The 57,804-nt window shown below is 47.6% G+C and overlaps 2 long non-coding RNA genes and 1 pseudogene across 2 annotated transcripts; 2 read left to right on the plus strand and 1 right to left on the minus strand.

Annotated features, from left to right (window-relative positions):
* Positions 1 to 7,400: 7,400 nt before the first annotated feature.
* LOC139363451 (uncharacterized) lies at positions 7,401 to 15,069 on the minus strand. Its single transcript, XR_011623863.1, has 3 exons — positions 14,523 to 15,069; positions 8,852 to 9,308; positions 7,401 to 8,693 (listed from the first exon to the last, which is right to left on the minus strand). It is a non-coding gene; the product is annotated as an uncharacterized lncRNA (long non-coding RNA).
* A 10,211-nt stretch (positions 15,070 to 25,280) lies between these two features.
* On the plus strand, positions 25,281 to 30,794 carry LOC139363452 (uncharacterized). Its single transcript, XR_011623864.1, has 3 exons — positions 25,281 to 28,813; positions 29,292 to 29,405; positions 30,496 to 30,794. It is a non-coding gene; the product is annotated as an uncharacterized lncRNA (long non-coding RNA).
* A 3,069-nt stretch (positions 30,795 to 33,863) lies between these two features.
* Positions 33,864 to 38,843, plus strand: LOC139363453 (POU domain, class 5, transcription factor 1-like; annotated as a pseudogene).
* Positions 38,844 to 57,804: the final 18,961 nt, after the last annotated feature.

Consider the following 57,804-nt stretch of genomic DNA (forward strand, 5'->3'; position numbering starts at 1 on the left):
ATGTATCATAACCAAAATCTGGGGGTTGGGTGCTCATTTCACTTTCCTAAGGAGGACAGAGAGGTTCTGTTGATGACACCTGTGATACCTCTGTCTTTGTCTTCTTCATTTAAAAGATGTAAACAAGAGACACACAGCAAAGGAGATGCAGTACAGAGCAATTTATTGCAAAGGAAAAATGATATTTTGAAAGTTAAGTGCAGAGTAGACAGTATACCCTGAGAGAGAGGATTCAGGGTGGGCTGCTCCTAAGGATGAGACAGCGTTGATAATTGCTGCAGAAACTCCCTTTATGGGGTTCTTACATAATTATTCATAAAGAGGTGGGAAGAGGTGTTATTAGTAAGCATGTTCTGCATGGTCCTCTGGGTGGGTGGTCCTCTGGATGCACATGTGTAGTAGCTATACACGCTTGTTCATGCATCTCATGTCTCATGAGCATCTTAAATCTCTACCCAGGGGTGTGTTTCTTACTATTGTAATGAGCAAAGGGTCAGTCTGATGACAGGTAAAATCAAAATGCGCATGCTCTCTACAGGGTAAATTCCCTACTGGAGATAGCTTTGCTTGAATGAGCTGGTCTACAATGTGAATGCTGGAGCTTATTGTGTTGCCTGTATGGTTATCACTGTTGCTGCATCCCAAGGACATAGTTACTTCCTTGACTCCCTATCCTGCCTCAATTCCTCCCTAAAAGATCTTAGGACCCACAGTCACATGGGAGGATGAGAGGCTAGGTCATTTCTTCCAGAGCTGCTTCCTGCTGAGTGCGGCATTGTTCCTTGCCTAACCTGGGCCCTGAAGTCTTTTCCTGCCTAATCTAACAGTGTGTAAGCCATGTCTTTCAGGGGACTGGTGGGCAAGATGTGAGATAGCTCATTAGCAGCCAAAGGTTGGAAGACTTGCAAAACCGTCACATGAACCAGGATTTGCTATAGGTGACAGAGCAAGAAATCAGCATGTTGTTTTTTTTTTTTTTTTTTGAGACAGTGCGGCTCTGACGCCCAGGCTGGAGTGCAATGGCACGATCTCAGCTCTCAGCTCACTGCAACTTCCGCCTCCCAGGTTCAAGCAATTCTCCTGCCTCAGCCTCCCAAGTAGCTGGGATTACAGATGCCTGTCACCACACCCGGCTAATTTTTTGTATTTTAAATAGAGACAGGGTTTTGACGTGTTGGCCAGACTGGGAAATCAGCACTTTAAACAAATTTGCACCAAAAGTTGGAGCTAAACATATGGTAATGACTGGCATTGTTAAAGGGAGCAATTTGGTTATTGGGCTGTTATATAATGGCTGTTAAAGGGAACAGCCATTGCTTCCAAGTTCCCATGGATGCTCCTAAATATTCAATTTTGTCTGCCTGGGTAATGATTTTCTTGTTCCAAGAAAATGCTATTAAATATGTATTCGTAATTTGATTAATGCAAAAATAACATTCTTCTTTTCGATACAAACATGTTCCTCACTGTCCGGCTGTGAGAAGGTCTAAGGCTCTTCGGTTTTGTAGGACTGCCAGGAAGTCCAGCTGTTGCTGAAGTCTGGTGAGGCTCTCTGCTGTTTGTCAGAGGGCCACTGTGGTCTCCTGAGACAGTTTATGCTGGATTCCCAAGGCTCTGTCCCTGTGGCTGGCTCTGCTAGTCCCAATAGAAAGGATAGCACTAACCCCAAGGGAACAAGGAATCCTGCTCAGAGGTGGCTCTTGTGATGTTGGTACATGGGGAAAGGGAGAGATGTGTTAGCCAATGCAAAAGGTAGATAAGGGGAAATGTAAACGATGGGACATCGTCCCTTCATTGTGGAGGGAGTTGTAGATGTGCTGAAGATCCACAAATACAAACAAATTTTTTTTTTTTTTTGAGACAGAGTCTCACTCTGTCACCAGGCTGGAGCACAGTGGTGCGATCTCAGCTCACTGCAACCTCCGGCTCCCTGGTTCAAGCGATTCTCCTGCCTCAGCCTCCCAAGTAGCTGGGACTACAGGCACATGCCACCATGTCCACTAATTTTTGTATTTTTAGTAGAGATGGGATTTCACCATGTTGGCCAGGATTGTCTCAATCTCCTCACCTCATGATCCACCCGCCTCAGCCTCTCAAAGTGCTGGGATTACAGGCGTGAGCCACCGCGCCCGGCCCTATTGTTGCATTTATAAAAAGCATGGACACTGGAGCTAAATAAGTAACAAAGGCCTTCAGGCTTGCAAACCCTCTGGAGCCTGTCATCAATGTGACAAAGAAGGGCAATGGAAGAAGGACTGTCTCCAACTCTGAAGGGAGGAGGGATTCCTAATTCCTTATTGTCCCTGGCTAAAGACTAAAGAGGCCAAAGGCAAACAACAGCTCCTATGTGGCCATCAGTCCCAGTCACAGCAATGGAGCTTCGGGTGACCCTGGACATGACAGGCAAAAATATCAATATCCTTTTAAAGACAGAGGCTGGCCTGTCAGTTCTCACTTTCTGCCCTGGGTCTCTGTCTACGAAACACGTCACTGTCATTGGTGTTAATAACAAAGTCCAAACTAGGATTTTCACTCTACCACGCAGCTGACCAACTTCTGCTGCAGTAAAACTTAGGGGTGTAGGCCTTTGGTGTGTTTATCAACAATAAAAAATGATTCCTTTTAAGTCATCACAGAAACTTGAAACAAAGACTCCAAGCTATTCCTATGAAGCACTGGAGGAGCTAAGGCTCCTGTCCAAAAGCAGCCAAGACCCAAAACATTAGGCAATTAATGTCGCCTCAGCATAAGCTTCTGTTCAAGAAAACAACTCGCAGTGACATGTGATGTTTTCATTTTTTTCTTATTTGCTTACTGCATTTTAGGCGCTCTTAGTAAAACGACCTTATCTGCTAAAGAAATAATAAACCATACTACTAGCTTATAAAAATCAACTCAGCTTTGCTGGCTTAGCATGACTACCAAAAGTTAAAAATACGCAGAACCTGTGTCTCAGGAAGAATGGGCCAACATTTCCATACACCTCCTGGAACAAACTTTGGACCATAATATGGGAATATCTGGCTAAACAAACAATACAAAGAGAGTTCCTTGGACCTGGCTACTGCCAGTTCAAACTTCCATTTTGAGAGGAAGGCCGAGACGGGCAGATCACGAGGTCAGGAGATCGAGACCATCCCGGCTAACACGGTGAAACTCCGTCTCTACTAAAAAATACCAAAAAATAGCCGGGCGAGGTGGCGGGCGCCTGTAGTCCCAGCTACTCGGGAGGCTGAGGCAGGAGAATGGCGTGCACCCGGGAGGTGGAGCTTGCAGTGAGCTGAGATTGGGCCACTGCACTCCAGCCTGGGCGACAGAGCAAGACTCCGTCTCTAAATAAATAAATAAATGCAGCAATAGCCTTTGGGTTCCACCCAGGTTAACCTGGTGGTGGGAGTTTTTGCATAGTGAGTGAAGGCCAACAATTGGGCCTGTCTTTTGTCTCTCTTTTCTTCCCTTTGATCTCTATGTGCCTTTTCCACTGTCTTGGTAACTAAAGACACCAAAAGTTATGTTTAGCAGTTAATTTATTGGGACTTGGGGATTTATGACTAGTTTTGTGACTTTTTCCTGAAATCTAGAACAGACTAATGAAGTAGGTTTCTAAGAGGATTTCGTTGTTTCTCTATGTTACCTGAGACAGGGAGATACAGACAGTGAGCGTAGGTTGCTTTTTGTTTTAGGTGGGCAATAGGATACCCTGCTATGAGTTGTTCCAGCAGGACTGGACTCTTCAGGGAGTGTTTGGTGAACAAACTGATATGGGTGGGGTGCAGAAGACTGTGTGTCAAGTGAGGAAAGACTACTAGGAGTACAAGCTTAAGAGGTTTGAAGAGTAATCCTCGACTAGATTGTAAGGGAGGAAAGTTGTTGGTAGGAGGCCTTTTTTTTTTTTTTTTTTTTTTTGAGACAGAGTCTCACTCATCACCCAGGCAGGAGTGCAGTGGCGTGATCTCAGCTCACTGCAACCTCTGCCTCCTGGACTCAAGCGATTTTCCTGCCTCAGCCTCCTAAGTAGCTGGGATTATAGGCCCGTGCCACCACATCCGACTAATTTTTGTAATTTTAGTAGAGACAGGGTTTCACCATGTTGGCCAGGCTGGTCTCAAACTCCTGAACTTAAGTGATCCACCCACCTTGGCCTCCCAAAGGGCCACTGCTGCACCCAGATGGTATATTTCTTATTATAGAGTCATTAATTATGTTAGATTTCCCGAAATTCTTTTTTTTTTTTTTTTTTTTTTTTTTTTGAGACAGTCTCGCTCTGTCGCCCAGGCTGGAGTGCAGTGGTGCAACTTTGGCTCACTATAACCTCCACCTCCTGGGTTCAAATGATTCTTTTGCCTCAGCCTCCTGAGTAGCTGGGATTACAGGTCCAAGCCACCATGCCCAGTCAATTTTTGTATTTTTAGTAGAGATGGGGTTTCACCGTGTTGGTCAGGATGGTCTCAAACTCCTCACCTCATGATCCACCTGCCTCGGCCTCCCAACGTGCTGGGATTACAGAACTCTTTTGAATAACATGAGCATAATACATTTGGTATCAGTCTTTAAGAGACTTGTCTTAGTATAGAGGTGTCTGGTTAGTAAGGGGAATAATGTCAGGTTCTCTCTGGGCCCTTGGGGAATCCCTGATCATCTTCCTTTTTTTTTTTTTTTTTTTTTTTTTTGAGATAGAGTCTGTCTCTCTTGCCCAGCCTAGAGTGCAGTGGCTCGATCTTGGCTCACTGCAACCTCCGCCTCCCAGGTTCAAGTGATTCTCCTGCCTCAGCCTCCTGAGTAGCTGGGACTACAGGAGCGTGCCACCATGCCCAGCTAATTTTTGTATTTGTAGTAGAGATGGGGTTTCACCATATTGGCCAGGCTGGTCTCAAACTGCTGACCTCGTGATCCGCCCGCCTTGACCTCCCAAAGTGCTGGGATTACAGGCATGAGCCACCGCACCTGTCCTTCCTTTCTTTCTATTAAAAAACAAAAACAAACAAACAAACCTCTAATTGTGAAACAGTATTGTGTGGGCCCATGCACTGTTGAAAAGACCTAATCATGGAACATTCATTTATCTTTTTTTTCAGGTTAGTAATGGCCAACCTTATATGTGCCCTTAATGTTTTAATTTTGGCCTTAAAATAACAGCTTAGGACATGTAAGTAGCTATGTCCATTAGGCTTTCTAGGTCTTATGAGGGGAATTTGGTAGAAAATATATTTCACCCAGCAATTAAAGTTTTCTTCCAGGGCCAGGCGCCGTGGCTCACACCTGTAATTACAGCACTTTGGGAGGCTGAGGCGGGCAGACTGCCTGAGGTCAGGAGTTCGAGACCAATCTGGCCAATATGGTGAAACCCCATCTCTACTAAAAATACAAAAAAATTAGCCAGGAGTGGTGGTGCACACCTGTAATCCAAGCTACTTGGGAGGCTGAGGCAGGGGAATTGCTTGAACCAGCGAGGTAGAGGTTGCAATGAGCCGAGATCGGGCCACTGCACTCCAGCCTAGGTGACAGATCAAGATTTCATCTCAAAAAAAAAAAAAGTTTTATTCTGGGTAAAGACAAAACTCTCTTTGCTCTCACCAAAGGCAGAGGAGCCCTGACATACACAGCAGAAAGAAGGAACCTTTAGAATAATTTTTATCAGTCTTATGGGTTAGAGACAAAAGGAAAGCAAATGCAAGTCTATGAATACAGACGGATCAAAAAGGACAATAAATTTTCATGGGAGGACAGAATTCAAAGGCGGTGAAATGCAAAGACGTGCAAACATAACAAGATGGTTATTACTAGTTAGAAAAATGAAGATCTCCAGACATTGCAAATGAGGATTCCCATACTGCACAGCCTAGACCGAAGCCCTGCCAACTTCACAAGCCTCCTGTCAGGGAGGGCCACAGTGAACTAGATCTACTTAGTGTGGACTTTGAAGTCCTCACCTCTGCTTGTCACCCATCAGGCCATCAGGATGAACTGATAAATCAGCCGAAGGGAGCAAAGTCACAGTGGGTGAGTAGAATTGTTATCGAGATTTATAAGTAGAAGAATGAGAGGAAAGGGAGAGACTCAGTGATGGAAAAGAAAACCTTAAGCCTTAAAATGGTGACGATCGTATCAAGAGTTTTATTCTTTGGCCATTGTTTATTATCTTTTATTTTTATTTTTTTGAGATGGAGTTTCGCTCTTTTTGCCCAGGCTGGAGTGCAATGGCATAATCTCGGCTTACTGCAGCCTCCACCTCCTGGGTTCAAGCAATTCTCCTGCCTCAGCCTCCCGAGTAGCTGGGATTACGGGAATGCGCCACCACACCCGGTTAATTTTGTATTCTTAATAGAGACGGGGTCAGGCTGGTCTCGAAATCTTGGTCAGGCTGGTCTCGAAATCTTGGTCAGGCTGGTCTCGAAATCCCAACCTCAGGTGATCTGCCCACCCCGGCCTCCCGAAGTGCTGAGATTACAGGTGTTAGCCACCGTACCCGGCCTATTATCTTTTAACTTATACTGTTTCAAAATATTCCAATTTTTAGTATATACCCTAGAGGTGTTTCAGTGAGAGTAGAGGAGGTGGCTCTCTAGGTACCAAGAGAATCCTGCAACCACAGAAACATGTACCAAAATCCAGGAGGTCATATGCATCCCCGTGAGCTGAGCTGGACAACAATGGAATCCAGGGTGTTCCCTTGAATCCCCATGAAACTGAGGCCCTAGGAGGTCATGGGCATTTGCCATGCACCATTCTAGGTCTCACTGGTGCTGGACATCTCCAAGCTGAACTGAAGTGGTTCTTGCTGCCAGCCGGAGGGCCTGGATGTCTCGCCAACAAGCCCTTCCTTATTTCACTGATCTGCCATTTTTAATGTCCAGTCATCATGCTTGGAATGCCTAGTTGTAGTCCCCATGACGACACATCCATGTGGCCACACATCCTGCACTCACCATGGATGGCCTCTTGGAACGTCTCCTGAAGGAGTCTCGGAACACACACAGCTGGAGGGATGGGCACTGCTGGCAAAAGTAGATCTAATGTGTCCCTCAAGGTGAACAAAAATCTTTGAAGAGATTAGTTGATTAACAAACAAGTGCTGGCTGCAGTGGCTCACGCCTGTAATCCCAGCACTTTGGGAGGCCGAGGCAGGCGGATCACGAGGTCAGGAGTTCGAGACCAGCCGGGCCAACATGGTGAAACCCTGTCTCTACTAAAAATACAAAAATTAGCTGGGCATGGTGGCGCATGCCTGTAATCCCAGCTACTTGGGAGGCTGAGGCAGGAGAATTGCTTGAGCCCGTGAGGCGGAGGTTGCAGTGAGCCGAGATTGAGCCACTGTACTCCAGCCTGGGTGACAGAGTGAGACTCTGTCTCAAAAAAAAAAAAAAAAAAAAAAAAAAAGTTACAGTAGCCAATAAGTACTGATCAGGTGCAGTCCTGGGAGGGACAGTAAAACAAAAGGTGAAACAGAAGCAGCAAGAGTCCAAAGGCTGAATAATCAGGGTGTTCCATCCAAATAAGGTAATTGTAAACATTGCAAAAACAGCAGCCAAATGGAAAGCAATCACAATCAGTTGCTCAAATAATGTGAGTGATTTAAAAGGTCCTCCCCCAAAACCTTAATAGAAGAGATCTGGGGAAAGCAGTGATAGTCAATCAGGGGTCTGGGGCTGCCACAGGACTCACCAGGAGTGAAGGGGAACTGAAACCAATGAAGCAGACAAACCTCTGTCTGAGTCATGGCACCAGAAATGTTGACGGCTGTTGTAATACTGTGGTTCTTGACTTCTTCATTTAAAAGAATTTAAATAAGAAACATGCAGCAAAGGAGAAGTACAAAGCAATTTATTACAAAGGAAAAATACTATTTTGAAAGTTAAGTGCAAAATAAACTGTATACCCTGAGAGAGAGGATTCAGGACAGGCTGCTCCTATGGATGAGACAGCATTGATTACTGCTGGAGAAACTCCCTTTATGGGAGTCTTACATGATTATCCATAGGAGGTGGGTGGAAGAGGGGTTACTAGTGAACATGTTCTGGGTGGTCTTCTGAGTGCACATGTGCAGTAGCTGTACATGCATGTTCATACATCTCATGACTCGTTAGCATCTTAAATCTCCACTCAGGGCTGTATTTTTTCACTATTGTCATGAGCAAAGGGTCAGTTAGAAAAGGTGAAATCAAAATGCACATGTTCTGTACAGGGTAAATTCCCTATTGGAGATAGCTTTGCTTGAATGAACTGGACTACGATGCAAATGCTACAGCTTATTGTGTTGATTCTGTGGTCATCACCGTCACTGTGCCCCAAGCACATGGTTACTTTTTTCATTACCTATCCTTCCTCAATTCCAACACCTGCCTGAGCTTACACAGGCAAATAAATGGCTGTCATTTCAGCACCTCCTTAGAGCTTATTCAGTGCAGCCTTTGATATCCCTCAGAGGAGGAGTTTTCCAAACATGATTTTATTTTGTAAAGATTCTGTTTTTTCAGTCTGCAGAGCTGAGACATTGATAATTTTATTCTCAAATATTTAGAGACTTTCTTATAATAAGATTTTCACATCTTGGTAACAAATTTCACTTACAAAATTTGCCAGAATAGACAAAAGGAGAGAGACAGCAGGAGGGATCACTAAGATTTTTCTTTCCTGTGGCGTATTTCACTGTTCCTGCTTCTTTTTTCACTTCCCTCTGGAGGAAGGACAGCTCCCTTGGACCATGAAAGAAAAATGGTGATATGGAAACATCTGTCTTTATCGCCTCCTCCAACCCTTTCACTTCTGCTCTGGCTGTGCCCATTCTCCCTCCCATCCCCTGGCCCATAAGCCTTTTCCTTCTCCCAACCTCACCGAGAGCCCAGACTCTCACCTAGATCTGGCTCCTCAGTGGGAAATCAGTCATTACCGGCTAGAGGGTAGAAGAGGAGAGACAGAGGCCAGAGCCTGGGGCTGAGGCAGAAGGTGCAGCAGGAAGGAAGGAGGTTAGAACAAGAAAAACTTCCAAATAAGGGGTGATGTGTGAGTACTCAGAGGGTGACTAAGGACATCCCCAGCATCTCCATTGAGGAGGGAGGAAGGGGACCTTGGGTCCTGGGGCAGAGAGGGGGGCAGGGTCTGGATGAGATGCCCCCACCCTCAACCCTGGTCCTCTGAAAACACCTCACCCAGTCACACTGAGGAGCCCCTCCAGGCCCTGGGGCCCCTCCAGGTAGGTGTATCTCAGCTCCTCTCTGGAAGGACCCCCACAGCTGCCCAGCCCTGGTATGTCTCATCTCTCTGGGTCTGGTCCCCTTGAATCTTGAGTCCAGAGTTGGCTCCTTCCCTTCCTGCAGCCAGGTCAGAGTGAGGTTGGCAGGTGAGAAGCCAGGTGCTCTGCATGGCAAGGTGTGGTTGCCCTCAGGGTCCTCCTTATCAGTGACCACAACTCTGGGAAGGGAGGCACTCAATATAGGAGAGAGCGAGCAGAGAGGTGGAGTGAAGGTGGGACACACTTTGGCCTCCCTCTCCTCTCCTAGTCTTCCTCCACATGACAGTGACTTCCCCTCTCCAACTCCAGGTCCTCTAAGAGCCACAGCAGAAGGGGAGACCTGGGTCGCCACCATTCTTTGAAGAAGTCTTTCTTTCCATAAGTGTATCCACCTCCATTCCCACTGCAGCTTTAGGGTCTGCCTCAGTGCAGAGCGCTGGGTATGTACAGAGCATAGGGGTATATGAGGGTGATTCTGGAAGGTTCTTCCTTTGCACATATCTGCATGGCTCAGTTTCTCTCCTCTTCAAGTCTGTTCAAATGGCACCTTCATGAGGCCCACCGTGACCACCCTACTTAAAATGCCACCTGTATTACCTTGCATTGATTGTCAACTTTCAACTTTGTATTTTCTTTTTTTTGAGACCAAGTCTTGCTCGGTCGCCAGGCTGGAGTGCAGTGGCACTATCTCGACTCACTGCAACCTCTGCTTCCTGGGTTCAAGCGATTCTCCTGCCTCAGCCTCCCGAGCAGCTGGGACTACAAGTGCGTGCCACCATGCCCAGTTAATTTTTTTTTTTTTTTTTTTTTTGAGACGGAGTCTTGTTCTGTCGCCCAGGCTAGAGTGCAGTGGCGCGATCTCGGCTCACTGCAAGCTCCGCCTCCCGGGTTCATGCCATTCTCCTGCCTCAGCCTCCCGAGTAGCTGGGACTACAAGCGCCCGCCACCACGCCCAGCTAATTTTTTGTATTTTTAGTAGAGGCGGGGTTTCACAGTGTTAGGATGGTCTCGATCTGCTGACCTCATGATCCGCCCACCCCAATTGGCCTCCCAAAGTGCTGGGATTACAGGTGTAAGCCACTGCACCTGGTCGACGCCCAGCTAATTTTTCTATTTTTAGTAGAGACGGAGTTTCACCATGTTGGCCAGGATGGTCTTGATCTCTTGACCTCATGATCCACCTGCCTCGGTCTCCCAAAGTGCTGGGGTTACAGGTGTGAGCCACCGCGCCTGGCCTATTTTTTCTGTTTATCACATATCACTTTGTAACTATAAAAGTCCTTTTCCAAAGACGGCCTCAACAATATCTCCCATCCCACATGCTCTTTAGCAATGTGACCCTGCCATCCCCTATCAAGAGCTGATCCTAATCCCCTTCTTTTTGGATTTGGGACTTGCTTTGGTGACTAGAACATGAGGAACGTGATGTTGCCTGACTTCTGAGGTTCCAGCATAAGATGCCTTGTGGTTCTAACTTGGCCACTTGAAATACCCGGACCCCAGATGTGGAGCCAGAAGCAGCCAGGGCACATGAAGGAATAGGTGGATGAGAACCCAAGTCACCCGGTTCACAGCCTCAGTGAGTTCCCAGTCAACAGCCAGCACCAACTGCAGCCCTGTGCAGGAGCCTCTTGAATGTGTTGGACCAGCTGGGCTCCAGATGATGGCAGCCCCAGCCTCTGTTATATGGAGCAGAAGAGCTGGCCAGCTGAGCCCAATCAGCCCACAGAATGAGAGATAATATAAAGGTTGTTTATATATTTTTATATATATATACAAACAATTTTTTTTTTTTTTGAGACAGAGTCTCACTCTGTCACCCAGGCTGGAGTACAGTGGCTCAATCTCGGCTCACTGCAACCTCCGCCTCACGGGCTCAAGCAATTCTCCTGCCTCAGCCTCCCAAGTAGCTGGGATTATAGGCATGCGCCACCATGCCCAGCTAACTTTTTGTATTTTTAGTAGAAACGGGGTTTCACCATACTGGCCAGGCTGGTCTCGAACTCCTGACCTCGTGATCTGCCCACCTCGGCCTCCCAAAGTGCTGGGATTACAGGCATAAGTCACCATGCCTGGCGTTTTTATGTCTTAAGATCATTTGTAACCCAGCAATAAATTGCTGGAACACATCCATATAATCCACTACTGTTATTATATTTTTCTTTATTGTCTGTCTTTCAGATTGTAAGCATCAGGGAGTAGGTGTTAGTCTCTTTTCATTAAATGATCACCAGGCCTAGAAAAATGCCTGGCACAGAAGCACTTACTAAATATTTGTTAAATGGATGAATAAACGCTGTGACCAGAATTCCTTAATACTGGGTCCGAGACCGGAAAGGGGCAGTTACTGGTTTGGTTTTGGTGCTTGTTTAGTCAGCTTGTGCTGCCATAACAAAATACCACCGATGGATTGGTTAAACAACAGACATTTGTTTCTCACAATTCTGGACCCTGGAAGTCTGAGGTTAGGGAACCAGCAGTTTCAGTTCCTGGTGAGGGCCCTCTTCCCGCCTGGCAGTCAGCTGCCTTCTTGCCATATCCTTAGGTGGTGAAGAGATTGGGAGCTCCAGTCTCTTCCTCTTCTTAAAAGGACACACTAATCCCATCATAGGGGCCCCAATCTCTCAACCTCTTCTGAATCTAATCACCTCCCAAGATGCCAGCAGTCTCAAGGAGTTTACTGTCACGGTGGGAGCAAAGATGCTAGAGCAGGTTGTAAAATTAGGTGTCATCCCAGTCAGTGAGGAGAGGACAGGAGTAATTCAGGGAAGGGGACCTGGATAGAGCTCACTCAGAGGATATGACAGGTCTCAGAACTCTATGGATAAATTCAAGTCTGGACAAAAGTCAGTAATATTATTCTGACCAAATTCCTTTCAGTCTTCCTGAGGGATGGGCAGGCTCATTCCAGAACAAAGAAGATGCCTGGGGTGAAGAAGACTAGTCCCCAAGGGCACTGGCCCAGGACACCTAGGTTCTACTGGTCACCAATGCCCACCCAGATCTCTCCTGGGTGGAGCCTTCGTCCAAGCCTCTCACAGCCCTTGCCTGCATTCCCGCGGTGCTCACCATGGATAACAGGGCCACAGCCAGCCTCAGAGCCAGACTGTTAAGTGAAACCACTGACCCTTGCTGAATAAACTTGCGGTTGAGATAAACTTCACATTTCAGCCTCATTAAAAAGAGTAATGGTAAATCCCAATGGCCTGCAAATCTATAAACAGTGGCTCAATTGATTAGCCAGAACATTTAGGACTGATAATGATACAGGAAAAAAGGCATTTTGGAGGTGAGAAGCAGAGGAGCCTGGAAACTGTTTCCATTGTTTGTGAAAGTAATCTGAGACTATGAATGAAAATACCCATCATCCCCTGACCCAGGAATCCAAGGTGAAAAATCTCTTTTTTTTTTTTTTTTTTTTTTTTTGACACAGGGTCTTGCTTTGTGGCCCAGGCTGGAGGGCAGTTGTAGATCAATCATGGCTCATTACAGCCTTGACCTCCCCAGGCTCAGATGATCCTCCCACCTCAGCCTCTGGAGGAGCTGGGACTACAGGCATGAGCCACCCCACCTGGCTAATTTTTTGTATTTCTGGTGGAGAAAGGGCTTCACCATTTTGCCCAGGCTGGTCTTGAACTCCTGGGCTCAAATGATATGCCTGCCTCACCCTCCCAAAGTTCTAAGATTACAGGTGAGTCACCACACCCGGCCAACTGCCTTTATTTCTGTAAGAGATATTTCCTGGCCGGGCACGGTGGCTCACACCTGTAATCCCAGGACTTTGGGAGGCCGAGGCGGGTGGATCACCTGAAGTCAGGAGTTTGAGACCAGCCTGGCCAACATGGTGAAACCCTGTCCCTACTAAAAATACAAAAATTAACTGAGCATGGTGGTGTGCACCTGTAATCCCAGTTACTCAGGAGGCTGAGGCAGGAGAATCCCTTGAACCAGGGAGGCGGAGGTTGCAGTGAGCCGAGATTGCGCCACTGCACTCCAGCCTGGGCAGCAGAGCGAGACTCAGTCTCAAAATAATAATAATAAATAATAATAATAATAAATAAATAAAGGTCACAAAGGTAGTGAGAGGCAGTGGGAGATGGACCCAGTCACAAAGGTAGTGACAGGCAGAAGGAGATGGACCCAGCTCTCCTGACACCAGTTCCCAAATCCTTCCCTCCACAGTGTCTACCCCCACCTGCAGGACTTCCTCTGGGTGCCATCTCCAGTGAACTCTCATTCAGCTTACCCCCAAAAAACTTTTAATACTTCAAAATAACGATAATAATAGCAAATAACAGGCCAGGCACAGTGGCTCAGACCTGTAATCCCAGCACTTTAGGAGGCTGAGATGGAAGGATTGCTTGAGGTCAGAAGTTCAAGACCAGTCTGGTCAACATAAGGAGATCTCCATCTCTATTTAAAAATAAATAAACTGGGGCCGGGCGTGGTGGCTCACACCTGTAATCCCAACACTTTGGGAGGCCGAGGCAGGCAGATTACAAGGTCGGGAGTTCGAGACCAGCCTGGCCAACATGGTGAAACCCCGTTGCTACTAAAAATACAAAAAAATTAGCCAGGCGTGGTGGCACGCGCCTGTAGTCCCAGCTACTCAAGAGGCTGAGGCAAGAGAATCGCTTGAACTTGGGAGGTGGAGGTTGCAGTGAGTGAGGCAAGATTTGCGCCACTGCACTCCAGTCTGGGAGAGGGAGCAAGACTCCGTCTCTAAATAAGTAAATAAATTGGCAGAGCCCAGTGCCTCACACCTGTAATCCCAGCACTTTGGGAGCCCGAGGTGGGCGGATGACCTGACATCAGAAGTTCCAGACCAGCCTGAACAACATGGCGAAACACCATCTCTGCTAAAAATACAAAAGTTAGCCGGGCGTGGTGGTGGGCGCCTGTAATCGCAACTACTCAGGAGGCTGAGGCAGGGAGAACTGCTTGAACCCGAGAGGCGAAGGTTGCAGTGAGCCCAGATGGCGCCACTGCACTCCAGTCTGGGTGACAGGGCAAGCCTCTGTCTCAAAATAATAATACGTAAAGTTTGTTCCAAGGCACTTTGAGGTGGTGACAGGCACAAATAAAGCTAATCCCACCCTTTCTGTGTTAGGGGAAGCCGAGATGGTCTTCGGCTCTGGGTGAGTCACTTCCCATGGTCCAAGCCTGGGTGCCCCTCCCCCTCCAAGCCTCCGAGGTCTTCTGCCCAAAGCCCTCCCCTCCACCCCACCCTTTCTGCTCCGCCCCATCAACTACGTTTTCTTCCTCAGCACTCGCCTTAGATTCCTGGACTCACGAGCATAGAGGTGACTTCCTCCTTGCAGACTTTAGGCGCCACTGCTGGGTCCGGAAAAGAAAGAAACGGCCCAGTGCGGTCATTTACATAAACCAGGGCGGGCTGCGCTCGGCGGCCGCAAGCGTTTTGAATTCTGCTGCCCGGAGTTCACTGCGAGGACTGGGATCACCGGTCACCCCGCCCCGGGCTAAGGAAAAATGACAAGTGTTTACTGATATAGAAACGGAATAACGGCGCTGTGGGCTGGGGAGGGCGGAGCTGCCTTTAGGCTTCTAGTCTCCAGCTGCCGGTCACTCACACCTGCCGCTGTGAAAATGCAGACCCGCGGGGCAGGAATTCCGAGTCCGGGCTGGAGCGCGATCTGGAATGTGACTCGCTTGAAACAGCACTGCGGTGGATTCGGGGCCGGGTGAGTAGGGAAATGCGCCTCAGCCCCTCCCATAGGCCGCCCACGGATTCTAGGATCCGCAAAAGCTTCCCGCTGCTGCCTCACCCCAGGAAGGCAGAGGTCGCCTCTGAGCAGTTCTGGTGGAAACGGGCTCCGCCGCCCAGAAGAAAACCCACAACCAAGGGGCCAAGAAAAAGCCCCCCCATGGTCCTACCCTTTCAGTGAGGATCCTAATTTATAACCCAAGTGTGGTCCCCATCAGAGTCTGCAATGACAGCCGAGCGCAGTGGGTCACACCTGTAATCCCAGCACTTTGGGATGCCATGGCGGGCGGATCGATTGAGGTCAGGAGTTCGAGACAAGCTTGGCCAACATGGTGGAGCCCCTTCTCTACTAAAAATACAAAAATTAGCCTGGCGTGGTGGTAGGCAACTGTATTCCCAGCTACTCTGGAAGCTGAGGCACGAGAATCGCTTGAACCCGGGAGGCGGAGGTTGCAGTGAACCGAGATCGCGTCACTGCACTCCAGCCTGGCCAACAGCGAGATTCCGTCTCAAAAAAAAAAAAAAAAAAAAAAAAAAAATCTGGCGTGACGTTCACTGAAATGATACAAGATCAGCGGGGCCCAGAGCGCTGCGGCTTACAGAGTGCGGTGACAGCGCCGCCTCGCGTCCCTTCCCTCACCTGCCCCAGGCGGACGCGGTCACCTGTGTTGGCCTGGAGGTTGGAATACACTGGGCATCAAATGCAGAGAGTGGAGAAAGGAGGGAAGGCTGGGAGGACGTGTTGAAGAAAGGCAGAAAGAGCCGGCGCTATGGTTCATACCTGTAAAACTAGCGCTTTCGGAGGCGAGGCAGGAGGATCGTGTAAGACCAGCATTTTGATGTTGCAGTGAGCCATGATCACACCACTGCACTCCAGTTTGGGCAGAGCGAGACCCTGCTTTTATATACTTTTCACATTTTCTGTAATTAAGCAAGTTTTACTTTATTTTAGGGTAAAATATCTATTGTGAATTTTAAAAACATTTAAAATGTTAATTAAAAAGCCCAAATGCTCTTTTCCAACTTATCCTGAAGGAAATTCCTGTTGATGGCGCCTTTAGAAGGAGGAAAGGAGCTCTTCCTCCACAAGGCCTATTCCATCCTTGGGTTTTAGGCATTGGCCCAGTGATAAAGGCAACACTGAGAATACGATCAATGTACTGATTACTGATTGTCATATAAAATTAATCTCACCACACCTGAGAAATGGGATGGATTGTTTCATTTTCACAGTTTGGGCATCTGAGTCCCTGAGATATGAACACCTGACATAGATTACCAAAAAATATAGGTCTTTAGACTTAAAGGGCACACAGCCTCCTGTGAAGCTCCCCTATGCATGCGTCACACCCACAGAGGCTCTACAACATCAGGAAGAGCACCCAGGGTCAGAGCCCAGGTGAGTTCACACTCAGGTCATCCACATCCAGGGCGTGCAGAGAAGAGACCAAGGTGACAGCCCATTCACTGCCTAGGCTGTGGGTGACAGGTGGGTGGAACAGTCAGCCAATGAGCGCAGGTCCCAGTACTCCTGGAGCTATCGACCTCATTTATCCTCTGAAGACCTGAGCCCTGCACATATCAAAACTGTACATTCCTTGTGGAGCAGTCTTCTCTTTTGAAATGTAAACACTACTTCCCTAACCTTAAAGCCAGCCATTGTCACTCCTAGTGACACCTCCATTGGATAAGCTCCTGACTCCCACTGAAATGGGCCTCAGAGTTGCAGCTGAGCACTGGGAGCCACGGCAGGAAGTCATTGTGGGTTTGCATCTGGCCGATGTGGATGGTAGTCCTGAAAGGTAGTGTGTGACTAGGTGGGCTCTGGAGGGCAGGGATGTGCCTGGTGAGAGGAGAACAAGACAGATAGGAAGGTTCCAAAAGCAAACTTCAGGGGGCCCTGTGCCCAGCACCAGGATTTAGAAAATCTTTTTCCAGCCACTTTTGGACTGCTTGCATTCTACTTTCCTGTCCACCAGGCCATTGCAGGCAGTTCCTTCATTGAGTAAATATTTATCAAATGCCTACTGTGTGCCAGGCATTGTGTTGAAGGAGCTGGGGCTGAGGTGAGAGGAACCAAACCCCCCTTGCGCTCAGGGTTGTCCCAGTCTTGCTCAGGCAGAGATCAGTAAGGAAACTGTAACACTGATGGTTGGCAGGACGTGTACACATACTTTGCAAACTCACAAGTAGACCATCATCTGTGACCTAAGAGTCACAGAACGTTCACAAGAGAGACAATGTTCAAGCTATGTTTTGAGATATAAGTAGGAGCCCAACAGGCAGCTGGGACAAGAGAGCATTGCTGAGAATCCAGGATGTGAATTTCTTTCCCCGGGCCAGGCCAAGAATCAGACTCAGCTGACTGAGGAGCCGGTGCTTCCTGGCAAGAAAGGGTGTCCCACATCTGACTATTCCAAAATCACAGCTACTCAATATTGAGACTTAAGACAGAGACACAGAAAAAGAGAAAGGCCTGATTTGAAAAGCAGAATTCTCCAGGGGTAGGGGGAGGTCAAACTGCAGTTTCTGATATAGTATGTGTGGGCAAGGCCAGAGAATTGCATTTCTTTGTTTGTTTGTTTTTGTTTTTGTTTTTGAGATTAAGTCTCGCTGTTGTCCCCCAGGCTGGAGTGCAATAACTCAATCTCGGCTCACTGCAACCTCCACCTCCTGGGTTCAAGCGATGCTTCTGCCTCAGCCTCCCAAGTAGCTGGGATTACAGGTGCTTGCAACCACGCCCAGCTAACTTTTTGTATTTTTAGTAGAGACAGTGTTTCACCATGTTGGCCAGGCTGGTCTCAAATTCCTGACCTCAGGTGATACACCCACCTCGGCCTCCCAAAGTGCTGGGATTTACAGGCATGAGCCACTGCGCCTGGCTGAGAACTGCATTTCTGACAGGTTTCCAGGTGATGCCAGTGCTGTTTGTCCCAGAACTACATTTTGAGAATCACTGACCTAAGGCAACCTGGTTTGATCTCTAATATCAGAAGAGGACTGGGAGAGCACTATGAGGCAGAGGAGACCCTCGGATCTCCTTGTGTACCTTCTGATCCAAATACAAGGTGACCTAGTATGACAACTATTAGCAAACTCACAGGGATAACAGAATGGGCTAAGAATGAGAATCTTTGGTGGCTCACGCCTGTAATCCCAGCCACTTGGGAGGCTGAGGTGGGAGGATCACTTGAGCCAGGGAGGTGGAGGTTACAGTGAGCAGAAATCAGGCCACCAACACTCCAGCCTGGGCAAAAGAGTGACACTCTGTTTCAAATAAAATAAAATAAAATAAAAAGGCCGGGCGTGGTGGCTCATGCCTGTAATCCCAGCACTTTGGGAGACGAAGGCTGATGAATCACTTGAGGCCAGGAGTTCCAGACTACCTTAGCCAACATGGTAAAACCCCGCCTCTACAAAAAATACAAAAACTGGTCGGGCATGGTGGCATGCACCTGTAGTCCCAGCTACTCTAGAGGCTGAGGCAGAGAATTGCTTGAACCAGGGAGGCGGAGGTGAGTCAAGATCACACCACTGCACTCCAGCCAGGGCAACAGAGCGAGACTCTGTCTCCAAAAACAAAACAAAACAAAACAAAAACGAATGAGAATCTTGAAAAGTTGGCAAATGGCTTCAATTACGTGTCCCCCCGAATTTACAAGTGTTTTTCAAAATATCACATCCTTGAGCCCACATGGACACCAGAGGGCATCCTGAGCTCACTAAAGCCACAACTGTCGCATTAGACCATTAGAATCCCGTGTAAAGGCCAAGCGTGGTGGCTGACACCTGCAATCACAGCACTTTGGGAGGCCGAGGAGGGTGGATCATCTGAGGTCAGGAGTTTGAGACCAGCCTGGCCAACATGGTGAAACCCCATCTCTACTAAAAATTAGCTGGGTGTGGTGGCATGCGCCAACAATCTCAGCTACTGGGGAGGCTGAGGCAGAAGAATCGCTTGAACCTGGGAGGCGGAGGTTGCAGTAAGCAGAGATTGCATCATTGCACTCCAGCCCGGGCAACAAGAGCAAAACTCCATCTGGAAAAAAAAAAAAAAAAAAAAAAAGAATCCCTTGTAAAGGTTGGGCTTTGGCTGGGAGCAGTGGCTCACGCCTGTAATGCTAGAAATTTGGGAGGTCCAGGGTGGGCCAAGGTGGATCACTTGAGGTCAGTTCAAGACCAGCCTGGTCAACATGGTGCAACCCCATATCTACTAGAAATACAAAAATTAGCTGGGCATCGTGGCACGCAACTGTAGTCCCAGCTACTCAGGAAGCTGAGGCAGGATAATCGCTTAAGCCCTTAAGGCAGAGGTTGCAGGTGAGCTGAGATCGCACCACTGCACTCCAACCTGGGCAACAGAGCAAGACTGCATCTCAAAAAAAAAAAAAAAAAAGATTGATATAATTTTTAGACAATTTTTATTTTCTCTTAATGAAGGTAAGAGAATTCTATGAGGGTGAGTTTTTTTCCTTAAGTTTTCACTATGAGTTTTGTTTTGTTTTGTTTTTTTCTCCTTGGAATTATCTTTTATTTTATGTTTTCACTTGGTTCAAAATTCAAAGGTTCAAAAGGTTAAAAGTCTCTGTCTTGGTCAGGTGTGGTGGCTTAGGCCTGTAATCCCAGCACTTTGGGAGGCCGAGGCATGTGGATTACAAGGTCAGGAGTTCGAGACCAGCCTGGCCAACGAATACAAAAATTAGCCAGGCATGGTGGCAGGCACCTATAATCCCAGCTACTCCAGAAGCTGAGGGAGGAGAATCGCTTGACCCTGGGAGGCAGAGGTTGCAGTGAGCTAAGATCTTGCCATTGCACTCCAGCCTGGGCGACAAGAGCAAGACTCCGTCTTGATAAACAAACAAACAAACAAATTTAGACATTTGGTCAGGCTCGGTGGTTTATGCCTGTAATTCCAGCATTTTGGGAGGCCGAGACAGGCGGATCACGTGAGGTAAGAAGTTCGAGACTAGCCTGGACAACTTGGCAAAACCCTGTCTCTACTAAAAATACAAAACATTAGTGGGCGTGGTGGCAGAAGGCTGTAATCCAGCTACTCGGGAGGCTGAGGCAGGAGAATCACTTGAACCCGGGAGGCGGAGGTTGCAGTGAACTGAGATTGCACGATTGCACTCCAGCGTGGGTGACAGAGTGAGACTCCATCTCAAAAAAAAAAAAATAGGAAAAACTGCTCTATAGTGATAGTCATCAGATCCATGGCTACTCGGGGTAGGGCAGAATCAAATATGGCAAAGAGAACTTTCTATATCTTGATAGAGGTGTGGGTGACATGGCTGTATTTGTCAAAATTCATTGATGGATTTGCTAAAGATCTGATCATTTCACTATATGTAAATGATGCAATTTAAAAATAAAATTTTAATAAATTTAATACATTTTAAAATAAAAATATTTTTGCTGGGCACGGTGTCTCCCGCCTGTAATCCCAGCACTTTGGGAGGCCAAAGTGGGCGGATCACTTGAGGTCAGGTATTTGAGACCAGCCTGGCAAAACCCTGTCTCTGCAAAAAAACACAAAAATCAGTCGGGTGTGGTGGTGTGTACCTGTAGTCCCAGCTACTTGGGAGGCTGAGACAGGAAAATCGCTTGACCCTGGGAGGTAGAAGTTACAGTGAGCTGAGATTGCACCACTGCGCTCCAGCCTGGGCAATAGAGAGAGACTCTGTCTCAAAAAAATAAAATAGGGTCGGGGAAAAAGGGAGGGAGAGCATTAGGACAAATACCTAATGCACGAGGGGCTTAAAACCTAGATGGCAGGTTGATAGGTGCAGCAAATCACCATGGCACATGTATACCTATGTAACAAACCTGCACATTCTGCACATGTATCCTGGGACTTAAAGTAAAAATTACAATAATAAAGAAAATAAATAATTAAATAAAAATATTTTAATATTAATCATAAAAAGTAGCCGGGCGCGGTTGCTCACACCTGTAATCCCAGCACTTTGGGAGACCGAGACGGGCAGATTACCTGAGGTCAGGAGTTTGAGACCAGCCTGGCCCACATGGAGAAACCCTGTCTCTACAAAAACACAAAATTAGCCAAGGGTGGTGGTGGGGGCTTGTAATCCCAGCTACTCAGGAGGCTGAGGCAGGAGAATCACTTGAACCAGGGAGGCGGAGGTTGCAGTGAGCCAAGATTGCACCATTGCACTTCAGCCTGGGCAACAAGAGCAAAACTCCATCCCAAAAATAATAATAATAATAAGTAAGATAATTGGGCCAGGCGTAGTGGCTCACACCTGTAATCTCAGCACTTTAGGAGGCCAAGGTGGGAGGATCACCTGAGGTCAGGAGTTCAAGACCAGCCTGGCCAACATGGTGCAACCTCATCTTTACTAAAAATACAAAAAATTGGCCGGGTGTGGTGACTCACGCCTGTACTCCCAGTATTTTGGGAGGCCGAGGCAGGTGGACTACGAGGTCAGGAGATCGAGACCATCCTGGCTAACACAGTAAAACTCCATCTCTACTAAAAATATAAAAAATTAGCCAGGCGTAGTAGCATGTGCCTGTAGTCCCAGCTCCTGGGGAGGCTGAGGCAGGAGAATCACTTGAACCTTAGAGGTGGAGGTTGCAGTGAGCCGAAATCACACCACTGCAGTCTAGCCTGAGCGACAGAGCAAAACTCTGTCTCAAAAAAAAAAAAAAAAATTAGCAGGGCATGGTGGCGCACCCCTGTAATCGCACCTACACAAGAAGCTGAGGCAGGAGAATCACTTGAACTCAGGAGGTGAAGGGTGCAGTCAGCCAAGTCAAGCCTGGGCAACAGAGTGAGATTCTGTCTCAGGAAAAAAAAAAGAGAGAGAGAGCAACAATTAGAGGCAAGATAATGTATGAAGACATCTGTCACAACATTGTAAAGGCAAAAATGAAACAAGCAAACATTCAAATTCGTTAATAAGGGGCTGGTTAAGTAAATTAGAACACAACGGATTTCTCAGTTTATGTATCTTGTTTCTTTTTTTTTTGATGGAGACAGGGCCTCGCTCTCTTGCCCAGACTGAAATGCAGTGGCACGATCATAGCTCACTGCTCAAAGGATTCTCCCGTCTCAGCCTCCCCAGTAGCTGGGACTACAGGCACGCACCACCACACCTGGTGCCTGCCACCACACCCAGCAAAATCATTTTTCTTTTAAGCTTCGGGACACTCTCTGGACCCCTAATCTACTCCCTTTCAATCTATCAAATACTATCTATAGAATAATGAAGTTCATGGCCTGGCATGGTGGCTCACGCTTGTAATTCCAACACTTTGGGAGGCCAAAGTGGGTGGATCATGAGGTCAGGAGTTCGAGACCAGCCTGGCCAAGATGGTGAAACCGCATTTCTGCTGAAAATATAAAAATTAGCCAGGCATGGTGGCAGGCGCCTGTAATCCCAGATGCTCGGGAGGCTGAGGCAGAAGAATCGTGGGAGGCGGAGGTTGCAGTGAGCCGAGATCACACCACTGAACTGTAGCCTGGGCGACAGAGCAAGACTCCCTCTCAAAAAAAAAAAAAAAAAAAAAAAAGAATACCAAAGTTCCAAAGGAGGGTAGGTAAGCAGGCTGCACAAACAACTTTCGCAGAGTGGATACATAATCAGTGACTTGAAACACCTGCTGGGCACTCAAACTAGGGCGAGGGAAAGAGAAACAGAATGAGTATATGCTATGAAAACTGGAGATAAGTAAGATTCCTTACTCATATCCTTATCTCCAGTTCTTGGCACATAATGGGCACTCAGTTTATTGTTAAGTGAATAGGCTGCTGTGGAGAAAGGTAAATAAATGGTGGAAAGAATTACAAGGTGATTAACAAATCTGTACACTAAACCCCCGTGACAGGCAATTTACCTCTATAACAAATCTGCTCATGTACCCCTGAACTTAATATAAAAGTTTTTTGGCCAGGCGAGGGGCTCACACCTATAATCCCAGCACTCTGGGAGGCCGAGGTGGGGGGATCACCTGAGGTCTGAAATTTGAGATCAGCAGGCTGGGAGCAGTGGCTCATGCCTGTAATCCCAGCACTTTGGAAGGCCAAGGCGGGTGGATCACGAGGTCAGGAGATTGAAACCATCCTGGCTAACACGGTGAAACCCCGTCTCTACTAAAAATACAAAAAAAAAAAAATTAGCCGGGCGTTGTGGTGGGCGCCTGTAGTCCCAGCTACTCAGGAGGCTGAGGCAGGAGAATGGCATGAACCCAGGAGGCGGAGCTTGCAGTGAGCTGGTATCACACCACTGCACTCCAGCCTGGGCGACAGAGTGAGACTCCGTCTCAAACAAAAAAAATAAGAAAAAAGAAGTTTGAGATCAGCCGCGCCAACATGGTGAAATCCCCATCTCTACTAAAAATACAAAAAATTAGCCAGGCATGGTGGTGCCTGCCTGCAGTCCCAGCTACTTGTGAGGCTGAGGCAGGAGAATCACTTGAACTCGGGAGGCAGAGGTTGCAGTGAGCCGAGATCTCACTCCAGCCTAGGCGACACAGTGAGACTCTGTCTCAAAAAAAAAAATTAATAAATAACATCAGGCTGGGCGCGGTGGCTCACGCCTGTAATCCCAGCACTTTGGGAGGCCGAGACGGGCGGATCACAAGGTCAGGAGATCGAGACCATCCTGGCTAGCACAGTGAAACCCCGTCTCTACTAAAAAATACAAAAAAATTAGCCGGGCGAGGTGGCGGGCGCCTGTAGTCCCAGCTACTCGGGAGGCTGAGGCAGGAGAATGGCGTGAACCTGGGAGGCGGAGCTTGCAGTGAGCCGAGATCCGGCCACTGTACTCCAGCCTGGGCGACAGAGCGAGACTCCGTCTCAAAAAAATAAATAAATAAAAAATAAATAAATAAATAACATCAGTAAGAAGCTCACTCCCTAACCCAAAAACCCTCCTCAAATAATCACAATTGTCTACTCTCATCTACCCTGCACCCCATACTCTCCCTCTCCCCACAGTGGCTGAAAGAATGGTGGGGAAGAGAGGAAGAAGAAATTGCCTTAGGCCTTCTCCCTCTTCTAGAGTCTCTACCTTTCCACTATTTTCTTTTTAAAACTTTTTGCTTTTTTTTTTTTAGACATTGTCTTGCTCTGCCACCCAGGATGGAGTGCAGTGGCGCAATCTCGGCTCACTGCAACCTCCCCCTCCCAGGTTCAAGTCATTCCCTTGCCTCAGCCTCCCAAGTAGCTGGGACTACAGATGCCTGCCACCATGCCCGGCTAATATTTGTATTTTAGTAGAGTTGGGGTTTCACCATGTTGGCCAGGCTGGTCTCTAATTCCTGACCTCAGGTGATCCGCCCACCTCGGCCTCCCAAAGTGCTGGGATTACAGGTGTGATCCACTGCCCCTGGCCAAAAAGCTTTTACGTGAGCAGGTCTGTTATAGAAGTAAATTACTGCCGGGCGCAGTGGCTCACGCCTGTAATCCCAGCACTTTGGCAGGCCGAGGAGGACGGATCACGAGGTCAGGAGATCGAGACCATCCTGGCTAACACGGTGAAACCCCGTCTCTACTAAAAATACAAAAATTAGCCGGGCATGGTGGTGCGTGCCTGTAGTCCCAGCTACTCGGAGGCTGAGGCAGGAGAATGGTGTGAACCCAGGAGGCGGAGCTTGCAGTGAGCCGAGATCGTGCCACTGCACTCCAGCCTGGGCGACAAAGGGAGACTCCGTCTCAAAAAAAACAAAACAACAACAACAAAAAACATTAGCTGGACGTGATGGCACCACCTGTAATACCAGTTACTTGGGAGGCTGAGGCAGGAGAATCGCTTGAACCCAGGGGGCGGAGGTTGCAGTGACCTGAGATCGCACCACTGCATTCCAGCCTGGGCGACAGAGAGAAATAAAATAAAATAAATAAAATAAAATAAAAATAAAAATAAATAAATAAATAAATAAATTTTAAAAATGGGCAGGAAGATGTCTGAACATAAAAACACTTGACTCCACAGCGACCAAGGAGAGACAACTTAAACCTCAAATTCTCCTTTTTTTTTTTTTTTTTTTTTTTTTTTTGAGACGGAGTCTCGCTCTGTCACCCAGGTTGGGGTGCGGTGGCCGGATCTCTGCTCACTGCAAGCTCCGCCTCCCGGGTTTACGCCATTCTCCTGGCTCAGCCTCCCGAGTAGCTGGGACTACAGGCGCTCGCCACCTCGCCCGGCTAGTTTTTTGTACTTTTTAGTAGAGACGGGGTTTCACCGTCTTAGCCAGGATGGTCTCGATCTCCTGACCTCGTGATCCGCCCGTCTCGGCCTCCCAAAGTGCTGGGATTACCGGCTTGAGCCACCGCGCCCGGCCTTTTTTTTTTTTTTTTTTTGAGACGGAGTCTCACTCTGTCGCCAGGCTGGAGTGCAGTGGCTCTAGCTATATCTGCTCTCTGCAAGCTCCGCCTCCCGGGTTCAAGAGATTCTCCTGCTTCAACCTCCCGAGTAGCTGGGATTACAGGTGCGCGCCGGGGTTTCTCCTTGTTGGCCAGGCAGGTCTCCTACTCCTGACCTCAGGTGATCCGCCCGCTTCGGCCCCCATAAAGTGCTGGGATTACAGGCGTGAGCCACCGAGTGGGATCTCAAACCCCAAATTCTTAAGTATGGGTGAACCCAATCACCCCTCCCACTGCTGGGGAGAGACGCTTGGTCGGACTGGATTTAACCCAATGGGAGTCAAGAAAAAGGTAAAGTCCCGCCTCCATAGCAGCTCCGGTCCAATGGGAGCCTCCCGGTATGTTCAGCTGGGAGCTGGGCCGGACTACGCTGGCTGGGAGCACCGCCTGTGACATCCACGGGACTGGTGGCCGGGGACCTGGACCTGAGCTAGAAGCACCAACCCCGGCCGCCCGCCCTCTTGCACCCCCCCTCGTCCTACTGCTGTCCTTGCTGGTGATGGTTCGTTCCGGAAGTCAAGCCAGTGAGTGCGGGACTCTGCTCCGCCCTCCATACCTGCTAAGTGTCCCCTTCCCCGATAACGTCTGACCCCTGCAGCCTGGCAGCGAGAGTCCAGCCCTCCGGGGAGACTGAGGCCGGGTGCCACCACCACCACTGGAGGCCTGACGATGCCTTACGCGGGTGCTGAGTCGTAGGGGGACTTAATTATGTAGCACCTCTCCCCTTCCCCTGAGCCATAACCTTCCCCAAACTGTGGCCTTTATGAGGCCCCTTGGGAGCGCTTTTTGGAGCCCAGGGAGGTCTGGGGCGATGGAGCTTGCACGATAAAGTCAGGCTTAGCGGGTAGGTAGGGCTTCCTCTGAAACTGGTTATCTGTGGTAATTGTCCCATGTCTCACACTTGAAAATTAAACTTGGCTGTAGGAGGTCCTTATGCCCATAATCCTAGGACTTTGGGAGGCCGAGCTGGGCCGAGGATTGCTTGAGTGCAGGAGTTGGAGACCAGCCTGGGGAACATGACGAAAACCTGTCAATACAGAAAATACAAAAAAATTAGCCAGGCGTGGTAGTGCACACCTGTAGTCCCCGTTACTCTGGAGGCTGAGGTGGGAGGATCATTTGAGCCCGGGAGGCGAGGTGGTAGTGAGCTGAGATTGCGCCATTGCACTCCAACCTGGGTGACAAGACTGAAACTCCGTCTCAAAAAAAAAAATAAATAAATAAAATACAAACATTAGCTGGGCGTGGTGGTGTGTGCCTGTAATCTCAGCTATTTGGGAGGCTGAGGCAGGAGAATCGCTTGAACCTGGCAGGCAGAGGTTGCTGTGACTCTAGCCTGGGAGACAGAGTGAAATTCCATTTCAAAAACAGAACAAAACAAAAGATGGGGTCTTGCTTGCTATGTTGCCCATGCTGGAATGCAGAGGCACAATCATGGCTCACTGCAGCCTGGAACTCCTGGGATCAAGTGATCTTCCCACCTCAGCCTCTTGAGTAGCTGGAACTGCAGGGACGTTCTACCATACCCAGCTCAAGAGACGGAGTCTGGCTCTGTCACCAGGCTGGAGTGCAGTGGGGCAATCTCGGCTCACTGCAACCTCTGCCTCCTAGGTTCAAGTGATTCCCCTGCCTCAGCCTCCCAAGTAGCTAGGATTACAGACATGCACCACTACCCCCAGCTAATATTTGTATATTTGGTAGAGATGGGGTTTTACCATGTTGGCCAGGATGCCTTTGATCTCTTGAGCTCATGATCCGCCCGCCTCGGCCTGCCAAAGTGCTGGGATTACAGGCGTGAGCCACCGTACCGGTCTTTTTTTTTTTTTGGAAACGGAGTCTTGCTCTGTTGCCCAGGCTGGAGTGCAGTGGTGCCATCTCGGCTCACTGCAACTTCCTTCTCCTGGGTTAAAGCCATTCTCATGCCTTAGCCTCCCAAGTACTTGAGATTACAGGCACCGGCCACCGCACCTGGATAATTGTTTTGGATTTTTCTTTTCTTTTTTTTTTTTTTGAGACGGAATCTCGCTCTGTTGCCCAGGCTGGAGTGCAGTGGCCGGATCTCGGCTCACTGCAAGCTCCGCCTCCCGGGTTCACGCCATTCTCCTGCCTCAGCCTCCCGAGTAGCTGGGACTACAGGTGCAGCCGCTTGCTGCAGGGGAGGGAGGGTGGATGCAGCGTGACTTCAGTGGGGATGTGGATGACAGAGAAGCTATGTCTTGGGGAATGAGTGAGGGTTTATCAGAGAAGGGAATTTCAGGCATTTTGGGAGGAGGTAGGAGTGGAGGTGGAGAGAGCCACCGTTTTGCCCTCTTGTAACTTTGGAGTTCTGGGGTTTTGACTTTTCAGAGTCACACACCCTCCAGACCACAGTGGCCTGTGAGTTGTTGAGGAACCAGAGCAGCTGGGGACACTGGCACTACAACTATGACGGCCAGGACTTTCTTCTTAGCACACTTGAGTCTTTCAACTCCAGCAAAGGCCAGCCAGAACCAAGCAGAGCTGCAGAAGGGGAGAAGGGAAGGAAACAATCCTTCCTGACCTAGAGCTGCATCTACCCTCTCTGGAAATACCTGAAAGCTGGGGTGGGACCTCGGCCCACCGTAGGTAGTTGATAGTTGTGGACTGGTCAGTGCGGGGAAGGTGGAGGAGCTGAGGGCACTGTGGGAGGGATGGAGTGCAGGCCCCTCAGCCAGCCCTCAAAACTCCAATACCCATGTCCTCAATGAACACAGCTCTGTTGCTGACCGTCCTAGCCACTCTGCTTGCCTTTCCTTTCCCGTGCTTGGTCAGCCCTTTTCCCACTTGGTGTTCAAGTTCTGACCCAGGGCTGAGCACCCAAGGGCTCTCAGGGTGGGGCATCACCTACAGTCACCATGGACCACAGTGGAATGGTGCCTGAAGTCCTGGTGTGGAGGATGTGTGGCAGCTTGATAAGACCAGAGGCAGCCAGTTTGTCTAGGAGGTCTTTGCCACCACTTTTCCCTGTCCCACTACTCCCCTTGGTGCATGGGACTCTCTGCAAAGCCCCTGGAGAGGAGCCATCCCAACATGCTAGGCCCTTGACCTCTATCCTCCAGTGTCCCGCTAACTTAGCTGAGGGATGGCCTGCCCCAGCCCCCGAGTCCCTGGAACCCTAAGCCACTTACCCCCTGGGGCATGGCACTGCTCAGAGTCAGCAGTCCGCTGCGATCCCTTTGACGTGAGCATAGGTTCTCCTGTCTGGTGACGCACCGGGCTGATGCTGAGTCTTTGTGTAACCTCAGATGAGCAACTGGGGTTTGGAGGCATGTAGCAAAGGTAGGGAGCCCGGCTGGTCTCACAGAGACCCACATACCCTCTTGCCTTTCAGAGCCTCCCCACATGAAGCACCCCCCAGTCTGGATCTTCTGTGGGCTTCTGGCTTCCGCAGTGGTTGTTGCGGGAGCTGCACATGCCTTCCTCCGGAAGAAGTGGAGAAAGGGCAGGACAGCAGGTATGCTCAGAATATCAGAGCTGGAAGCAACCTTAAACATCACTGGACATCAGTCTCTCTGGGAGGCTGGGGCTTGAGAAAAGAAATTTCAAGAAGAGCAGCCTAGGGAATATGAAGAGAGGGGAGTGGGTTAGGGGTCCTGTTTCCTCTCTAGCTGACTTATGTTGCCTTCTCCCAATATACGTATACATTCTCTCCATCTCTCTCTGTCTTTGTCTCTCTCTCTCCCTCTCCTTCCTCCCCCATCTTACCCATGAGAAGTTTTACCTCCTGAAGTATGTTTCTTTCTTCTTCTTTTTTTTTTTTTTTTTTTTGAGATGGAGTTTCGCTGTTGTTGCCCAGGCTGGAGTGCAATGATGCGATTTCGGCTCACTGCAACCTCCGCCTCCCGGTTCAAGCAATTCTTCTGCCTCAACCTTCCAAGTAGCTGGGATTACAGGTGCCCACCATCACACCTGGCTAATTTTTGTATTTTTAGTAGAGACGGGGTTTCAGCATGTTGGCCAGCCTGGTCTCGAACTCCTGACCTTGTGATCCGCCCGCCTCGGCCTCCCAAAGTGCTGGGATTACAGGCATGAGCCACCGTGCCCAGGTATGTTTCTTATAAACACCCAAGCAATGAAAACCAAATCAAAACTGGGCTCTCAAACTCCTCCTATCTCTCTCTCTTTTTTACTTTTTCTTTTTTTTTTTGAGATAGAGTCTCATCCTATTGCCCAGGCAGTGCAGTTGCTGAGTGCAGTGGCTCGATCTCAGCTCACTATAACCTCTGCTGCCCAGGTTAAAGTGATTCTTGTATCTCAGCCTCCTGAGTAGCCGGGATTACAGTCATGCACCACCACATGCAAAACAAACAAACAAACAAACAAAAACCACCATTTTTTCTTGTATTTTTAGTAGAGACAGGGTTTCACCATGTTGGCTAGGCTGGTCTCGAACTGCTGACCTGAAGTGATCCGCCCACCTCAGCCTCCCAAAGTGCTGGGATTATAGGCATGAGCCACTGCTCCTGGCTTCCTCCTATATCTCTTGATCAAACTTCAGGGGAAAACCTGCCAGATTCCCCAGGAAGGCTGCTTGGAGGTAGGTGGCGGGGTACAGGGAGGCCTGTGCCAACTTCTCATTGAACACCACTTCCAGCTTTCCTACCCCCATTTCTCTTCACAGGTATGCTGAGAGAAGTCTACATTCCCATGTGAAGTAAGTGGGGTGGGTAGATGGGAGGGCATATGAGAGTGGGGCAGCAATTTTATGTCTGAGTTGGAAGGAAATTTAGAGTTCATTTAGTCCAAATCCTCTTTACTAGGTGAGGAAACTGAGGCACAGGAGGGGGAGGTGCCATTAGCCAGGGAGTCAGAGCCAGGACTTAGAACCTGGTCCGCACCTCCTAGTTTGTTCCTAACCAACCCTCCCCACTCCTCTTGCTCTCACCTCTGACTCCCTATAGGCTACAACTAGAGTTGACTCCTCTATTTGAGGTAAGAGTGTCTGGATTTGGGATAAGGTGACCTCAGTTTGCAGGTCTCATGGTGGAGATCAGAGGTTCCATCGTTGAGAAGAGGGGACTTGGTCCACACTGAGCAAAGGAATCTGTCTAAATTACTATTAAGAGAGATCATCTCCCACGGTGGGCCAAGCCTGAACCCTCAGCCCTCCATTTCTTCCCTTTCTTTTGCCTTCAGATTGACAGGCCTAAGAAGTCAAAATAAGTGGTTTCCTAGACCTGGTCGAGAGCAAGTCTCTATTGGTCCCAACTGAGTTTTTTCAGCTGTTTTTTCAACCAAACAGCACCCCATCTTCCAGTGAGGGGAAGGGAAGACTGGGCTGACAGCAGCAAGGCTGCTCATCTCACCTCTCCCCATCCAGCCATGCCAGCCGCCACACCTGGTGGGGAGAGGTGGGCCTCACCTGGGTCCCCTGGCAGTGCTCTGTGAAGAGTCTTGACATTGTACTGTCATAATAAAGGTGTATGTGAAGTATCTTTTTATGGTGACTTTCTAAGACCCAGGGAATCATGGGACCAGTACTGATGACTCAGCCTGGTTTCCAGTCTCCTCCAGGCCCAACGGTGGTCCCCAGCACTGGTCCGGGCCTGGGAGAGCTAACCTTGGCTGAAGTGAAGCCACCTACCCTTCAGGCATAACAGGACGGTGAGACGGAAGGAAAGCATGCCTCAACCTCCCATCAACCCTGAGCACCCCAGGACGGGCCCGGCTAGAACTCTAGGCATGCAGGAGGCTGACCCCTGACCTGGCTCATATCCAGCCACAAGGCAGCCAGGGACCCAGGCACCCACCCCTTGTCTGCATCCCTCTCGGGAATGGGCCTCTTGCCCAAGCCAGAAATACACCGCCCACAGTACAAATTGTAATCTAAAAACAAGAGGGCGGTGTTGAGTGGGGAAATTGTGGAAGGTGTTTTAGGAACCACTAGGAAAATGGGCAGCAGGGACTCTCTGGACTGGCTTGGGGAGAGCGCTTTTGGGGAACCTGTAGGATGGCAAGCTGAGAAACACTGGTGTGGAGATTCCAGCCAAATCCCAGGCCTGCCCCTCCCCCTCCTCTGGGAGGCCGTCTTCTTGGCAGACAGCAGAGAGATGCATGACAAAGGTGCCGTGATGGTTCTGTCCTGGGGACTGAGATGGCTGGGGAGGGGCCTCCTCCTGTTCCAAAGCTTGTTCCTCCCACCCCCACCAGGCCCCGTAATCTACCTGCCTTTTGGGCAGTTAAAGGCTGAGAAGTGAACACAGCTCCAACCCCACTGCCTTGTAGACCTTCAGGCAGATCTGTGGCAGGTATTGAAACGCACGCATACAATTAGGCTCAGAAAGTCTACACAGACAGGAGATGGGCACATGAACAAAGGCAACATGACAGAGTGGGGGAAAAGGCTTAAAAGACTCACGGATGCTACCAAGATTAAGACAGCTGGCCACAGGACACCCAACCCCTCAGAAGGCAGAGCCAATGACCCCAGCAGACAAGCCCAGGCAGGGCTGAGCCTGGAGCCTGCAATGAGAAGCCTTACTTAAATCGACAGAGGGCAGCGTGCCCAGTCCAGACCTGGCCTTCTGGCCTTCGAAGCTGCGGGGATCCCTGGTCCAGAGCCCCCTCTGGAGCCCCCAGACTTACCCCAGGCCCTCCACTGCGATCAAGTTTTGGGAGCAGACAGACAAACATCATCTCTCACAGACAGGCATTCCGTTGGCTATTCTCTTGCAAACAGAATCAAGCACTAGGCCAGCAGCATGAGCCTCAGGATACTCAGGCCAGGCCCAGAAAAACAGACCCTGAGGGGGAGCTTAGGGCAGCCTTCCTGCACCCCTCCACAAATCACTCTCCACCTCCTCTCCATCTTTCTGCCAGCCAGCCCCACTAAACAAAGCACATCCCTCAATCTGGGGGCTGGGGGAGGGATGCACAATGAAGCTGGATGCCTGAGTCCCCCAGAGGAAGGAGGAACTAGATACCTAGGTCCCTGTGGGGGGCCCTTGGTGCCCGTCTGAGGCTCCGTCTTTGAGGGGATTGTAGAGGGGGGTTGCTGGAGCTCCTTTTAGCGTCTCTGAAGGGGATTCTGTGTGAGGGGATTGGGACTGGGGGTTGGGGAGCAGGAAGTAGTCCCCAGGGGAGCCATCCAGGCCCATTCAAGGGTTGAGCACTTGTTTAGGGTTAGAGCTGCCCCCTTTGGGGACCGGGATTGTCCAGCCAAGGCCATTGTCCTGCCCCCTTCCCCCAGTCCCTCCCAGGCTTCTTTGAACCTGAAGTCAGATATTTTTTTCTCCCTACCCCTTGGTTTTCCCCACCCAGGGCCTAGGGCTGGAGGCCTGGGCCAGGGAGGTGGGGGAGGGAGAACGGGGCCTACTGTGGTATTAGATGTCTGAGTTTTGGTTGAGAGGGGAGCAAGGAACCTGATGTGCAGGTTCTATAGTGGAGGGGGCCCCAAGCGGGTGTCAGATCCCTCTGTTTGGGCAAAGGTTGGGAAACTGAGGCCCAGTCAGTCCAAAGCCTGGTCCCTTGAAGGGGAAGTAGGGGCCAACCCCTCAGTCTGTTAGATGAGGAGACTTCAGAGTATGATTCTGGAAAAGGGGTGAGAGGGATACACACGGAGGCCCAGTCTGGCAGTCTACTCTTGAAGATGGGGTGAAACTTGGCAGGCTGGGCAGATGGTGCCAGGCACCCAGGCTGTGGGGTGGCTGGATTTGGCCAGTATCTGGATGGGAATGCCTAGGGTTCTGGATGGGTCAGGGGGAGGGCATCAGGGAGCAGCTGGCCAGTGTGCTTATGGCTGTTGATGCATTGAGGGATAGCTCCACACACACATTCAATAAATTTGAGGAGCTGAGAGGGTGACTGGCCCCCCGTGAAGCACAGTGCCAGAGGTCTTTGGAGAGGGGGTCAAGCACCTGGGTTCCTGAAGAACATGGTGGTGTAGGAGTGATTCCAGACAGCTGGGACGTGCAGAGCCCGAGAGAGTGCCAGGGCGCAGGTTGGGAGTTGAAAGTTGGGTGTGGTGGCTCACGCCTTTAATCCTGACACTGGGAGGCAGAGGCGGGAGGATCGCTTGAGGACAGGAATTCAAGACCAGCCTGGGTAACATAGCAAGACCCCATCTCTACTAAAAATAAAAAAATCAACAGGTCGAGGTTGTCCAAGCCTGTAGTCCCAGCCACTCAGGAGGCTGGGGCAGAAGGATTGCTTCGGCCCAGTAGATCGAGGCTGCAATGAGCCAGCATTGTACCCCACTGCACTCCAGTCTGGGCAACAAAATAAGACCCTGTCTTAAAAAAAAAGGTTTCGGTGGGGGACCTGTGCCAAGGTCCTGGAGGGGCGCCCAGTTGTGTCTCCCGGTTGTCTCCTTCCACAGACACCACTGCCACCACCATTAGGCAAACATCCTTCGCCTCAGTTTCTCTCCCCCACCTTCCTCTCCTCCACCCATCCAGGGGGCGGGGCCAGAGGTCAAGGCTAGTGGGTGGGACTGGGGAGGGAGAGAGGGGTTGAGTAGTCCCTTAGCAAGCCCTCATTTCACCAGGCCCCCGGCTTGGGGTGCCTTCCTTCCCCATGGCGGGACACCTGGCTTCGGATTTCGCCTTCTCGCCCCCTCCAGGCGGTGGAGGTGATGGGCCAGGGGGGCCGGAGCCGGGCTGGGTTGATCCTCGGACCTGGCTAAGCTTCCAAGGCCCTCCAGGAATCGGGCCGGGGGTTGGGCCAGGCTCTGAGGTGTGGGGGATTCCCCCGTGCCCCCCGCCATATGAGTTCTGTGCGGGGATGGCGTACTGTGGGCCTCAGGTTGGAGTGGGGCTAGTGCCCCAAGGCGGCTTGGAGACCTCTCAGCCTGAGGGCGAAGCAGGAGCCGGGGTGGAGAGCAACTCCGATGGGGCCTCCCCAGAGCCCTGCACCGTCCCTACTGGTGCCGTGAAGCTGGAGAAGGAGAAGCTGGAGCAAAACCCGGAGGAGGCAAGTGAGCTTCGACGGGGTTGGGGTGTGGGGAGGTGGTCATGACAGGGCAGCCTGATGGGGAAGTGGTCACCTGCAGCTGCCCAGACCTGGCACCCAGGAGAGGAGCAGGCAGGGGCAGCTGTCCTGGCCTGGGAGGGGTGTGTATCGACTGCAGGCAGCCTTGGCAGGCAGGGGCCGGGTGGGAACTGGAAGCTGGAATTCGAAGAGACAACTGCAGGTGAGGGCAGAGAAGCCTGGGAGAGTCGGAAGTTGGCCCAGGCTGGCCTTTGCTCTGGCCCAGCCCTTGTCAGGGTCTCTCACATTTCCTAGGCCTGCCCAGGGTCAGGTCATTCATTACCGGTCCAGCACCAGACTCAGCTTGGGGTTGGTTTGAGCTCCTTTTCCCACCCTTAGTCCTGCTTGACCCTTATCAGACCCAAGATCTTGGCCTTAGGGTTAAGCAGAGCCTGGGGGTGAAAACAGTGCTTATCCCAGGATTATTGTTCCTGAAAGTCTAGGGTGTGGCTCGTTTCTGATAGGGGCTCCTGTTTGGGCTGTGTGTGTGCACGTGTGGAGCTGGGTTTACCTGCAGTCAAGTATAGGGCTTGTCCTCCCTTGACCTGTGCCTCAGGCCAGTGACTTGCCACTGTGTTAAGGTGCACACCCTGGCACCCCTTGTAGAGAGCTGGATTTTGATTGACTTCAGCCTCGGTTCCAAAGTTGTAAACAAGAAAAATGGTGAGAGATTTCTCCAGGCCATTCCCCAAATGTAGAGCTGCTGAGGGATTGAAGGCATCCAGCCCTGCTGAGGACTATTAAAGATGTATCTTCCAGTCCTTCAAGGCGACAAGTGTAAGCAATTAGAGATTAAGTACTAAGCCTTGAGACCTCACAAAAAGGTGTGACTGGTTTCTGGAGTGACGGAGAAGCCCCAGCCTCTTTGCAGGAGGTCACTGCTGAGCCTTGAATGATAATGGCTGGCAATTGTGGTCCACTTCCTAAGTGCCTGGCTGTGTGCTCCGTTTATACATCATGACCTCATTAACCAGCACAAAATCTCCTAGGGGGAGGTATTATTATCCTATTTAACGGGTTTTAACTGCTAAATGATGAAGCAAGGATTTGGGCCGGTGTTTACTTTATTCCAAGTCCCCAAAATAGAATTTGGAAAATCTAAGATAGCAGAGGGCATTTACCAGTTTGAGTTATTGGCTGAGCAGAAGTTGGGAATGAAAACAGCCTATTTGAAATTGATATGATCAAGCACCCTTTGAGGCTTCAGGAGTACAAAAAGGCCTTGTTTTTTTCCTCACTAGCTGTGTTCCTCTGTCCCCCGGCAGCCTCACTGGCATGCCCCAGGGCTCGGTCCTTCAACCTCTGCTCAATCTACCCTTCCTTCCTCTCACCCACCCTCAAGGCTTAAATGCCATTTAGACACTAGATGACTACCGCGTTTTCTGTCTCCTGTGATGGCTCCCTGAACTGCTCCACCCCGATCACCCAGTTGCTCAAGGCCGAGCCCAGTCATCCTCAGTTTCTTTCACATCCTACATCCTATCCTTAGGAAATATCCTGAATCAATCACAGCCTAACCCCCTGCCCTCAGCCACTATCATCTCTGCTGGGATTACTGCAGTAGCTTCTCGAATTCTACTGCTTCCTCCCTACTGTCTGTGGCCAATATGTCAACTAGAGGCTGGGCACGGTGGCTCACGCTTGTAATCCCAGCACTTTGGGAGGCCGAGGCGGTCAAATAACCTAAGGTCAGGAGTTCGAGTCCAGCCTGACCAACATGGAGAAATCCTAGCTCTACTAAAAATACAAAATTAGCTGGGCGTGGTGGCACATGCCTGTAATCCCAGTTACTTGGGAAGCTGGGGCAGGAGAATCACTTAAACCTGGGAGGTGGAGGTTGTGGTGAGCCGAGATCGTGCCATTGCACTCCAGCCTGGGCAACAAGAGCGAAACTCTCAAAAAAAAAAAAAAAAAGAAAGAAAGAAAAGATGAGACCGGGTGCGGTGGTTCACCCTGTAATCCCAGCACTTTGGGAGTCCAAGGTGGGCAGATCACTTGAGGTCAGGAGTTTGAGACCAGTCTGGCCAACACAGTGAAACTCCATATCTACTAAAAATACAAAAATTAGCCGGGCATAGTGGTGGGTGCCTGTAGTCCCAGCTACTCAGGCAGCTGAGGCAGAATAGCTTGAACCCAGAAGGCAGAGATTGCAGTGAGCCAAGATCAGGCCACCGCACTCCAGCCTGGGTGACAGAATGAGATTCCATCTTCGGGGAAAAAAAAAAGTGAGAGATCATTTCACTCGGACTAAAACAAAGTCACTACGTCCGCAACAGGATCCACCTAGCCACCAGACCAGCTTTGGGCTCTGGCAGGTCCACTTCAGGGCCTTGCCATTCTTGTCCTTTGCTCAGATAATCACCTTCTCTGTCTTTAAAAGTGTCACCGTCCTCCATAATCCCTTTCCTTCCTTTAGTCCTGTAGACTGCTTTATTTATTTATTGTTATTTTTTTTTGAGACGGAGTCTCACTCTGTCCCTCAGGCTGCAGTGCAGTGTTGCGATCTTGGCTCACTGCAACCTTCACCTCCTGGGTTCAAGCAGTTCTCCTGCCTTAGCCTCCTGAGTAGCTGGGATTATAGAGGAGTGCCACGATGCCTGGCTAATTTTTGTATTTTTAGTAGAGATGGGGTTTCGCCATGTTGACCAGGCTAGTCTTGAACTTCTGACCTCAAGTGATCTATCCACCTTGGCCTCCCAAAGTAAAGGGATTACAGGCTTGAGCCACCGCTCCCAGACTGCTTTACTTTTTTCCATAACTTCTTTTTAAACAGAGGCAGCGGTGGTAGGAAAAGGGGCAGCACGGGTCTCACTATGTTACCCCGGCTGCTTTCCAACTCCTGGGCTCAAGCAATCTGCCCGCCTCGGCCTCCCAAAGTGCTAGGATTACAGACATGAGCCACTGTGCCTGGCCATTTTTTATTTTATTTCCTTTTTTATTTTTCAGAGCAGGAGTGGAAGTTTATTATTAAAAAGTGATAGAGCAGGAAAAAAAGGAAAGTGCACTTGGAAGAGATCCAAGTGGGTGACTTGGAGAACAAGTGCCACACAGCACTTCTGTCACTCTGGGCGTCAGGGCCCTGTCCACTTTGTATAGCCGCTGGCTTATAGAAGGTGCTCGATAAATCTCTTGAATTCAAAAATCAATTAGGATGCCGCTGTAGTGAAAAAGATACAGTAAAGATGAGGGATAATCAATTTTTTAAATGAGCAGTAAGTACACACAAAGCACTTTATTCATTCTTATGACACCTGTTGCTTTTTTGCTGTGTTTGGGTACACGCATGGCATGTCATAGTTTGTGGGGCCCTCAAAGCAAGCTGGGGAGAGTATACCGAATTTAGCTTCTGAGACATGATGCTCTTCCTTTTTAATTAACCCAGAACTTAGCAGCTTACCTATTTCTCTAATGTCAAAACGTCCTTAGACTGGGGGTGATACTTGAGTGAAAGAGAATTTTGCAAGTATTAAATGAGCTAGCTTCTTTTTTTGTTTTTCTTTGAGACAGAGTCTTGCTCTGTCACCCACGCTGGAGTGCAGTGGTGCGATCTCAGTTCACTGCAACCTCTGCCTCCCGGGTTCAAGCGATTCTCATGCCTCAGCCTCCTGAGTAGCTGGGATTACAGGTGTATGCCACCACACCCGGCTAATTTTTGTATTTTTAGTAGAGATAGGCTTTCACCATGTTGGCCATGCTGGTCTTGAACTCCTGACCTCGTGTCTGCCCAACTCAGCCTCCCAAAGTGCTGGAATTGAGCCACCACGCCCAGCAAAGAGCTTCTAACCTTCATAACCTGACAGGTGTTCTCCTCGAGTCCAGGGTCTCTCTGTCCTTTCATGGTGCTCTGCATCCCCTGGATGTGCCAGTTTCTGGGGGAAGACCAGTCCCTTGTTACATGCATGAGTCAGTGAACAGGGAGTGGGTGAATGACATTTGTGGAAAAGTTATTTCTAGAAGTTAGGTGGGCAGCTTGGAAGGTAGAGGCACTTCTACAGACTATTCCTTGGGGCCACACGTAGGTTCTTGAATCCCGAATGGAAAGGGGAGATTGATAACTGGTGTGTTTATGTTCTTACAAGTCTTCTGCCTTTTAAAATCCAGTCCCAGGACATCAAAGCTCTGCAGAAAGAACTTGAGCAATTTGCCAAGCTCCTGAAGCAGAAGAGGATCACCCTGGGATATACACAGGCCGATGTGGGGCTCACCCTGGGGGTTCTATTTGGTGGGTTCCCCTCAGCATGTTCTGACCACATCTCCCTTCTAAGGAACATTCCTGAATCTAGGCCTTTTCCTCCCCATCAAGGGAGTGGGGGAGGCACAGGGGCAGACTCCACCCTCACCCGTGAAGAGGAGTGGAGAGAGGGAGAAGATGCTTGGGCTTTGAGCTCCCTCTGGGAAGAGGTGGGAAGCTTGGATCTCAGGGTCACAAGGGCCCTGCATGCTCCCTCACTTTGCTTCTCCTTTGACTGGCCTCCCCCAGGGAAGGTGTTCAGCCAAACGACCATCTGCCGCTTTGAGGCTCTGCAGCTTAGCTTCAAGAACATGTGTAAGCTGCGGCCCTTGCTGCAGAAGTGGGTGGAGGAAGCTGACAACAATGAAAATCTTCAGGAGGTGAGGGTGGGAGGGGGATACATGGGGACCTTCCCTTTCTTGGCCTAATTTCCATTGCTTCCATCCCTAGCTTGTAGCTCTCCGTCTTTGGTGCAGTGGTTCTCAGTGGGATGGAGTAAAATTCCTCAGTTCTGCTGGGATAAGGTCCAGAGCCAACCCTTCCAGGATCCTACCTTTTCACACCACCTGGCTTTGCTGACACATCTAGTCACAGACCCCCGTGATGCTGTTACTCAGCAAGTCCAAAGCTTGCCCTTGTCACCCCCTTCCCACCTGCACAGATATGCAAAGCAGAAACCCTGGTGCAGGCCCGAAAGAGAAAGCGAACCAGTATCGAGAACCGAGTGAGAGGCAGCCTGGAGAATCTGTTCCTGCAGATATAAGAAGGCTTCATGAGTTATCCGTTGCTGTGTAACCAACTACCCCCAAATTTACTTAAAGCCATGAACATTGACAAACTCAAAAGCATAATACAAATACCAGCAAAATGGTGCCAATGCAGATAGAAGTAGTTGAATAAGCAAAAGGATTTTACAAATTGGAATAAGTAAGAGTACACTGGTGTGGAGATGAAAATGATTTTGCAGTCCAGATACTCCAAAAAGCAAGTTCCATCATGGGATTAAAGTTACAGCATTTTATAGGGGACACACCTGTCAGAAGATATAGTGAGGGAGACAGGTTACCCTGAGAAAGGCGGCAGACCAAGATGCGAGTGTGATCCCCCCATGATGGACAGAGGATAGAAGGTCTCCTGGACATGTCCTAGACCACAGGCAATCTAAGGAGAGTTAAGCAAGGCCATAGAGGAGTCCTCAAGGTACAGTTGGTCATCAGAGGACTCCCCTGTCTCCCAGGAATGTCCTGCCTTAGTGTCACTGGTATGACCCCTCACTGGTTGGGAACAGCCCATGGGAAGCAGAGCCTCAGCACCAATGCTACTGAGGGTGTCAGAGCACAGGAGCAGGGCCTTGGGAGATGACCCAGGAGTGTGACTCAAACCTGCCCTGACCGGTCTGGGCCCTTTGAAATCAAGTCATCTCGAGCTGAATTGCTGGATGATTCTGCTCACACTTAAATGAGGCAAGGGGAACCAGAAGGCCCCCAGGTGAATCTCTGGTTTCCACACACACTTCTGCCCTCATTGTGTGAAAGTAGCCATGCCTCCTCCTGGGGATGAGGGTCTATTACCTGGGCCTGGAGAGGAGCAGAATCCTCTTCTTACCAGGTGGTCTCTGGGCACACACTGTCCAAACTTCTCTGGTGACAACTGTCATGTGTAGTTCAGTGGGCTGTCTTTTGTCTTCTTTTAAGGATACCCTCTAAGGTTGGCTCTTAACAAGGAAGTGGAAACCTCTGTTCTATCTGCAAGGAAGTGAATTCAGACAAGAACCTGAATGAGCTTGGAAGTGGATTCTTTCCCAGAGTCTCAAGGAAAGAACGCAGACCTGCCCGTACGTTGATATTAGCCCTGTGAGACTGTGTGGACTTGCAACCGACACGACTGTGACATGATAATTAGGTGCTGTTTAAAGCCACTTGGTTTGTGGTAATTTGTATGGCTATGGCAGCGATAGACACCCATACAGCAGAGAAGATGCCCTCTCTCCCTGGCCTCTCAGATCCTGGAACTCCTCTCTTCCCTGAATCTCGTGCCCTTGTCATCCCCTAGGCCTCATCATGCCCAAGAACCCCAACCCTTCCATGCTCTCAATCTCGCACTTCCCCCCGTCTGGCCATCTTTCCACTCATCCCATGCAAGGTGGCCACAGGCTCTGAGGACACAGATACTATCATTTTTTTCATATGCTGTGATATAATATCAGTGACTACTCATTGTCTATGTGCCTGCATTCCAGGCTTGAAGTCCGTTCTGCAGTACATGAATTCCAACAATCCTTCCACCCCACTGAGATTCCCAATCTAGTGATCCTGCCATCCACTCCCTGTTACTCACCCTTGGTGAGCTTTCCCACTGCCTGGCAGGCCAAGAGGATGCCACCCGGGTTGGTGGGGGACACAGAAACTCCATGGCACAAGGTGCAGCTGAGCTGCTGTGGGTCTCACTAGTGCTGAGCTGAGAAGATGCCCTGGTTAGAGGGTGCTATGGCAGGTGTGGTGATAGAATGCCCTGTACAATAAGGATGGGGTTGGGGGAAACCTACAAAGACAGGGGAGTTGGCTGGTTACTGCTCGGCTGCATTGTTGCCCTATGAAAGGATCATGAGAATCTGCGGAATGTTAACAGCTGTCACTGGCTACATGTGACAGCCTCTGCAGTATCTCATGGAGAGGTCTTTATCTCCTGTAACAAAAGGGCAGATAGTGTGGAATGGTAGCTGAAGACCTCATTATGAGGGCCACAGTGCTCTAGAGATGTTTGACACTCAGCCAAAGCAGGCCTGTTACAGGAAAGTCAGGGCCCTGGTGGGGAAACCTGAGATTCTGCAAACTGGAATAGGATTATGCGATGGGTGCTATCTAGGATCTTCGGGGCATGCAGAGGAGGCTCACCCTTTTCTAGTAATGGTTCCCACTTCTTATCCTGGAAGATGCTACAGAAGCCTCACCCCTATGATGCCATGGGAATCCCACTTAGGAGCTTTGCAGGAACTGCTAGCACATCCCCATAGGAGGCTGGGGACCACTTCTGGGATTGGAATTTGAGGGCCTTTGATTAAGGAACCAGAATTTCAGTCTGGATGAATAAAAGTCATTTGGCTTGGAAGCAGTTTCTCAGGGCATGGGTTTATTAAACACCCCAGGACTTTGACAAATGGAAGTTATTCCACTGCTGGGGTGAATCCATATAAACTGGAAAAAAAGATGCCCAACTCTCAACAAGGTAGACATGTCTTACTTCCTCTGGAAAATGTAGGTGATGGAATAACGAGGCTGAGGAAAGTGGGCATGGGGAAGGCCCACCAGGACTATGCTCTACAAGAGGGCCCAGAGGACACACTTTCCACCAGAGCCTCAGGAACGTGATGGTGAGAGGGACCTGCATCATTAAGAAGTGTCTGGGTATTGTCCTCTGCAGGCTGGGGATATGGTAGTAAAGATGGTCTCAGAGTTGCATTTATTAATATCCTTGGGAAGAGTGTGGCCCTGAAGAGACAGAGACCACATGGTGACAGTGACCTGCAGAAGCCAGAGGGCACGGTTACTATGGCAACTTCAGAGGAGCAGCCAAGAGGACTCGAGCTGCAGGTAGTGTGGGGAAGGTTAATAGAGGGTGGTGTCCCAAGGTTAGGACAGGTAGCCAACAAGGGCGCTGCTTGATGTCTATGATAAGAAAGAAAGAACTGAGGAGCAGGAGGGTGAAGGTGTTTGACCCAATACAAAGTCACGATCCCATCCTCAATGCCTAGACCTCAACCAAGATTCAGATTCAGATCTCAGTGACAGAGGAGGAGTCCACAAGATTCAGATTCAGATCTCAGTGACAGAGGAGGAGTCCATATCCCTAGGAGAAAGACACTGCAACCCCACAGAAGTATATGCTGGGACAATTCCCTCAGTCATTCGGCAGAGGAACCTATAGTAATTTACACAGGAGACTGTACACTGGGGAAAGGAAACAGGCAGAACTAGGGGGATTATTAGCACTAGGTGTGAGCTACATTGATGCCCAGATGCCCACAGCACCATCATGTCTCCCATCACAGCTTACGAAGGCCAGGGAGTAAACCTGGACACATTATGGCCCACAATGGGACCACTGGATCCATAGACTCAGCCCTCATTATCTTCCAATTCCCTGAGTGCATAATTGACACTGATGCACTGTTAGGTGGAGTCACCCCCACACTGGGTCCCTAGTCTATAGAGTAAGGGCTGTCATTGTGCTGAAAGCCCAAGGGAAACTGACAGTGCCCCTATCTGGCCAAATCAAAAATCATAGCGTGACCCAGGTGGGTCTTGTGGAAGACACTGCAAGTATTTTGGAGGTTGCACCACCAATAGAGAGCTGAAGGATGAGGGGTGGTGTTGAGGCTGTCTGTTGTGTCTATGTAATTCAGCAACCTGTCCCCGAGGAAGCCTGATGAGGTCTAAAGAATGAATGAAATTACTCCAGGTATGGCCAAGTAGGAGTTATAATTGCAACTTTTATGTTGTCTGAATATCACTGATAGAGCAGATTAATAAAGCCTCGGGCACACAGCATGTAGCTGTGGATCTGGTGAGTGTGTTCCTTTCCACTTCAATTAGAAAGTGGATATGGAGTGATTCACATTCATGTGGGATCCACAAAACATCTATTTATAGTTTGTCTCAGGGCTATTGTAACTCCCCTGCCCTCTATAGCATAGTCTTAAGACTGTACTAGCCACACTGGATATAGGATATTAAATCAGCTCGTTTTATTGACAACTTCCTGTTGACTGGGGTGGATGAGCAGCAGGTAAGAGGTGCACTGTACTCCTTGGCAAAACACATGCAATCCAGAATGTGAAGACAAACTTTACAGAGCTTCAAGAGTGGCCACTCGGCTGAGAGCAGTGGCTCATGCCTGTAATCCCAGCACTTTGGGTGGCCAAGGTGGGTGGATCACCTGAAGTCGGGAGTTGGAGACCTGCCTGACCAACATGGAGAAACCCTGTTTCTGCTAAAAATACAAAATTATCCGGGTGTGGTGGCACATGCCTATAATCCCAGCTACTTGGGAGGCTGAGGCAGGAGAACCACTTGAACCCGAGAGGCAGAGGTTGCAGTGAGCCAAGGTGGCGGTAATGCAGTCCAGAGTGTGCAACAAGAGCGAAATTACATCTCAAAAAAAAAAAAAAAAAAAAAAAAAAGGTGGCCACTGAAGTGATGTTTTATGGGTGAACAAGTGCCAAGTGTTTACCAGCTTACAGATGTGTCCCCTCCAAGGTAAAAGACAAACTGTTTCATCTTGCATCCTCACCAGAAGGCAGAAAGCACACTGCCTGATGAGGTTCTTTGAGTTCTGACGACACCACATTCCACATCTAGGTAAGTTGCTTTGGCCCACACTCTAGGTGACATAGGAGGAGGCCAGCTTCAAGTGTGGCCTACACAGGGAAGGACCCTGCAGCAGATCCAGGCCACGGTGCAAGCAGCCAGCATCCCTCAGATCCCATGGTGCTGGTGGTGCCAGTGGTAGGGAAAGATGCAGGATGGAGCTGAACCAAGCACCAGTGGGAGAGTCACAGTGGAGGGTCTCAATTCTGGAGTAAGATCAAGTCATCCACAGCAGAGACATATGGCCCCTGTCAGAAGCAACTTTTACTGTTTCTTGTCCTGATTAGATAGAATGCTTGACCACAGGACATCAAGCAATGATGTGATTCCAAGTGTCTTTCTGACCCACAAAGTCGTAAATTGCGCAGGCCCAACAGCATTCATCAGGAAATGAAAATGGTCCACCCGGGTTGAGTTTGAATCCCATGTTGACCCTGAATCCCATGTTGACCCCCACAGAAAACACCCAAGTCTGAAGTGGCACTGAAGAAGCAAACAGACAAATGGAAGTTAGCTGCCTTCACCATGGGTGAGCCCAGGCCTGGTAGGATGGGCGCATGAATGGAGCAGTCACAGTGGCAGACATGAGGCCATGTATGGGGCCAGCAGCACTGACTCCCCCCTACCAAGGCAGATCCAGCTGCCGCCACCTCTGAATGTCCAACTCATCGGCATTTGAGGCCCATGATGTGCCCTAGTGGGGCACTGCTTCTTTAGTTGACTAGCCACTAAGTAACAAGTTGACTACATTAAGCAACTTCCATCCTGGAAGGGCCAGAGGTTCATCTTCACAGGGTTAGGCACCTATTCCATGGGTGGGGTTTCCTGTCCTGCTCTCAGACACAGCCAGCACCACTTTCCGGGTGCTGTTGACATTCCTGATCCACAGGCTAGGCGGTGCTCTTAGCCCATTATCTGCCTGAAAGACCCACTTGGCAGGGAAATTTTCAATGCTTCCGTGGCTGTGGGTTCCACTAATCCTATCACCATCTATCTGCATCACCCAGGGGCTGCCAGCCACAAGGAATGCTGGACAGGTCTTCTATAGGCACAGCTCAGTGCCAGCCTGGAGGAAGCACTCTGAGGGGTGGGTGCCATCTTTCAATATAGGCTGCATTGTTTGAATCAGAGATGTTTCTATAGTGCTGTGTTCTCAATAGGAAGAACATGTGGGTCCAGAAATCAAAAGGTGGAAGCAGGTTTGGCTCCATGTCCAATCCCTTTGATTCACCCACTAGGGTATTTTGCATATTTTATCTCCCAACACTGGGCTGTGCAGGGTACAAGGTCCTCGTTTCCAAGGAGGGTACCCTTAAAAGGAGACAAAAGACAGCCCACAGAAATACACATTACGGTTGTCATCAGAGAAGTGTGGACAGTATGTGCCCAGAGACCACCTAGTGAGAAGAAGAGTCTCCTCCTCTCCAGGCCCAGGTAATAGATCCTCATCCCCAGGACGAGGCATGACTACTTTCAAACAATGAGGGCAGAAGTGTGGAAACCAGAGATCCACCTGGGGGCCTTCTGGTTTCCCTTACCTCATTGTAAGTGTGAGCAGAATCATCTAGCAATTCAGCCTGAGAGGATTTGATTTCCAAGGGCCCAGACCCAGCAGGGCAGAAGGTGTGAGTCACACTCCTGGGTAATCTCCCAAGGCCCTGCTCCTGTGCTCTAATATCCTCAGTAGCATCGGTGCTGAGGCCCTGCTTCCCATGGGCTGTTCCCAACCAGTGATGGGTCATACCAGTGACACTAAGGCAGGACATTCCTGGGGGGTGGGAGACTCTTCTGATGGCCAACTGTAGCTCGAGGACTCCTCCATGGCCTTGCTAAACTCTCAACTCTCCTAGGATTACCTGTGGTCTAGGAAACGTCCAGTAAATCTTCTCTCTTTCTGTCCATCATGGGAGGGTCACACATCTTGGTCTGTTGCCTTTCCCAGGGTAATCTGCCTCCCTTGCAATATCATCTGACAAGTGTGTCCCCTAATAAAATGCTGTAACTTTAATCCCATGGTGGCACTTGCTTTTTGGAGGATTTGGACTACAAAATCATTTTCATCTGCACACCAGTGTCCTCTAATTTATCCCAATTTGTAAAATCCTTTTGTTTATTCAACTTCTTCTACCTGTATTGGCTCCATTTTGCTGGTATTTGCATTATGCTTTTGAGTTTGTCGATGTTTGTTGCTTTAAGTCACTAAATTTGGGGGTAGTTTGTTACACAGCAACAGATAACTAATAAAGCCCTCTTACATTTCCATTATTCTATAGAGGTTAACTACATCTGTTTTATGTCCTCCTATTTTCCTGATATAAGGGTTTCTAGTTTCTCTACACCTATTCTTTATTTTAGTTTATTTTCTCCTTTGTTCCTTCCCTTTCTCCTTCCTTCTGTCCCTCCCTCCCACCCTTTCTTCTCTATTTCCATTCAACCTCTCTCCCTCCCTCCTTCTCATCCCCGTTTCCTTCCCCTTCCCCTTCCCCTTCCTTCTTTTCTTCTTTCACTCCTTCCTCCATTCCTCCTTCTTTCCCTCTCTTCCTCCATTTTTTCCTTTTTATTATGAAATTTTCCTAATATATAAATAACTCTATGTGATCGGGCTTTAAGGAAGCATTTTCTGAATCTATATGTCAAAAGTATAATGCTGTGGTATATGAGAAACAAGTAAACCACAGGAAGTTATTAACAGAGTCTGAATAAAAATGCTTGCTGTAATTCTGCAGTCGAGACAGTGGCTTTTAACTCAATTCCTTCAACTCAGTGTTTTCAGAACACATCATCAACATCAAGTATTACATATTTATTGTAAAAGTTTAAGCAGCCACAATCACTTTGGAAATCATATTATCATTATCTAGTAGGGTTTAAGTCCTATACAAGTATCATCCAACCAACCCATTCTTAATCGTACACTCTGGGGGGCTTTCTTGCCTATGTGCACAGGAGACGTGCACACTAATGTTTATTGCAAAAACTGGAATCAGCCACATATACATCAAAAGGAAAGTAGTGAAATTGTGGTATAACCATAAAATGTAAACCTTCAGCAGTAAAAATGAATGAATGACAGCCTCCCACACCACAGATAACTCCTATATGTAATGTACATCATGGGAAAACAAAATGCAGTAGGAATTTGCTGTATAGGAAGCTTAAAAACCAGCAAAACTATTATTTGCTTTGGGAATATATATATACTTATTGCACAAATCTTTAAAGAATTACAAAAGAATACTAATCACAAGACTCAGGATGAAGTCTTCTTCTGGGGGATGTGAATGGGCAGCAGCCCAGGCTGGCTTTACAGGTTTGTATTTTACACCAGTGCTGGGCAGCCTGCTAGTTACTTGATTATATTTCCTAAAATAGAGTTTTTCAAATGAAAATATACCTGTTTTTTATAGAAATGTAAGAGAAGTTTCATTCCAAGATGGCCAAATAGGGATAGCTCTGGTCTGCAGCTCCCAGCGTGATCGACACAGAAGATGAGTGATTTCTGCATTTCCAACTGAGGTACCTGGTTCATCTCATTGGGACTGTTTGGAAAGTGGGTGCAGCCCACGGAGGGCGAGCCAAAGCAGGGTAGAGCATCGCCTCACCCAGGAAATGCAAGGGGTCAGGGGACTTCCCTTTCCTAGCTAAGAGAAGCCATGACAGACTGTACCTGGAAAACTGGGACATTGCCACCTAAACACCATGCTTTTCCAAAGGTCTTAGCACACAGCGTACCAGGAGATTATATCCCACGCCTGGCTCAGCAGGTCCCACACCCACAGAGCCTTGCTCACTGCTAGTCCGAGATCGAACTGTGAAGCGGCAAGCCTGGCTGGGGGAGGGGAGTCTGACATTGCAGAGGCTTGAGGAGGTAAATGAAGCAGCTGGGAAGCTTGAACTAGGTGGAACTCACCGCAGCTCGAAAAGGCCCACCTGCCTCTGTAGACACCACCTCTAGGGGCAGGGCATAGCTGAACAAAAGGCAGCAGAAACTTCTGCAGACTTAAACATCCCTGTCTGACAGCTCTAAAGAGAGCAGTGGTTCTCCCAGCATGGTGTTTGAGCTCTGAGAATGGACAGACTGGACCCTCAAGTGGGTCCCTGATCCCCATGTAGCCTCGCTTGGAGATACCTCCCAGTAGGGGCCAACTGACACCTCATACAGCCGGGTGCGCTGCTGAGATGAAGCTTCCAGAGGAAGGATCAGGCAGCAATATTTGCTGTTCTGCAATATTTGCTGTTCTGCAATATTTGCTGCTCTACAGCTTCTGCTGGTGATACCCAGACAAACAGGGTCTGGAGTGGACCTCTAGCAAACTCCAACTGACCTGCAGCTGAGGGACCTGACTGTTAGAAGGAAAACTAACAAACAGAAAGGAATAGCATCAACATCAACAAAAAGGACATCCATACCAAAACCCCATCTGTAGGTCATCATCATCAAAGACCAAAGTTGGATAAAACCACAAAGATAGGGAGAAACCAGAGCAGAAAAGCTGAAAATTCTAAAAACCAGAGCACCCCTTCTCCAAAGAATTGCAGCTCCTTGCCAGCAACGGAACAAAGCAGGACAAAGAATGAGTTTGATGAGTTGACAGAATCAGGATTCAGAAAGTCGGTAATAACAGACTTCTCTGAGCTAAAGGAGGATGTTCAAACCCATCAGAAGGAAGCTAAAAGCCTTGAAAAAAGATTAGACAAATGTCTAACTAGAATAAACAGTGTAGAGAAGACCTTAAATGACCTGATGGAACTGAAAACCATGACACGAGAACTACGTGAGACATGCACATGCTTCAGTAGCCGATTCGATCAAGTGGAAGAAAGGGTATCAGTGTTTGAAGATCAAATGAATGAAATGAAGTGAGAAGAGAACTTTAGAGAAAAAAGAGTAAAGAGAAACGAACAAAGCCTCCAAGAAATATGGGACTATGTGAAAAGACCAAATCTACATTTGACTGGTGTACCTGAAAGTGATGCATAGAATGGAACCAAGCCGGAAAACACTCTTCAGGATATTTTCCAGGAGAACGTTCCCAACCTAGCAAGGCAGGCCAACATTCAAATTCAGGAAAGACAGACAACACCACAAAGATACACTTTGAGAAAAGCAACCCCAAGACACGTAATTGTCAGATTCACCAAGGTTGAAATGAAGGAAAAAATGCTAAGGGCAGCCAGAGAGAAAGGTCAGGTTACCCACAAAGGGAAGCCCATCACACTAACAGCAGATCCTTCGGCAGAAACTCTACAAGCCAGAAGAGAGTGGGAGCCAATATTCAACATTCTTAAAGAAAAGAATTTTCAATCCAGAATTTCATATCCAGCCAAATTATGTTTCATAAGTGAAGGAGAAATAAAATCCTTTACAGACAAGAAAATGCTGAGAGATTTTGTCACCACCAGGCCTGCTTTACAGGAGCTCCTGAGGGAAGCACTAAACATGAAAAGGAACAACCCATACCAGCCGTTGCAAAAACATGCCAAATTGTAATGACCATCGATGCTAGGAAGAAACTGAATCAACTAATGGGCAAAATAACCAGCTAACATCATAATGACAGGATCAAATTCCCACATAACAATATTAACCTTAAATGTCAATGGGCTAAATGCACTAATTAAAAGACACAGACTGGCAAATTGGATAAAGAGTCAAGACCCATCAGTGTGCTGTATTCAGGAGACTCATCTCATGTGCAGAGACACACATAGGCTCAGAATATAGGCATGGTGGAAGATCTACCAAGCAAATGGAAAATAAAAAGCCAAGGTTGCAATCCTAGTCTCTGATAAAACAGACTTTAAACCAACAAAGATCAAAAGAGACAAAGAAGGCCATTACATAACAGTAAAGGGATCAATTCAACAAGAAGAGCTAACTATCCTAAATATATATGCACCCAATACAGGAACACTCAGATTCATAAAGCAAGTCCTGAGAGACCTAAAAAGAGGTTTAGACTCCCACACACTAAGAATGGGAGACTCTAACACCCCACTGTCAATATTAAACAGATCAATGAGATGGAAGGTTAACAAGGATATCCAGGACTTGAACTCAACTCTGCACCAAGCAGACCTAATAGACATCTACAGAACTCTCCACCCCAAATTAACAGAATATACATTCTTCTCAGCACCACATCACACTTATTCCAAAATTGAACATGCAGCTGGAAGTGAAGCATTCCTCAGCAAATGTAAAAGAACAGAAATCATAACAAACTGTCTCTCAGACCACTCTGCAATCAAATTAGAACTCAGGATTAAGAAACTCACTCAAAACTGCACAACTACATGGAAACTGAACAACCTGCTCCTGAATGACCACTGGGTAAACAACAAAGGCAGGAATAAAGATGTTCTTTGAAACCAATGAGAACAAAGACACAACATGTGAGAATTTCTGGGACACATTTAAAACAGCGTGTAGAGGGAAATTTATAGCACTAAATGCCCACAAGAGAAAGCAGGAAGGGTCTAAAATCAACACCCTAACATCACAATTAAAAAACCTAGAGAAGCAATAGCAAACACATTTAAAAGCTAGCAGAAGGCAAGAAATAACTAAGATCAGAGCAGAACTGAAGGAGATAGAGACATAAAAAACCCTTCAAAGCATCAATGAATTCAGGAGCTGGTTTTTTGAAAAGATCAATAAAATTGATAGACCACTAGCAAGACTAATAAAGAAGAAAAGAAAGAGGAATCAAATAGATGCAATAAAAAATGATAAAGGGGATATCACCACTGATCCCACCGAAATACAAACTACCACCAGAGAATACTCTAAACACCTCTCACAAATAAACTAGAAAATCTAGAAGAAATGGATAAATTCCTGGACACATACACTCTCCCAAGACTAAACCAAGAAGAAATTGAATCCCTGAATAGACCAATAACAGGCTCTGAAATTGAGGCAATAATTAATAGCCTACCAATCAAAAAAAGTCCAGGACCAGATGAATTCACAGCCGAATTCTACCAGAGGTACAAACAGGAGCTGATACCATTACTTCTGAAACTATTCCAATCAATAGAAAAAGAGGGAATCCTCCCTAACTCATTTTATGAAGCCAGCATCATCCTGATACCAAAGCCTGGCAAAGGCACAACAGAAAAAGAGAATTTTAGACCAATATCCCTGATGAACATCGATGCAAAAATCCTCGATAAAATACTGGCAAATCAAATCCAGCGGCACATCAAAAAGCTTATCCACCATGATCAAGTTAGCTTCATCCCTGGGATGCAAGGCTGGTTCAACATACACAAATCAATAAACATAATCCATCACATAAACAGAACCAAAGACAAAACCACATGATTATCTCAATAGATGCAGAAAAGGCCTTTGACAAAATTCAACAGCCTTTAATGCTAAAAAACTCTCCGTAAACTAGGTATTGATGGAATGTATCTCAAAATAATAAGAGCTGTTTATGACAAACCCACAGCCAATGTAATACTGAATGGGCAAAAACTGGAAGCATTCCCTTTGAAAATTGGCACAAGACAGAGATGCCCTCTCTCACCACTCCTATTCAACGTAGTGTTGGAAGTTCTGGCCAGGGCAATCAGGGAAGAGAAAGAAATAAAGGGTATTTAATTAGGAAAAGAGGAAGTAAAATTGTCCCTGTTCATAGATGACATGATTGTATGTTTAGAAAACCCCATCGTCTCAGCCTAAAATCTCCTTAAGCTGATAAGCAACTTCAGCAATGTCTCAGGATAGAAAATCAATGTGCAAAAATCCCAAGCATTCTTATAGACCAATAACAGACAGAGAGTCAAATCATGAGTGAACTCCCATTCAAAATTGCTACAAAGAGAATAAAATACCTAGGAATACAACTTAGAAGGGATGTGAAGGACCTCTTCAAGGAGAACTACAGACCACTGCTCAATGAAATAAAAGAGCACACAAGCAAATGGAAGAACATCTAATGTTCATGGATAGGAAGAATCCATATCATGAAAATGGCCATACTGCCCAAAGTAATTTATAGATTCAATGCCATCCCCATCAAGCTACCAATGACTTTCTTCACAGAATTGGAAAAAAGTACTTTAAAATTCGTATGGAAGCAAAAAAGAGCCCACATTGCTAAGAGAATCCTAAGCAAAAAGAACAAAGCTGGAGGCATCACGCTACCTGACTTCAAACTATACTACAAGGCTATAGTAACCAAAACAGCATGGTACTGGTACCAAAACAGAGATATAGACCAATGGAACACAACAGAGGTCTCAGATACCACCACACATCTACAACCATCTGATCTTTGACAAACGTGACAAAAACAAGCAATTGGGAAAGGATTCCATATTTAATAAATGGTGCTGGGAAAACTGGCTAGCCATATATAGAAAGGTGAAACTGGATCCCTTCCTTACACTTTATATGAAAATTAATTCAAGATGTATTAAAGACTTAAATGTTAGACCTAAAATCATAAAACCCTAAAAGAAAACCTAGGCAATACCATTCAGGACATAGGCATGGGCAAGGCCTTCATGACTAAAACACCAAAAGCAATGGCAACAAAAGCCAAATTAGACAAATGGGATCTAATTAAACTAAAGAGTTTCTGCACAGCAAAAGAAACTACCATCACAGTGAACAGGCAACCTACAGAATGGGAGAAAATTTTTGCAATCTACCCATCTGTCAAAGGGGCTAATATCCAGAATCTACAAAGAACTTGAACAAATTTACAAGAAAAGGTCAAACAACCCCATAAAAACTGGGCAAAGTATATGAACAGACACTTCTCAAAGAAGACATTTATGCAGCCAACAGACACATGAAAAAACGCTCATCATCACTGGTCATCAGAGAAATGCAAATCAAAACCACAATGAGCTACCATCTCACACCTGTTAGAATGGTGATCATTAAAAAATCAGGAAACAACAGATGCTGGAGAGGATGTGGAGAAATAGGAAAGGTTTTACACTGTTGGTAGTGTAAACTAGTTCAACCATTGTGGAAGACAGTGTGGTGATTCCTCAAGGATCTAGAACTAGAAATACCATTTGACTCAGCTATCCCATTCCTGGATATATACCCAGAGGATTATAAATCATGCTGCTATAAAGACACATGCCCGTGTATGTTTATTGCAGCACTATAGCAAAGACTTGGAACCAACCCAAATGTCCATCAATGATAGACTGGATTAAGAAAATGTGGCATATATACACCATGGAATACTATGCAGCCATAAAAAAGATGAGTTCATGTCCTTTGTAGCAACGTGGATGAAGCCTGAAACCATCATTCTGAGCAAACTATTGCAATGACAGAAAACCAAACACTGCATGTTCTCACTCATAGGTGGGAAGTAAACAATGAGAACACTTGGACACAAGATGGAGAACAGCACACACTGGGGCCTGTTGTGGGATGGAGGGATGGGAGAGGGATAGCATTAGGAGAAATACCTAATGTAAATGATGAGTTAATGGGTGCAGCAAACCAACACGGCACATGCGTACATATGTAACCAACCTGCACGTTGTGCCCATGTACCCTAGAACTTAAAGTATAATTTTAAAAAAATGTGAGAGAAAAGAATACCAAAATTCATTGCAAGGATCCTTAACAAGAACTACTTACATTGGAAGCAAACCACAGAGAATTGTAAGGAGCCATGTGACAGAGAGGACCAGGATGCCATGAAAATGACCTTGGCTAAAAATAGGTCATTTAACCCTTGGCTCACTGGCATCTCTCCAGATTTTCAATTATACAATGTTCAATCTGCTGTGCAAGGTAATTCTATCTTGCAAAGGATTTGATGTTACATTCTACCACACATAAAACGGAATTAAACTTTTACGGAATTGGAAATGCACATCATTGATCAAAATAAATCAAACATGAAAAGAGTAGGAAGGAATAACCAGTGATGGAATAGCAAATGTGAATGGAAAACAGAATAGGACTGCTAAAAAGACAAAAAAACTTCAGAAGCACATAATAGCTGTGTTATTTAAAAATCATAGTGGTCTCCAAATGACTTCTATCACATCTCATTCAATACCAGAGCAAAAGATGTTAAGTTTATTATGGAATTCCCACCAAATAGCTAGTTTTTGAAAAAACCTTGTTTCTCAATTTGAGCTAACCATTTAGGCTACTGCTTCAAACCAAAGTTACTGGCATCATGCTAAGCTAGATGTGTTGACTGAAGTATGAGATTCACACTTTTGTAAATGAAAAGCAATTTGATTAGGCAATGTTTTTCTAAGTGAAAGCAAGTTTACTGAGAATTAAAGAAACAAAAGAAAGGCTACTCCATATAGCAGAGTTTTTTGTTTTTTAAGTGTAGGCAAATATTTAGTGAAGATGATATTTCAATAAGAAAACTGGCGCTTGGGACATGCTTCCACTAAATTTGAGACATCTTAGAACAAAGTTTTATTTTTGAGGCATTATTTTTATGGGATTGAAGTCTTGGAACTATTTGATCTAGTTACTCTATGTTCTCAACTGTGTTAACTCATTGAAAACAACATTGTTATTAAAGGTATTCACAAGAAAAATTCAGAGATACTGTTGCATCTCCTTTCTCTGTTTCAAACTGTTTTCTCGTAAGCACCCAAGGCTCTGTGATGTCTCAAACATTTAATCATGAATTTTAAAAGAGAAGCTTATTATGGAATTAGAAAAAAACTATTTTAAAATTCATATGGATCCAATAAGAGCTCATATAGCCAAAAGAATATTAAGCAAAAAGAACAAAGCTGGAGGCATCATACTATGCCACTTAAAACTATACTATAAGGCTACAGTAAACAGAACAGCATGATACTGGTACAAAAACAGGCACATAGACCAATGGAACAGAATAGAGAACTCACAAAAAAAGACTGCACATCTACAACCATCTGATCTTCAACAAACCTGACAAAACAAGCAATGGGGAAAGGATTCCCTATTTAGTAAATGGTGATGGGAGAACTGGCTAACCATATGCAGAAAATTGAAACTGGACCCCGTCCTTACACCTTACACAAAAATTAACTCAATATAGATTAAAGACTTAAATGTAAAACGCAAAACTATAAAAAACCCTGAAAGAAAATCTAGGCAATACCATTCAGGACACAGGCATGGGCAAAGATTTTATGAAGAAATCGCCAAAAGCATCTGGCACAAAAGCAAAAATGGGCAAGTGGGATCTAATTAAACAAAAGAGCTTCTGCACAGAAAAAGAAACTGTCATCAGAGCAAACAGACACCCTACAGAATGGGAGAAAATTTTTGCAATCTATCTATCTTACAAAGTTCTAATATTCAGAATCTACAAAGAACTTAAGCAAATTTGCATGAAAAAAACTTCATTCAAAAGTGGACAAAGGAGATGAAGAGACATTTCACAAAATAAGACATACATGTGGCCAAAAAAATATGAAAAAAACTCAACATCACTGATTACAGAAATGCAAATCAAAACCACAAATGAGATACTATCTAATGCCAGTCAGAATGGCAATTATTTAAAAGTAAATAAACACCAGATGTGGCGAGGTTGTGGAGGAATAGGAAGGCTTTTACACTGTTAGTGGAAATGTAAATTGGTTTAACCATTGTGGAAGACAATTTGGTGATTCCTCAAAGATTTAGAACCAGAAACACCATTTCACCCAGCAATCCCATTACAGGGTATATAACCAAAGGAGAATAAACGATTCTATTATAAAGATACATGCATGTGTATGTTCATTGCAGCACTATTCACAATAGCAAAGACATGAAATCAACCCAAATGCCCATCAATGATGGACTGCATAAAGAAAATATGGTACGTATATACCATGGAATATTATGCAGTCATGAAAAGGAATTAGATTAAGTCCTTTGCAGGGGTATGGATGAAGCCAAAATCCATTATCCTCAGCCAACTAACACAGGAACAGAAAGCCAAACACCACATGTTCTCACTTATAACTGGGAGCTGAGCAATGAGAACACATGGACACAGGGAGAGGAACATCACACACTGGGGCCTGCTGGGGGAGGGCAGTGGTAGGAGGAGCATTAGGAAAAATAGCTAATGCATGCCAGGATTAATACATACGTAATGGGTTGATAGGTGCAGCAAACCACCATAGCACACATTTAGCTATGTAACAAGCCTGCACATCCTGCACATGTACCCTGGAACTTAAATTAAATTAAATTAAATTAAATTAAAAGACAAGCTAAAGGCGTTAATGAAAATAATTAGATTAAAAAAAACTTTGATTTTCAAAATCCTGAAACAAGTGTTTTAATTTTGCTTTAAACATATATTCAAATCCTTTAATACTGTTCCCTTCCAGAGGTGCTGCTTAATTTCCTCTCTTGAGTGTGGCTTGGACTTAATGATGCACTTCTGATATGGTCTGGCTCTGTGTTCCCACCCAATTCTCATCTTGAATTGTCATGCAAATTGTAATCCCTGTGCATTGGGGGAGGGGCCTCATGGGAGATGATTGGATCATGGGTATGGTACCTCCATGCTGTTCTTATGATACTGAGAGAATTCTCATGAGATCTGATGGTTTCATGAAGGGCTTTTCCCCATTTCGATCTGCATTCCTCTCTCCTGCCACCACATGAAGAAGGACGTGTTTGCTTCCACTTCTGCCATGGTTGTAAGTTTCATGGGGCAGCCTCCTCAGCCTTGCAGAACTGTGAGTCAATTAAACCTCTTTCCTTTATAAATTACCCAGTCTCAGGTATTTCTTTATAGCAGTGTGAGAACGAACAAATACAACCTCAAACTGATGGAGTAATGCTGACATAATAGTTTGTGACTCTGGGTGTAGAACATAAAACTCACTGCAGGCTCCCCCTTCTCTCTCAAGGTCTCTGGGATCATGAGCTCTGGGGGAAGCCACCTGCTGTGCAATAAGCAGCCCTGAGGCCTGAGTCAAGGTCCATGTGGCTGAGAACTGAGGCCTTCTGCGAACAGACAGCAAGGAACTAGGCCTTTTCCACAGCCATGTGACTGATTCATGTTTCATGTGAATCCTCAGCCCCAGTGAAGCCCTCAGATGATGCAGGCCTAGGCTGACAACTGGACTGCAACCTTGTGAGAGGCCCCGAGCCAGAAGCGCTCAGGGAAACCTCTCCTGGATCCCTGACCATCAGAAACTGTGGGAGATGATGAATATTTGCTGTTTTGAGCTGCTAAGTTTTACATAATTTGTTATGCAATAGTAAATAACTAACACATTTTCACAAAAGAGAATCTATTATTACATATTAGTTTGCATTTGCTCTAAATTTATCATTATTATTATTATTTTTTTTTTTTGAGACAGAGTCTCGCTCTGTCGCCCAGGCTGGAGTGCGGTGGCCGGATCTCAGCTCACTGCAAGCTCCGCCTCCCAGGTTTACGCCATTCTCCTGCCTCAGCCTCCCGAGTAGCTGGGACTACAGGTGCACGCCACCTCGCCCAGCTAGTTTTTTGTATTTTTTTTAGTAGGGGCGGGGTTTCACCGGGTTAGCCAGGATGGTCTCGATCTCCTGACCTCGTGATCCACCCGTCTCGGCCTCCCAAAGTGCTGGAATTACAGGCTTGAGCCACCATGCCCGGCCTCATTATTATTAATATTATTGTTATTTATACAGGGTCTCACTCTGTCACCCAGGCCGGAGTGCAGTGGCATGATCACCATGCACTGCTGTGTCGACCTCCTGGGCTCAAGGGACCCTCTGATCTCAGCATCCTGAGTAACTGGGACTACAGGCATGAAGCCCACGCCTGGCTAATTTTCTAAATTTTTTTGTAGGGATGGGGGTTTCTCCATGTTGCCCAGGCTGATCTTCAACTTCTGGAGTCAACAAATTTGCCTTCCTCTGCCTTCCACGGTGCTAGA

The sequence above is a fragment of the Macaca nemestrina genome, chromosome 5 (assembly GCF_043159975.1).
Source record: "Macaca nemestrina isolate mMacNem1 chromosome 5, mMacNem.hap1, whole genome shotgun sequence".
Taxonomy (NCBI): Eukaryota; Metazoa; Chordata; class Mammalia; order Primates; family Cercopithecidae; genus Macaca; species Macaca nemestrina.